This window comes from Artibeus jamaicensis, unplaced genomic scaffold (assembly GCF_021234435.1).
Source record: "Artibeus jamaicensis isolate MK-2021 breed Jamaican fruit bat unplaced genomic scaffold, CSHL_Jam_final contig_402, whole genome shotgun sequence".
In the NCBI taxonomy this organism is placed as follows: Eukaryota; Metazoa; Chordata; class Mammalia; order Chiroptera; family Phyllostomidae; genus Artibeus; species Artibeus jamaicensis.
In genome coordinates, this window is record NW_026521818.1 from 8,484,221 (window position 1) to 8,556,309 (window position 72,089).

The following is a 72,089-nucleotide window of genomic DNA, read 5'->3' on the forward strand; positions in this document are numbered from 1 at the left end:
TTTCAATTTCGCATCAGGCCCCAAGGGAAGAAGAGCTGAGGCTGGAGAGAGAGGTGAGACCCCTCAGAGGGGAAGACCTGGGAGGGGCAAATAACACTTCTAACCATCCCAGTTGTGCCAGAAAGCATTCCTCCTGGGCACACATGCTCACAGGCACGTCTGAAAAGTGTGCAGCTAGAATGAAAATGTCTCCAGAATCCAGAGGAAGTTGACTGCTGGACTCTGATTTGCTGGCTTGCATTAAGGCCCACCTGAGGAGGCCCGGCGGAGACGGAAAATGGACAGGCACACAATGTCTCAACGGAGCCCCTCCCGCCAGCCCTCTCAGCCTTGGGTGGCTCTCCAGGATCGCACAAACCCCCCCCGCTTTAAAGATGCTCCCCCAGGTGAATCACCGGCCCCTGAGGTGGGTTTCCGAGTACTGGGCAGCCATTGCACAGTTGGTCCCGAATGAGTGAGCACCTCAGGGAAAGTAAGAAAGCTTTTCCGAGAAAAGAAAAGGAGAAAGCTTGCAGAGCCTCCGGAGGCTGAACGCCGCGAACAAATTGCTCTGCACTGCTTTGCACTGAGCCTCCTAAGCAAGTGAGAATCTCCCGCACGCTAACCGCCTCCCACCAGTCCAGGAATAGCCACCGCCTTCTGGGGATGTCCCCGCAGTCCAGAAACCCAGCGTGCTCGCTCCTTCTTTACCACCCACCGGCGTCAGGCACTGCGAGAGGCGACTCACAGGCATTTCATCCCCATCGTGGGTGTGGGTGTAATTGCCACTATTTCACCGAAGGAGGAACTGGTGCTTCTAGAGCACGGACCGCTGCCCAAAGTCAGCAGAGGGGGCAGAGCCAAAGGGGGAAGGAAAAAAAGGCAAACTGACGCTAAAGCTGGGGCCTCCTCTTCTTCATCACTCCACTCTTCGGTTCATGGATGCGAAAAAAAAATGCACCTAAACTGAACTGAGGTCCACAAAAGTCCATGTAGTAAACTAGATTTACTTGTGAAATCCTTACTAGAGGAAAAAAGAGTGATGAGAAATGGCTTCTCCACTCATTCAGTGTCATCACTACCTTCGGCTTCTCCACTCATTCGGTGTCGTCACTACCTTCATTCATTCGACAAGTATTTGTCAAGTTCCCACTAGGTGCTAACGAATACTCTAGGTGCCAGGGAGGGCCTGGATGGAGACAGACCAAATCCCGAAACTCACAGAGTACGTAGTTCAGTGAGGGAGAGAGAGAGAGAAAGCACATAAAGTATATCATGACAGATGGCAAGAATGGCTATGAAAAAAATAAGTGACAACACGGAAAGGAGAAAGGATGAGTGGTTTTGGAAAAGGCGGCCAGGAAAAGCCCTCTGCGGAGACGGCACTGGCAGGGCCCTGCCTGAGGGGAGCGTGAAGCCCCCACGAGGCTGGGGAAGGGCAGCTGGGGAAGGGCGTGCAGACGGAGGAACCACAAGTGCGATGCTGGGAGGATCCGCCCTGCTCCCGGAGCAGCCAGACTGGTGAGACCTCAACGAGGGCAGCGAGGGGCGATGTTAGACGGCGACGTCTGGGGCGCAGCCGTGAGTGAGCCAGGCCGTGTCCTGCTTCCGAGTCCCCCAAAGCACATACAAAAACACAGTTTCTGCTTCAATAGATGGAACCTGAAATACTTGGTGACTTTCTACCAAGTTCCCAGGTGACAATGCCGCTGCTGGCCTGGGGATCTCGCTTGGAGCACCCCTGATATGGAAATACCTTACCTGTCTCCAGCTCTGGGGGAGGCGCAGGCCAGAGGCGTGGCTGTGGGAGGCACCCTTTCCCGGCCAGCGCGGCGCGCACACTGGGGCTGCGTGTGGGCCCTACTCGGCGAGCACCGACCGCGGCCCCAATACTGCGGCCTGCGGCACGCAGAGCAGGGGGAGAAGCAACAGCCTGTTTTCTAAAAGGAGAAACTCGGGAGCATAGGAGGATGTGGAAACCAAGAGAAAATGTTGTTGCCTGGGAAGAGAGTGGTCCGACACTGATGAGAGAATAAGAGGTGGACTGATAAGTGTCCGCTGGACTTGGCAACCCGCACACTGGTACTCACTGGTAGGAAGGGACACGAGGTGTAAAATATAGGAAGAAACCAGCCCATGCAGAATCCATCATTATCAGCAGATTCACTCTCAGCAACACATTGTTAAAATGGAAGTTCTCTCCTGTCAATAATATACTTGGTAATACCGTCAGTACAGTTTTCATTTTTTCTTATCACCATTTATCCTCCCTACACCCCGTTAATATATGCTCCTTCTTTCCTTTTTTATGTGAGTCACATGAAGTAGAATGTATCAGGGTCCCTGTGCTTGCTGGGCACAAACCTGTGGTGGTTTAATAAAACAGGGAGGGCAACTGTGTAAAGCTGCATGTTTTATGTATCCCAATGACCAATAATGAAAAGCAAATGATGGACCGTGCGGGAAGAAACACTAAATTGTATTCTCCCTACACACCATTGATAGAATTCTGTTATATGAGGAGACAAAGAGCATGCAGAGGCAGGGAGTGAAGGGGAAAAGTCATATAAAGGTATGTCAGGTACAATAAAAACATTATTTTTCTGGATTTTGTGATATATGTAGTATTTACTAGCTTTTCTAAATTCATAACATGCTGTGACATTTCCTCACTCCATGTATTTATTTTCATGCTCAGTTTTCTATTCACAATCTGATGTTCTTTTTCTTACAGAGGCTTCCCCAACCCAATAAATTGTATAAGCTTCAGGCCCACAAAACCTGCATCAATCCCTGCATGGAACATGTTCGAGAAATAATGGACAGAAAAGAAGTGAAGACAGCAAATACTAAGCTCTTCAGTGATGTACTTCTAGGAGTAAGAGAACAGGGGAAGGGGGAGAAGGGAGAGGAAAGAAAAGCAAAATCAAAGTAGGAGTGAAAGGGAAATGACACCATCAAATGTTTCACCTCAGTTGTCTGGAGGTCTGTCACACCTTCTGGAGTTTTCAGTGGTGGAGAAAATGAGGGAGTTGGGATCTTGGAACAGACCAAGTGCAACTGAGCAGCACAGAAGAGCCTGGGTCTCAAGACACTGACCTTGAATGAACACCACAGAAAACAGGAGGTTCAGCAGGGTGGTATTATCACCTAGGCCATATGTTTTTAATGGCCTTTTAACCATCGTTAAATAGTTTGGGTTTTGTTTAAGTAGAAGAGTCTGTTCAATCAAAATCCCCGGTGGGGACAGAGGGGAGGATTGAACAAAAAAGGAAAGAGAAAGAACTCACGGACACCAGTATGGCGAGTGTAGGGTGGGATGGGGGAGGTAGAAGGGGGTATAGAAGTGATAAATGGTGATAGCAAAAATAATAATAAACAACATTTGATTGTAAAAAAAATCCCGCAGGCAGACCCAATATACACAGATTAAAACACACAGATCAGGGAGCTACCAGGTGTGTGTCCTGGTGTCCTCACAGGGTAGGAGGGGTGAGGGAGTTTCTGGGGGCACGACTCTCATTCATGAAGGCTCTTCCCCTCCAAGTAATCACTTCCCAAAGGCCCCCACCTGCTAATGCTAACGCACGGGGGTCACGATTTCAACGTATGAATGGGGGGAGGGGTCCAAACATTCAGTCTATAGCGATCCCTTTAGTTCGTCATTCCTTCCAACCTTGGTGAACTACTGATTCTCCTCATAATTTTAACTTCCTCGCCTTCGCATATCATTCTCACTCCCCAGATCCCATGCTCTGCCAGTGGAGTCGCTGAAGTCAGTTACTCCTTTGAAGGGGCTCTTCTCCCCGTGAACCCGTAAGACTGAAGTCAGAGAATGTTTTATTCTTGTATCTTCAGAGCCCAGCACCAGCTGCTTAGCAGGGTGGAGGGCATGTATGGGGCGGGGTGGGGGGGGGTGCGGAGGAAGGCACAGTGATTACAGTGCAAGGACAGCAGATCCCTCTGAATGCTAATATTGAGAAATGGAGAAAATGTAGCGTATCAGTTATCAATTTATTGCCTCTCAGGGTCCAAATTTCCGCCCTTCAATGCCTACTCCATAAAGAGAGAAAAACCAGTATTTTTCCCTTGGCGCCTGGCGCAATGTTAAGCTTCACCAGCAGGGAGTGCGGGGAGGAACACTGGCGAGGAGGCCGTTTGCCGGTTCTGGTGCGCTCCCCCGCGATCTCCCGCGAAGTGCCCGCAGCTTCCTGCCTCTCGGCTCCTGCTGCCAGCGGGGGTACACAGACAACGGACAGCCAGCCAGCCAGCGGCTCCGCCTGCTTCTGCCCACACCCCCTTTGGCCCCAAAGCTTGGTAACAGCGCCCCTTCGCACCCCAGAAGACCTATTTCTAGGGAGTTCCCCCACGTGACACCTCAGTGAAGTCTCCACCACTTTGCAGTGAGACCTTGATGGGGGGGGGGGGGGGGGGGGCTCCAGTCTGCTCGCTCCCAGAGCGCCCTCTCGGCCCCAGGGCCGGTACCCACCGTCCCTACAGCTGCTTTTCGCGTATTCTTTAAAGTTCTTTTTACTCCCTACCATCCGATTCCTTATTACTCCAATCTCTGATCATACTCATTATCTATGCTTCAATTTTGCTCTTTGAATTACTGCGAGGTATCTGTCTCCTGGTTGGACCCTGGCAGAGAGAGACGGGTGATCAGAGGAAGGGGCCAACTGAACACACTCGCTCTCCCTGCTGACAAAACCCAGATAAGCCTTTTGCCTCCTTTGATTGCCAAATTTAAAAACTGAATCTGATATGCCGACACAGTATACAGAATTTAACACCGGTGATATTTAATACGAGGTACATAAAAGGTCTAAGGTTTTCTTCCATGAAGGACAAATAGGCCCCATACCCTAAGTGGCAAGAGTCATACAATAAGGTAAGTGACCACTTACCACAAATGCGAAAGAAAATCAAAATCAGAGCAATATATCTAGGTCTTCTGAGCAAACACTAAAAATTCAAAAGTGTTCAGCTGTGGTGTGAGGTCGCGGCGCTCCTGGCTGGGCCACATTTCAGCACTAGGGGGCAGTCTCGTCACTTAGCATCTTCTCTCAACAGGCACGCACCTAACAAATTATTGCTGTTGCTTTATTCTTCCCAGGGATTTGTCCAATTAGGGGGAAGAATCAAGAGTGCATAAAAGAAAATAAACGCCATTCATAGTTCACTTGGGGACTGAAAGACTTGCTCTCCAACTATTTTGGAAACCCCTAAGACTAGTCAGTTAATTTTGATTTTCACCTCAGCAGTTAGAACTTGGGATTCCAGTGTGAGTGACTCTGTAAGCAAAACCCAGAGCCTCATCTGCCCCTGCCGTCAACTGCCTATCATGAAACTCATTTTTTCAAGAGTGAATTTCACTCAGACACTGTAAATTTAAAAGGAGAGAGTTACAATTAGATGAAATTTCTCCCTGATGCATCAGGACTTCATTAAACAAAATCATTCAGTAGTGGTGGAGAAGGGAAAACAGGAGGGGGGTTATAATTAAACTTCGTTGCAGGAACCACAGGAAAAGTCTTTGTACTTCTTCAGTGCTTGGGGAACATACTCTAGTTTTTCCAGTGCGGCAGGCCCTGCTCCATGTCTAAAATTGCATAAATACAGGTCACCCAGCACACCACTGAACAAGGCCAGATGGCTGTTTAGGAAAGCTCTAGCTCGGGAGAGCAATCAGGAATTTGTGGAAAAGTCAAAATTTAGGATACAAGGTTCTCAGCTGAAATTGTTCACATTTTTGAGCATTTATTTCTGCTAAACACATTATTCATTTTACCTTCATAGCAACCCTATAAATTCCAGGAGGTAGTAATTTGCTCAAAGTCCTTCAATTTGAGGAGTGGCACAGTCTTTCACCAAAACTCACATTAATCACGTTATCATGCTGCCATCCCCAAGTCTTCAGGGTCTGAGAATGTTTGAGTGAGAAAGAGGGGCTTTAGAGGATCATCCAATTCAGTGAAACCATGTCGTCAAATGAATTCTTAGGCAGATTTCAAATTTAAAAAAATATTAGAAAGGAATGGCTTTAGTTCGGTGGGGTGAGTGAGGGGACTTCCGGCCTCACCCTTTCAGCACGGCCCGCCTCATCCCCATCACATTCTGCTAACCCTAGGCGCCCGTTTCCCACCCTGCAAGGTCCCGGAACCGCACTTCAGTGCAAGTCCCGTGTTGAAGATGAGGAAACGGGAACTTAGTTACTATTCAGATCTTCCACATCCAGCTCTGACACCAGAGGTAGGGGTCTAAAGAGTCCCAAAGCATGTCCCCCTTTCCAGTGAAGTTGTATTTCAAAGCACAACAGAACGGACAGCAAAGGTTTCCTCCTGGTGGCATTAAAAAACTTCTGGAAGAATCGAGGCTCTATTTCCATGAAAGCGCAGCTCCTCTTTTGATAGGATAGCAATTTGCACCTATATCATGGCGGTTACATTAAACATTAACTATATGCCGAGCACCATGGCTGCTGCAGAGAGCTCTGCAGTTTATTTACTCAACAGCCGGGCGCACTCAGCTTGGGGGAGGGGGGTGAAGTGGGGCCCAGAATTCAGCCACAGCCTCTCCGCCCAGAAGGGGCGCCTTTGTCTATTTCACACAATGGTGTCATCTGCTCACCAAGCTGTGCACCTCCCACCGAGCCAGTGTCTGTGAGGAGTAGGACGCATTTCCTAATTCACACGGAAGCACCATATGGGCTAGCTCAGGCCTTGGTGGTTAAAACGGTTTATCTTGTTTAATCCCTGTTTAATCACTAGGACCCTAGGCTCCTGTCAGGCCCATTTCACAGCTGAGGGAACTGCCTTCTTCTGGCTTTCCCACGTCACACAGCCAGTAAGTGGCAAAGCAGAATCCCACCCAGGTCTCTAGCGCCTAAGCCACTGCTACCAAGACATCCAGGTGCAAAAAAAAGGAGAGTTCTATGGCCCCCGAAGTCAATCTGACCCCACCACATTCACATACAGTCCCCGTGAGAACTGCCAAGTCACCTTTCCAAAGTCCTCAAATGCACCTTCCTCTCCAGATATGTTCAACAAATAAGTACCTAAAATCCAATCATATAAACTAGAAGACTGTTGCATTAGCTACCTCATTGTGGACTATTACATAGAAGTAATATATTACATATATTACTATACAAAAATGTGTAGTAATTAGTGATTCTGCTCCTACAGTTACCACCCAGGTCAAGAAGTTACCAGCACTTCAGAAGGCACTGTTCCATTAACTCCTTCCCAGTCACAACTTCTTCCCTCCTTTCATAATAATGGTTTGTCTCTATATTTTGATAGCCACATATACATCCCTAAAGAATATGGTCAAGGTCACTCAGGAACTACTTTTTAAGCATCTGATATGTACCAGGCTCTGTTCTAGGCACTTGAAATAATAATGAAGATCCTTCCCCTCATGGGGCTCACATTTTAGCAAGTTTGTGTTTTTGAACTTGTATCATACATATAGCATGGCACTTACTCTGCACATCGTGAGATTAATTCGCTTTGTTGGATGTAGTTGTGACTCATTTTCCCTGCCCTCTATAGTAGCCCATCATGTAAATGCTTCATCATTTATCTCATTCTATTACTGATGATCATCTGCATTGTTTCCAGGCTGGAACTAAGAACTTCCTTGTACATGATCCAGACGGACACGACCATGAAATCCCTAAACCATACACCTTAGTAGAATTGCTAGGTCACTGACTATGCAAGTCTTCAAATTCACTTGATAATAAACCATTATCTGAAATCGCTGTAACAATCTACCCTCCCACTGGCTATGTATGAGTTCCTACTGGTGCTTACGAATACTTCGTATTTTTATCCTTTAAAAATATTTGCCAATTTGATGTGTCAGCAGTATCTTGATGTGAGTTTATTTTGCATATCTCCAACCTGGTATTGGTCTGTTGGATTTCCTCTTTTGTGATGTGCCAGTTCCAAGGTTTTTGCTCCCGGACAGCAGAGGGGTTGGGGGTAACGGTAGGAGCACGTGAGCAAAGCTAATCCTGAATATGTATCTCATACTTCTGAGCACTCCCAGTGTACAGGTTAACAGTCATTAAAATTTAGTTGTTAATGTTGACATCACGACAGTTGGGCCACAGGCTGATCGGGTCAGAATTTGCTGAGCACCTACCATAGGCCAGACACTCTAAGCCAAGTAAGCTACAGAGTGAACTCAACTTCAAAGGTAATTCCAAGGTAACTGTTAACAGAAGCAATACAACAATCTAAGGGCATCTTGTTACATCTCATCCAAGAAAGTGGTTGGTCTAGCTCAAAAAATAAAATCACTAAATCACCAGAAAAAAAAAAAAGAAGAAAAATCTCATTTCCTCAATCTAACATCAAGAGAGTCACTCGTGTAATGGGAAGGAACCATCAAGTAAATTCCACTGGGTGACGGAATCGTAGAGAAACCTCAGGGCTTCCAGAGAAACAGGAACTTGAGGTCTGTTCCCAGTCTGTGAAGGTGGGAGGGAAGTAACTTTGCCGAGGGCACTCCCTAATAAGGAGCAGATCCTCGACTTGAATTCAGGTCTACCCTCTCCCGCATTCTTCACACTGCAGCACAGTCCCTGGGCAGCGGACTGGACGAGCACGCCAAATGAGAACTTCATTGGCAAAACCCGAGAGCAGCGCAGCCAGAATCTAAGGGACACTGACAGGAGGCAGGAAGGTGGGGATTTACCATAGAAGCCATTGTTCCCTATTGATGACTCGTCAGGCTTTCAGAAGTGGTATGGTGAGTTGCTGATGATTTTCTGGTGCACTTTGATGAGTGACTGGGCATCCCAAAGGGGTCCTCTAATTTTTCTCTGACCCACCATTCTTTTAAAAGATTTTTAATAGCTCAACTTCTAATATGAATTGCCTCATTTGCAAGGGTCAGAGCTCTGGGAAATTGCAGTTTAATTTTAAGGTGCCATTGAGACACCATGTGTCCATATAAGGGTTCTTCTACTCCCAATTTCAATGTATCTGTGGACGGCACGTAGTCAAGCACATCTCTACATACCAGCTGGGTGTCCTACAACTGCACTCAATACAGATGCTGTCTACCTGGACCCTAACCCACCTTCCACTTCAGAGGCCGATTGAAGTCCAGGATGTCACCTGTGTTGCTTTCTGACCATCTGACCAAGCCAGATGTTCCCACAAGCCCCTCCTTTGGTACGACTGATTTGCTAGAGTAGCTCACAGAACTGAGAAATAGTTTACTCGAAAGATCACCAGTTTACTAAAGGACATAACATAAGAACAGCCAGATGGAGATGGAAGAGATGCAGAGGGCAAGGGATGGGATAAGGGTGTGGCGCTTCCAAGCTCTTTGAACACACCACTCTCCCCCGATCTCCATGTTCACCAGCGCCAAAGCTCTCCAGACTCACCCCTTTTCGGATTTTATGGAGGCTGCATTACCCAGGACATGGCTGATTAAATACTGGCCATTGGAGACTGATTCCAGCCCCTCTCCACGCCAGAGGCTGGGCTTGGGATTGAAAGATCCAATCCTCAAAGGACCAGGTTGCTCCATTAGCAAGTAGCACCTACCCTTAGGTGACCTAGGGGTTTTCCAAAAGTAACCTCATTAACACAACAAAGGACATCTTTATTGCACCTAGGAAACTGGTAGAATTTTAGGAGCTCTGTGTCAGAAATACAGACCAAGACCAAACATATACTTATTATAAGTCACAGTATCACACCATGCCAAGCGGCAGTTATGTATAAGTGGGTTTGGGAACTCAGAGAAGAGGTCTGGGCTGGAGATAATAAACTACAGGGCCACTGGCAAGTAAGTGGTTACTGCAGCCACTGCAAAGATGAAAGTGCCTACAGGATCAGGACGTTGGAGTCAGGGCTCCATGGTCGGCAGGGCTAGGTAATGGACTGAAATGACAAAACCTAAAACCCCCAAAACAAATACGGATGATCTAAAGTTAGACAACATCCTCTCCCAGAATTTCAGTGTGAGAAAAATGCAATGATCTACATCCTCTAAAGACTCCTTTAAAGACATCCTTTAAAGACATCCTCTAATCTCCTTCTAAAGACTTCACATTTGTTTTAAGAGATCCAACTGCAACTAATTTCCTCACATTTTCAATCCAATCTCTTCGGCTGACCAGGATGGCCAGCCTAAATTCAGCTGATATGTCAATGCACGTAAGAAATGAATCCTCTAGTCTGAGTGGCTTTTGATTTTGTTTTGTCATCTGCACTCATCTGTTCTACTAATGGAGGTGTGGGTTCCTCGAATGTCTAGATCCAATTCAACAGGCACCTAAATGCAAAAGGTTGTCTCATGTCCTTATTCACAGGGTATCTCGATTGGAGAAACTTAGAGCCTTAGAAAAATGGCCAATTGGGGGGGAAACTGGTTACCCTCATGGGTCACCATAATCTAAGAATACAAAAGTATATAAATTAAGTCTAGGTCAATTACATTCCTATATTAATTAGGAGCAATTATTTGATTTGAATAATTGAATTGAATTCAAATCATTTACCTCCATCATCAAAATATTTTGTACCAAGTACAATGTAATTTGTTTTAAATCAATGCTCCTTTCATTTCTATTGCCCCTAAATCAAACTATACATGAGTGAAACGCAGAGATATGGAGAGAAGGCTGATAGACACTGGAAACCTTTTGAGTTCCATAAATAGCCTTTTAAGGTATAAAGTAATTTTAATTCTCAAACTATGTGCAAATGAACTGTAGACAGGTTGGAAAACAAGGGGTACTGTGGCTCCTGGTTGAATTAAAACTATGGAAGCAAAAGATCTTTGGGGGAGTTAGGGAAACTATCTCAAATAGAACTACAATGACACTATTCACATATTAAAATATAAGCTGTTTTCTGAAACAACTTTTAGCACAAGGAAGACGGTGAAGAGCACTATAGACTATGAATAATGTCAGACACGGGCACGGTCACCAAAGTACACACATCTCTGCTGCTAACTGGAGAAGGTGCTGCCTCGAACAGTTCTACACTTTCTAGATACTGGGATTTCCCCTAACTCAACTATAGTAACTCCATTCATTGTAGAATAGATCCAGATCTGCAAACTGCCTACCAACCTGAGTTCTTACCATTTCCTCGTCAAACCACTTGTATTACCAACTTCAGAGTTATACTTGTCTTTGAAACCATTTAAAAGCAGACTCTAGTAAAGCTCTTTTTTAAAAATGAGAATTTCCCATCTTTCCAATTCCTTCTATGGATCTTCAAAACTCTATGTGGACCTTGAAAAACTCAAAGGCTTTATAGGCAGGGCAAGTAACCAGGACGTGAAGACACCCTGAAACGTCAGAGTGTGTGCCCTGCCCAGAGACACAGGCATGTGAGTTTTTTGGTTTTTACAAAATAGGTATTTTTTGCATTTACAGATGAGGAAACAAAACATATACAGACATTCCCCCTGTAGTGGCTATTTTAAAACCCCTTACCAAGGACATTCTTTGAAGCATTATTTGTAAGAGCAAAAACTAGCAAATCTAACTACCCAACAATGCAATTCCATGCAGTCATTAAAAAACTTGTTTTTTAAGAATGGCAGAAACGATATTTTATGTGGCAAACATTCCTCAATACTTAAGTGAGTTTCACAGGAAGGTTGGTGAATAGTTCAACATTTAGATTTTGAGTTCAAATCCCAGTCCAGCCACTAATAAGCTATGAGATCCGCACAGGTTATTTAATCTCTTCAATGCTCAGCTTCCTCACCTGCATGGGTGAACTCCTCTTTGGGATATTTTTATGAGAATCAAAATCAGGTTGACCTAAAACAGTTAGCATAGTTCCTGGAATATAGTCATCAACAAACGGTAAACTTTTGAAATGATAATTCCTAACAAACCTTTTAGCTAACTGTGGATATATTTTACAATGAACTCATTTTAGTTGACCAGAGACTCAGGGTCAGGAAGATCAAGCAAATTCTACTCAAGAAAGTCTGGAAGATACATGCTGAAACGTAAAACAAACCACAGCGGGCTTTTTGTAAGTGGTGGCGGTGCCCTATAACCCCTACACTGAATTCGGGGAGCCCACACTCTGCGGCAGGCAGCCCTCCTTTCGTTGCACTCTGCTTTATTGTGCCTCACAGATGTGTATTTACAAATTGAGGACAAGACTTCTCCACCAGGCAGAGATTACGATTGGCTTTATTGCAATACTAGCTTTACTGCAGTGGTCCAGAACCGAACCCAGAGTATCTCTGAGGTATGCCTTACTGAATGACGCAGCACTTAGGGGAGTTCCAATTAAATGTTTTCCCCGGCACTCAAGAGGATCAAAGCTTCTTTAAGAGATCATTTTAGCCTTACCTGCAAATACCATGAGGCCTACTTCAGATGATGGTTCCCATTCCAGCTGAGCCTTTTAAATTTTCACTAAAAAAATGCTGTACGCTCTGATACCTCCTCTCCAGGCTCCCCAGCCACACTGCCTCCGTCTGTGATCTGGGCTCAGCGGCATTGGCTTCACCTGGAGCTGGTGAGCAATGCAGGCTCTCAAGCCCCACCTCAGCCCTACTGATTACACTCTGCATTTTAACAAGATGCCCAGGTGACTCATGCACGTTAGCACTTCAGAAGCACTGCTTCACAGTGTCTGCTGCTTTTTAATTACCAACACCATCAGCAGGTTTCAGGAGCCAGGAGAAATCAATCCTGGACTAAGTCAGCCTGAGACGGGCACGTAAGGGGCCACCTAAGTCCTTTTCGTGCAGTTTATGAGCTCTTGCTCCCTGTTACATAATAAGAAAGAAAGAATCCTGGACTATCTTGATGTCGAGGAAAACTGGATTTAATTTTTATCTGACTGGCTGAACTATACCTCCAATTAAATATTCATGTATCTCCCCAGTTTGGTGTTTGGGCATCATAAGCAAATAACAGCAGATGAATATACAACTTACACTTCCCTTAGTACAATTCTGTATTCAAATATATTCTCATCATTTGTGAAAGACCTCTTACGAGATTAAATACTGTTTTCAGAAGTGCTAGTGACTTACATGTGAAGCCACCATATACTGGGTTAACACACCAGGCATTGTGCTGAGTCCTTTGCATACATTATCTAATTCACCTGAAGTACAAACCACTAGAACTATTCTACAGGTAAGATGAAGCTCACAGCTTAACAACTCGTCTAAAATCACGCATCTATTAAATTAAGACAAACCTCAGATGTAAATCCAAAGCAAAACCCGCACTAACTGTAACTATTAAGCCTGTGCATTCCTTAGAATGCTCTCACTGTAAGATTGAGTTAAATGGGCATTAAATGCTGAGAGAATTCCTGCAAAAATAAAATATCTGACCTGGCATAGCAGATGTCACCCAGACTTATTTGCTCATGAAGTCCTTGCCTTTCCCCCAAACCTTTAAACAACTGTTAGGTCACCCTTTCAACATGCATGATGACGTATCAAACTTTACACTTTAAAAATGTTTTTGGAATCCCCTAGCACTCAAAAAGTTTAAGGCAAAACAATTCAAGGCACTCAAGAAGGAATTCAAATGCTTGCATGTCAAGGTTATAAGCAGAACCAGTAACCCAAGGAATTATTTCCATATTGTCAGAGATGCTTTCCTTAAAAAAATGCAGGGACTTTCTAGGGTACTAAGAATCCAAATGGGGAAAATAAATTAAGGTGTTATACAGGTATTTTGAGAATACACAGGTATAATACATAGATATTATTTTGAAAAGATATAAAATACTTTTACGAAAGCTAACAGTCCTTATCCTAGGAAAGTTAGAAAATTAGTTTGTTCCAATAGTCTTAAGATTACACGACAGGTATACTATTCCAAAAGATACCAGCTCTAAGAATACTCTTGTCTTAGGAGATCAAGACTTACAAGAAAGAAAAGATTTCTAGAGGCAGTCATATAATCTGCACAGATAGTCTGTGCTAGTCAGCACAGACTCGAACTGCGTTTGAACCACATACCAATATAAACACCAAGGAACATTTTTAGGTCTTCTAAAAGCAAGCAGTAGTAATATTTAATAAATAAAGCATTGAGCCCTGGCTGGTGTGGCTCAGTGGAATGAGTGCCAACCTGCAAACCAAAGGGTCGCTGGTTCAATTCCCAGTCAAGGCACATGCCTGGGTTGCAGGCCAGGTCCCCAGTAGGGGGTGTGTAAGAGGCCACCACACGATGTCTCTCTCCCTCCCTTTCTCCTTCCCTTCCCTCTAAAAATAAATAAAATAAAATATAAAATAAAATAATATAAAATATAAAATAAAGCATTGAGTTCAGATAGGTTAAACAAAGAAATCTAGGGGGAAAATAAAAGAATCTTATTAAAAGTATTTTGTAACTACCCACAGGCAGTCAGACTCGACTGGTGTCTAATTCATGCACAGCACATTTCAATTTATTTTCATTTTAACAGTATTCTACAATCTTACTTTACATGCAGTTACCAGTCTACTCAGAACTTTAAGGATACTTTTTCTTAACCACGGACTTAATTATTCTCCTCTATTCCAAAGGAAGATTTCAAACAACAGACGCCAAACTCAGAACAGAGCAACTCCGTTAGCCTCAGGTTATCAGAGCACAGAATGGCTAACCAGGGAGGGGAATCCCAATAGGTAAAGGGGTAAATAAAGATGCATAGCTTTCTAAGTCTTCTTTCTGAATGTGTTTTAACATTTCAGAACAGTATAAATACCCTTATTTAAGCAGTCAGCAAAACGGTTCATAGCCTCCCTTCCCCTCAAATACACCAAACTCCTTCCCACTTGGGCCTGTTATTCTCCATATATGCCACCCCACAACCAGTGCGAGGCCCCTGCTTTCCCTGCTCTGCCCCAGGAAGGTGGCCCCTGCTGTCTGCATCTCTAGAAAGCCCTTGCTGGCTGGCTTCCAGTTGGGTGTGGTCAACAGGCTGCCCTGGCAGAACAGATCAGGTGGATATTTCTTTCCAATTCCCTGTCTTGGCACCACAACTCTGGAAACAACTGCCTCCCACAACAACCCCAGCTCCTACCAAGCAACCCGTTCTTTTAAAACCAAATACTTTATTAATTATGATATTACAGTTGTGCTAATTTTTCCCCCTTTGCTCCCCTCCAAGAATACCGCGCAATCCCTCTGGCAATACCCCCCTTAGTTCACATCCATGGGTCATGCATGTAAGTTCTCTGGCTTTTCTATTTCCTATACTATTCTTAACATCCCTCCTGTCTATTCTGTATCGGCCAATTTGTGTTTCTTAATCCCTGCACCTTTCCCTCCATTCTCCCCTCTCCCCCTCCCTACTGATAACCCTCCAAATGATCTCCATATCTACAATTCTGTTCCTGTTCTGGTTGTTTGCTTAGTTTGTTTTCTAGATTCGATTGTTGAGGGTTGTGAATTCTTTGTCATCGTAATGTTCATAGTTTTGATTTTTTCTTAAATCCCTTTAACATTTTATATGAAGAAAAAAATTAAAAAATAAAACAAAAAATGAGGCTAGGGTAAGGAGCCTCTGGGACAACTTTAAACACACCAATATTCAAATCATAGGGGTGCCCGAAGAAGAGAAAGACCAAGAAATTGAAAACTTATTTGAAAAAATGAAAGAAAACTTCTAATTTGGTGAAGGAAATAGACATTCAAGTCCAGGAAACAGAGTCCCAAACAAGATGGACACAAAGAGGACCACACCAAGACACATCATAATTAAAATGCCAAAGGTTGAAGATAAGGAGAGAATCTTAAAAGAAGCAAGAGAAAAGGAGAGAGTCACCTACAAAGAAATTTCCATCAGACTATCAGCTGATTTCTCAAAAGAAACCTTGCAGGCAAGAAAGGGCTGGCAAGAACTATTCAAAATGATGGAATGCAAGGACTTACAACCAAGATTACTCTACCAGCAAAGCTATCATTTAGAATGGAAGGGCAGATAAAGTGCTTCCCAGACAAGGTAAAGCTAAAGGAGTTCATCATCACCAAGCAACCCGTTCCTAGTGCCTCACTGTCCCTGAGATCTAGCCACTCTTTCCCTTTGTCCTCCGGGCTCTAACGGCAGTAACAGCTCCGGGCTGTGGCTAGTCTCTCCACAGCTCACCATTGCTTGTTTCTTCCTCTTAGGTTGTCCTCATCTCTACACAGTCCTTTCATTAACTTCTTTTTAGCTGACAAATCCACGGTGAATTCTCTGTCCTGCCAGAACTCTCATCAATTTACTATCTCAAAGCCTTTGTGCATTTTATGTTCCATCTATCACAATCAGGTGTCAAAACTGTATCATCTCCTCAGAGGGGCTTCCCTGATCACCAAATCTAATGGTAGCTCCCACCTCAGGTGCTCTTTGGTCCCTTCCATTTTCATCACCTTTCTTTGAAATTAAGCTCCTAAAAACCAGGAACCTAGCAGGACTGATTTGTTCACTTTATACCTAATTCACAGCTCAGTGACTTAAATAGCAAGAGTTAAAAACTTTTTGTGAAATGAAGTAGCTCCAAATCAAACTTTAAAAACTTAAATTCCTTCAGGTTTATTTGTTAAAGCAAGAGTCCCAAAAAATACCTCAAGTTTCAGGATGTTATGCCAACACCTTTAAAATGAATGCAAATTTATGTGGTAGAATATAACTTCTTAAGAGTATTCTTGCCTCAAACACTAGTTCTCAATTGTTTTCTGTAGCAATACAACTGACTATATTTTCACATGGCACACACGCTCAAGGCTGAATCAGATGATGGGCTAGGACAAAAGACTGAACAGAACAGACTGCCTTCAATCCGGGATTGAAGAGCTCTGGCTCTTACTACTTTCAAGAAAAGTGACAGTAAATGTGAGAAGTTATTACACAGTATCCTAGGGATAGCCCTGAATCTCCTTTTATTTATCTTTTTAAATTAACACCCATCACGCATTAATAGCACTTCACTGTGATCCACAACAAATCACAGTGACCGGAGGGCCCTATAACCCAAGGTTATAAAGGTGAACTAAAGCGCCACTCATCTGATCTAAGTCTGATCTATTATGAATCAGAAAAATTAGACAAACTGATGGATTAATTGGAGTAAATTAGTTTTATGCTAAGCTTCCCTAATGATCACTTCCATAAGAATTAAAGCTAATAATTTAATGCCCAAAATAACGTTACATAAAAATTAGCTCCAAAATATTCAGCTACACATCTTTCCATAAATAATTTGCTTCCATTTTCCATATAGACATATGAAGAATTCCTGCAATAAAGATTTCAATGATTACACTTGACTTAATTCTAACTTTTATTAAAAAGGAAAGACATCGAGAATGATTTATATACAACTATACAACGTTTTAAACAGCTTTCCTATTCCTGCTAAAGCCTTTTATGTAAACTGTCTACATAGTATGTGCTTTCCCAGGCTTGAGACTATCGAACTTCACTTCACATGTGACCTCAGCAGTTTTATTGCACCAGGATCCACGTAACATGTTGTAAAGTGCTCCTCACTGGTGGAGAGTAGCCAAGCCTACTCCGTACTGAATTCCCCACGGTACTTTCTATTTGGGTTTTGTGAATGCAGTGCCGGGTAGAGGACTAACTGTGTGCTACTGACCTGAATAAGAGATTTCTATTAAAAACGTATAGTTAAAAAAAAAGGCCTAAGAGCGTTTGTTGTCTATCAATGTGCCAAAAGCGTTCCTAATGATGAGGGCTAAAATGTGTGAGTCCAGTTGCTACCATTTTATCTTAAAAAAACCAACAGGTCTAAAAACGACCTAAGAAAAAACATGTCACAAAAATGAACATAAGCCCTGGATGGAGTAGCTCAGAGGACTGAACGCAGGCTGTGAACCAAAGGATCACAGGTTCGATTCCCAGTCAGGGCACATGCCTGGGTTGTGGGCCAGGTCCCCAGTGGGGGCCACGTGAGAGGCAACCACACACTGATGTTTCTCTCTCCCTCTCTCTCCCCCCCTCCTGTCCCCTCTCTAAAAATAAATACATAAAATCTTTTAAAAAATGAACATAAAATTTAGATAAAAGGAATTCTTTACATTAAGAAACACAGTCATGATTTTAGTTATTGCTTTTAAGTAATTAAATTTGTACTTTTACTTATTATTTCCAATGCTCATTACCAATCAATGAGCCGCAGAAAATGCCACACAGCTGACCAGTTAGTCATTCCACATTTTATAATATATTTAATTACACTAAAAATAGATCATGAACTTTTAAAAAATGTAAACATAAACCAGGAAAATCAAATATGTAATATGTGTGCAAAAAAAATGAAAATCTTAAGACGGGATAAAAAAACATGACAAATATCAATGTATCTCCACTAATAGTTCTGAAAAACAATTAAGTGCAAATATTTTCATAAAGCAACTAAGAAAACCTAAAGACAAGTTTTTCTGAAAAAATAAAATAAGCTCTGGCTGGTGTAGCTCAGTGGATTGAGCACGGGCTTGCGAACCAGACAATCACGGTTCGATTCCCAATCAGGGCACATACTGGGGTTGCAGGCCAGTTCCCTGCAGGCCAGTTCCCAGCAGGGGATGCATGAAAGGCAACCATACATTGATGTTTCTCTCCCTCTCTCCTTCCCTTCCCCTCTAAAGATAAATAAATAAAATCTAAAAAAAAATAAAGTAAAATGAAGAGCTTAATGTGTTTACCACTAACTTTGTGTTTCCTGCAAGAAGGGACATCACAGCTAAGAAAATGCTTTTAAATGTCTTCAAGAATACAGTTTGTGTTAAAAAAAAAAAAAAAGAAAAGAAAAAGAACAGCAGTGCTTACTTTCCAGGCAATATATTCTTAATATTTGTTACACATCTCAAAATACATAATTTTCCATTTAAATATATTACCATTTCTATGGCCTTTTTCCTTATCTGTACCTTTCTTTCCCTTTCAAAAACAAATACAAGACACAACGCTTAGTACTAATTTCTATCCATAAGGCATTTATAAAACATCTTAGGAATAAACATGATATAAAAATGAAAAACCAACCACAAAAGCTTAATAAATACATTTGTATGCATTCCCCCCACAAAAGGAACGTAACCATCAACAACACCAGCTAACACAAATAAATTAGGTTTCCTGTTCACAAAAAAGAAAGACACACCCGCGTTAACTGTTTGGGAAAGGCAGAAAGAAAAGCGACATGGAAGAGGTAAGGCCGTGTAGAGGTTTTCTGTCTCTGAAGAAGAAACACACAAAAGACAAGTGTGGCGACAGAATACTCAGATGATATGTAATTAGTTACAGAGGTTAACACCAAGGCATTATTTTGCTTACATTTTCCACGCTAAGTCACATCAGATGCTTAAACTACATGTCCTTTTGGTATTCTAGATATTTTGCTGTGATGAGTTCTTCAAGTTGAATTCCTCCACTGCCCATTAACGCAAACGCTGGGTACATGGTGTGCGAACAGTCCACCTGGCGCTCGTAAAGGCATTTCATGTGATCCATGTCGTAGAAGCTCACCTTGCCTTTATCGTAGTCCAGGAAAACCCCTATACTTGTTGGCATGGGAAGAACTCTATTTTCGGGTTCATTAGAAGAAGTAGGTGACTTGGGTATAAAAAATTTCTTCATGCCTATAGTAACTAATGTAAAGGGTTGTGAAGAATCGAAAGAGGCATCTTCACTTCCACTGTCATGCCCACTGTCTTGCTCATACCTAAAACACAACACACAAAGCAGAATCTTATCTGTAGCATTATCCACAGGCCTTTGAGCATCTTTGAAACATTTTACAAGACAATATACACTGATTTAAAATGAAAATAAATTCTATGGCAAAAACTTTCTATTAAAAATAAAAACATAAGGGTTACTTACACATTGCCATTCAGAATTATACCAACACACTTGTCCCAAACTCTGTCTTAAAACATCACCCACTTTTACCTAGATATATACACCGATGAGACCCTAAGAAATAACTCTGGCCTATCAAAAATAAAGCAGGAAGACAAGGACTGAAGGACCTGTCAAAGATTTAATATTTATAGCACAAAATCATGTGTAAGAAAATACAGAACCAAGATGTGTGCCCTGAGCCAAGGAATTACAAACTAAATAAATAGCCCTGGCCAGGTGGCTCAGTTGGTTGAAGCATCGTCCCGTACACAAAAGGGCTGTAGGTTCGATCCCTGGTCGGGGCACATATGGGAGGCAACCAATCCATGTCTCTCTCTCTGTCTCTCTCTCCCCCGCCTCCAATCTCTAAAATCAACAAATATACCCTTGGATGAGAATTAAAAATAACGAGTAGGCACTGCATAATAATAGAGAAGAAAAAAGCATGTTTCATTCTCCTCCAAATAACTCTATTTCCCAATTGAAATTTCTACCAGATCTACAATGTTAGCAAGTATTATGATGGTTTTTTTCCCAGTAACATAAAGCAGTACCAGCTTATAGAAAATTTTTATATCAAGTTCCTTCCGCTTTTTCTATGCAGTTTCTTTTTATATATTTGTGATCATATGACATCAGCCATTTTTAGTCTTTTTTACTCCTAACATTCCTCATGTTACACACTTTTTAAGTATGATTAATACTAATACTAACATTCTGTCAGATAGTGGACATGCCATTATGTTTAACCATTTCTCCAATATGATTTTCATTGTTCCATCAATTTCCCAGCTTTGAGCAAACATTTTTCCTCTCATTCAGATTAACCTGACATTCTGTTCATGTAAGTGGTCAAAAATTGTTTGTCTGAGCTGGTTCACCTTATACCATCTACAAAGATTAAACCGATCTCCATTAAACAGTCAATCTGTTAGGAAATTGAAATTCTTTGCTGTGCAAACATATCTGCCAGGACCTAACTATGTAAAGCACGGATGGGACGTTTAAAGAGGCTGTGTCCCAAAACAAAAGAACAACATGTATCCGTGGGGAAGTGTGGCGATTAGAGCCATGTCACTGTATACACACGTGGGTGACTTTTATCACATGACTAAGGTAAGTGATAAGACTTCCAAAATTTAAAACTGCCAAGCCATAGCACAATCAAGAGGTATCCAAAACAGACTTATTTATTCTCGGCATCATAAGTTAACTGCTACATCTCATCATTTCCCTGTGTCAATAAAGAAACCTGACTCATTTTCTCAGCCAACTGCATAAACATAGCCCAAACTCCTGGATCTAAGAAATGTACTGAAAATGTAATAAGTAAATTTTCAACCTTACCTTGCTGAGTAAGCACATTTACTTTTAAAATAATTATAGTTCTAGGTCAATAAAAAGATGTACCTTGGACTGACGGCATCCCGGGGAGAACGGAGCCATTCTTGTAGTTTGTCACTGGAAGCAACTCCCGCTTTCACCAGGTACGAATATGGTTCCACACGAAAGGCCCAAAAGTGCTTCCCTTTCGTAATTCCAACATCTCCAATGATGTAGTCTAAACTCGTGTAACAACCCACTTGGATTCGTTCTGCGGCAAGCAGAAGATTAAATCCAGCTCTACTCTCTACACGGTCTCTCTTCAAGCTCAGCGCGAGGTGTTCATTATTATAGCCACATTTTTCATCAAAGAGGAAACTGAAAACTATAAATAAAACTTCAAATTAGTCTGAGAAATATTTATTAGCAGTTTTATAATTTACGGCTTTTCTGATAGAAATGACTGAAAAGAAGTAAGATGTATCACACTACTCAGGACCAAACTATGACAAACCAAAACCCCAACTTAGAAATAACTTCCAATAAACTCTCCATACCTGAAAATCTTAAGAAACCTCAAAGGCAGAAAAAAATATTTTAAATAGGAGAAAATGTATGAATGTGATTCTTTTGCAATAGATATAGCAAATCTATCCTAAATATTTCATACTACTGTATCTGTCTTTTATCCCTAAAATAAAAGGGTAAACATTTTCATATTTTCTTAAATGTTCACTCCAAATTTTATAAATTTGAAAAAGAACAGCCATTTTAATAACATCTTTCCCTTATTCCTCAATATGGCAGACATGACAGTGTGCAGTGCAAAAAAGAAGGCACAGGCTTTCTGTTCGGAGACATGGGCGTGAACCTCCCCTCCAGCACTGCATTACAGTCCAACCTAAACTTTAATGTCCTCGACTAGAGACTGGAGATGACACCACTTTTTATAAGTCTCTATCAACTCAAATCCATTAATGTAGCACTGGCTGCCTGCCCAAAACCTGGGGATGACCCAAATGTCCATCAACAGATGAACAGATAAAGAAAACGTGGTATATACATATGCAATGGAATATTAATCAGCCTAAAAAAGGAAGAAAATTCTGATACATGCTACATACAACATGAATGAACCTTGAAATTGGACAGTCACAAAAGGATTATATGAATCTACTTATGTGAGATACCTAGAATGGGCAAATTCATAGAGGCAGGGGAGGGAGAACAGGAGTTACCATTTAATGGCCACGCCTTCAGTTTGGAAAAAAATGAAAAATTCTGGAGATGTGAGTGGTGGCAGTTGCACAAAACTGTCAGTGTGTTAGTGCACCTGAGGCTGCTGCTGACTGTGCACCACTGGGGTGTACCCACAAACCTTACAGAATGACGTCAGTTGTATTTGAAAAAATTTTTAAACCACTTTAAAATTGTTAAAATGGTAAATTTTAACTTCACTATGCCACATTTTCTGAAACTGTCTTCCAGCTAAAACCATTCCCGTATGTAGCTGACCACTCTTCCTGGCAATGCCTGTTGTCCCAACATGGTAGGTCACACTTCCTTTCGATCTCAAAAGCCTCCAGTTTGCAAAATAAATTTAAATGGGCACCCTATTCATAATGGCTTCTCCTGGAGAAAAGGAAGACAACTTTTAACACTTCCTTTCTGCCTTCCCCTCCACTATGTTACTGAAACAGCAGCTATTTCAGGTTTCTATTTTTTTCTACTTTTGGTCAGAGACTGGAAAAGACAGCTGAAGCTGCATAAACTATAAAATACTTATTTATTTCCTGCAAATCCATCTTAAAACTCTCTATTGGATTTTATTAGAATTCAGGAAAACTAATTTTAACTAACCCTATTTATTTGCATCCTAATTTTTTTTTAATTCACCACAATGTGTATGGAAAGTAACTAGTGCATATGTACACTCTGAAGAAAAAGAGGAAGAGAGACTACACAAAATATGGATACAGAAGCCACTAAAAATGGGCAGAGGCAATGCAGTCCAAAGATCAGCTGACGGAAACTCCAAAACAATAACCAACAAGGAAAAACATTTTCCTGCAAAAACTGCAACAAGCGCAACCTGGTCTAAGTGTCTCTTGTCCGTGTGGATGTTGTCATGAACATCAGCTAAACTGTACATCACTCCCATTCTGTAACAATCCAAAGACTCTCTACAGGTACTATCGGTGGGTTTGAACTTGAAACAGGGAGGGGAGGATGCTGGGCAAGAGGAGATCTAGGACGGAAAGGAAGCCGCACACACCTGGTTCTAACATGTCCTCACGTGCTGGGAATCTGCACTGGAAAATTCAGACAAGTCTAAATCAGTGTAAATCAAAATTCTACTTCACATTATACCAACAAATCTTTAAATATCTATCTAGATAGCATGTTCCAGAGATTTCTATAAGCTAATAAAAAACATAGACTTATACTATTTAAAACTTATAAGGTAGCATTTGTGCTATTTTAATCCCAAATTAATAGCCTTGCTTCCTCAAATGTCTTCATGTTTTTCTTTATTTGATATCAGTCAAAAATCTAATACTCTCCTCCTCAGCCTACATGGCAAAATTCACGTAATCAGTCTATTTCTAAATCACTGCTGGTCTTCACAGACACGGACGTGGTCCAACTCCACGCTTTTGTTATTCCCAGTGGTCGCAGTACCTGGAGCCGGAGGAGTATGAAGAATCAATTCTCTGCTGCAAGGACTGCACACTGAACCCTTGTAGGCTCTTACTCGGAAAGCATATTTACAGTTACTCTCAAGTTCTGAAATAACTTTACTTGTGCCACAAACTTCTATCTCATTCCAAGACAGCATTTCTTCATCTCTATTAATCTTCCGATACTCGAGGACATAGCTATCGGCTCTGTCCTTTTCTGGATGGTGCCAATTTATAAAAGCATTGTTATAAGCTTTGCTCTGTTCCTCATTGATCTCTGGCACATCTATGCCTGAAAAAAATATGACATAGTAAACAATGTTAAAATATCATTAAAGAACATATCTTTTTCCTTAATGAAAATGATGTGCTGACAATACTTAAATCATTTCTGTACTGTCCAATTTTCTAAATTTATAATTGTGCGTGTGAGAAAAAGAACGATTCCCGCGCAGGCGACAACAGGAATAGATGCTGCAGACGGGCCGAGTGAAATGAGCCAGACATAGAAAGACGAATGCCAACTGCATGATTGAGGTATCTAAAAAAGTCAAGTTCATAAAGTCAAAGGCTGGAATGCTGGTTACCAGGGGCTGGGGGAAGGGATAAATGGGCAGTTTTTAATCAACAGGCATGAGGTTCCAGTTAAGCAGATGAATAAGCTCTGAGGATCTGGAGCACAGCCCAGGGCCTGGCCAACCACTGTACTGCACACTTGACACCTGCTAAAAGGAAACATTCTCATAGCAAGTGTTCATAACACAAAATTTTTAAAAAATTATAAAACAAAGATTAAAAAGGCATGTTTATATTTATAACTGAAAAGAGAATGAAAAGAAGACAAAACTTCAAAGACTCAAATTCTGCAACCCAATAAGTAAAAATTTTAATTGTATGCCATCAATTTCCACCTATTTATTGATTAATAGTCCTCAACTTTGTGTCCTCCTATAAACAATTATTTTAATAAATATTTTTAAATCCAAGTTTGGTGAATATAGCAAAAAACCTCACTGAAACATTACACAATTTTCTTTCATATTTTCTTCCCCGAGTTGCAAAGCAATTTAAATAAAATTTTCTTGGTAAAAAAACTGGTTTTTGTAAGAAAATTAGAGAGCATATAAAACACGCAAAGATAAGTAACTCAAAGATAATCACTACAATGACTTTGTATAGACCCTGCTGGTATTTTTCTGACAGTGGCATTCCACTGAATGGATGTATGGGCATTAACTGTCTGCAAAAACATGCTTCTGTTAAATTGTTAAAATACATCACAGCTAAATCTTTGTGCATACCCATAATCCTTTCCACAGAATAAATTCCAATAAGTTTAACTATTTGGGTCATATGGTTTAAGTAAGCTATAAAAGTTACACACACACATTTTTATCAAATCACAGAGAAGTGTATGAAACGGACAAGTAGGAGTCCCCTCCTCCCCTTATCCCCCAGCTCTAGGCAGCAATGGATAAGCATGTCTGGGTATGGTGCATTTATGCAACCACAATGAGATCTAAAAAGTCATCTGAAATATACCCTAAAGTGAAAAGAGAGAAAACACTATTTACAAAATAACATGACTAGTATGACCCACCAGACAGCCCTTCCTTTTTCTGAAACAAATCTTACTAAAAAAATATGCATGCAAGAAAAAATGAGGAGCCATCCACCAGTCAGAAGCTGGGTGCTGACTTCCCACTGCCACACACTGGGTAACCCAAGATCACTGAGCTCCCACCTCATCTTTCCAAGCAGTTTTGGGATCTCCTGGGGAGGAAGGGCCTTGTACTACAAAGTAAATTAGCGTACATGAAAACAACCACCTTCTGGGAAAAGAGGGGGTACAGGATATGAAATAGAATCAGCATTTGAAAGAGTAACAAGTACCTATCTGGAAAAGCAAGACAGTCGTAATACACAAGGTAAGTATATCTCTGAAAGGAGATTCAGGTGTAGATTGGAAAAGAAAGGCAGGCACGGTGATAATCCTTCAGCGTCTTTAACTTTTAAAAAGGCAAATTTTCTTTAATTAAATATACAAATGCACACATGTATACCTGTATAGTAATTAGATAAAGTACGCCCTTCTAAGGACTGAAATTGTTCACCATCACTAGAAGAGAAATCTAAAGGGGATGAAAAGGTCAGGAAAAAAGAGGAAAGGAAGAAGTCCCTGCTGGGGAGCAGCAAAACACAAACATAAGCAAGTCTTACGGGCTGAACTGTGCCCCCCCAAAAAACTTCATGTGAAGTTCTGACCTGCAGCACCTCAGAGTGTGACTTTACTGGAGAGAGGGTGTTTAAAAAGGTAATTAAGTTACAATGAGGTCACTAGAGTGGGCCCTAACCCAATACGATTAATATATCTGGTGTCCTGGTAAAAAATCTGGACGCAAATGCGCAGAGAGAAGACCAAGTGAAGACACAGGAAAATGACCATCTGCGAGCCCAACCAGGAGACCTCGGAAGAAACCAAGCGTGTTATCACTTTGATCTCAGACTGCTAGCCTCCAGAATTGTAAGGAAACTAATTTCTGCTGTTTAAGGCACCCACTCTAGATCATTCATTCTGGCAGCCCTAGCAAGCTCACAGAGCAAGGTAAACAGTTAATCATCTTAGAGTCACTCTGAGCCTGGGTATGGCTAGGTTTCTGCCCCAGAGAAACACACATACAACCACTGTAGAAGATGTTCAATACACCGTTGTTTAAAATATGAGACAAAACAGAAACAACTGTCTCTCAGTAAAGAATTATATAATGAAATAATATAAAGTTCAAATATAGCTTTAAAACAGAACTTTGTGTATGATCAAATATTTCTGTTAATTTTTTCAAAAAGCAACTCACAAAAAGGAAACATATAATTCCATGCCATTTACAATAATGTTTAAAAATGCAAACCAAGAGACTACAGTTTTGTGTACAAAATCAGTTTTAAAAATATAAATACAATACAGTTTTTAAGATACCAGGGTTCGAGGCAACTGAGATTCTGCTTCATAATGTCCAGTTGAAGAGAATTTGTTTTTTCTACAATGCAAACTCGGACTAAGAGAGTGTGGTTTTTGCCTTTATTAAAACTCACCACTAGAGAAAAAGGACAATTCTCCAAGAACTTCTATTTGTTTAGATGTATCAACAACATAGTCTTCAAAAGAAGTCTGAGCCGCAGGTCTAAAGCTTTTCAAAGATTCCGTAGCTTTCTGGATTCTGTATTCAAACAGATACATTTTATGTAACAATGATTTGGTAAACAGGCAAATTAGACTAAGTGTCTTCAATGTGATTAACAAAAGGAAACCACTCAACATTAACCGTGCTTCACGTAACAACTAACTTCACTGTGAACAAACCACTCAGTGCTACTGTGGAATTCACAGCAGCATTTCATGGCGCGGCTGAGGAGATTCTAGTTAAAAGGAAAATACCTGAGGTGGAGTTGTTTGGCCGTCTGTACGAAGCAAGACTGATCCGTCTCCTTAAGCACTTCTTGGGCATATCCCACGAGTCCATTGTTCTCTAGAAGCCCCTGATATTCTTCCACTTGAGTCTGAAATTTGTCTAATCTGAGTTTCTTTGAAGCATCGATTGCTTTCAAAACAGATGATTTCCTCTCTTCTAGAATTTCAAAGAGCTTTTCAAAATGTGTGATTGCTTCTTCTTTAGCCCTCTCTCCATTACACTATATAAAACAAGCAAAGCATGACCAACGTCTTTTCACAAAATAACCAAATTCCATAAAACAACCTCAAACAATGTAAAGAAAATACACTGTGTGTGATTCTGAAATTTGGCATCAAGGACTGATTAGTAATCTTTATTTAGACATACACTGTAGTTTTATAATATTGTACCTTCCTAAAACTTTTAATTGCCAAAGTTCAGCAATAAACAATATTTAAAATAAGAAAATAACCTTCAATTTGTATACAAAGAAAATTGAGGTATAAATTAACTGATTTAACTAAAGACATGGGAAAAGACAATTCTGGAGATGGTAATTGATTTCTAATTAAAGAAAAAAATTTTCACCATTTCTACCCCATTCCGATTTTTTTAAAGAAAGTAAACTAGAGCCATGAAACTCAGTAAAAGGACACCCTTCACTAAGATATAAGAATGTAACTCTTCAAATTAATATAAGTTAATAGTAATTAAATCCTATGTGGCTTTATGCAAATTATTTAAATTCTTTATGCTTGAGTTTTTCTCTTTTGAAAACCGGAAATAAGTTTATTTTTTGAAGACAGAAAAAGATTTATTTACATAAAATGCTCACCACAATGTCACATACTCTCAATAATTATACATTACTTTCACTGTACAACATAAGTATTCCTCCACTTTGTCAAAAAAAAAATCCTATCTGTAGTAAGCACCACAAATGTAGTAATAAACATTTTTCATGTCAGTAAAATCAGAGATAAACCTGACTTTGAAACTAAGACCATCACAGCTCTCATAAGCACTCATCCTAACAGGCCTTCAGCAGCGGCCAACAGGAGAAAGTCTCCAAGGATATTCTTAAAGGCTGACAATATATTACAGAAATGCATTCTGCATGTGCCAATGACTGCTGGCCAACATTCACTGCAACGCGAGAAAAAATTTTCCAGATCCCCTTCTCTGTTTCCTAACAGCAACAGCCACATTATTTTTAACTGGGTGTGATGGGAGAAGATGGAGGGCGGTGACACTTGGGTGGTATCTCACTGACCGATTAAGCCATTAAACCAGAAATGTCATTATGTACAGGTAAAAAGGATATTTTTTCTGGCTAAGTATAATTATAGATTAAAAGACAGTATCACGATCATCACTAAGTCAAAGTCAAGAAGAGAGACAAATTCTCTAGTGTTGAAAATCCTTACTGATAAAGCTACGAATGCTGCTTAGGTCAAAGGTACAACAAGAAACTAAACGATTTCTCCAGGATCCCATGGCATCAGTGTCTACATGAATACTGGATGCCTGAGTTCCTCGGTTTTCAACCTGCCAAAGAAAAACTCCAAAACATTTCCCCTATTTCAGAAGGGCAGCATGCCTGAGAACCAAGAGTAGAACCAACCTGAAACAACCTAGATTATTAAATCTCGGACCCAGGTGGTAACTTGCTGTGTGTTGAGTGATTATACCAATCAGAAAAAAATATAAGAAGAATATTCCATTTTAAATTACATGGAAAAGCAACTTATTTAGGGTAGTGAATAGAATGATAAAATATTAGAAAAAGAATATTAAAAACAAAAAAGCAATACTGGCAGTTTAGTGCTAATTCACATAACTTCTCAATAATTTTAACCCATTTTTGAAAATTTTTTCAAGAAATAACAGTCTCATACCAGTCAGGATATTTTTATATTGAATAATAACTTCTAAAGTGATCAGGAGTTAATGGTTCTTCAATTTATTTCACAAAGACAAAAGAAACAGCCATTAAATCAGTGAAAGATATTTGTAATTTTAAAATAACCCAATCCTGTCCTCTTTACTGTATTTTTTAAATGTTATCAATTCTTCTATATTTTTGTTGAAATATACAAACAGGAAAATGTAGGTCAGTGTAGAGATTAATGAATCTTTGCAAACACACCCATGTAACCAGCATCCAGATGAAATAAACAACCATTACCAACATCCCAGACGCCACCCTTACTACTCTCCAAGGCACTAATCCTCACCGTCTTCAACAACTTCTAACCCGAATTCTAACAATATATTCCAGTTTCACCATTTTAGGTACTTTTTATAAATGGAATCACATAGAATATACTCCTTTTATCTGGCATCTTGCAATATAATTGCAATACTTACCTACACTGTTGCACATAGCTACAGATCACTTACTGTGGCTTATATTCCACTACTGATGAACACTGGGTAGTTTCCACTTTGCGGCTGTTACAAATAACGCAGCTACAAACATTCTAATACATGTCTTTTAATGAACGTAAGTCAGGTATATATACTTAGGGATATCTGTAATATTAAATAAATTTGTCCTATTTTAAATAAAATAGGACTAAATAAAAATGTCCTATCCACAGACAGTTCATTTTTCAAACATGACCTGTTAATTTTTGTAATATACAGATAATTGCAAAAGCTGTCATTTCCCATACATTACCCATACATTACTACCTTTGAGACATTAACTGCCACATAAAGAGCTAATCACTCCTTCCTCTGCCATAGCACTAATCACATGGCATTGTAATTTATATTTCACATTTGTTTTCCTAGTCCCAGAAAAGCAGAACGGAAATCTAATTTTGTATTCCCGGCTCATATGCTGCCCCCCAAATTTTATAAATTAAAAAATAGTTATCTAGATGAAAATGCAAACCAGTTTTTCACTTACCTCTGTCTCTTTCATTAACAAGTTTAGTTCAGAAATTTGCCTCTTCACCTGGCTCTCCTTGCCAATAAGGTAATCAATATCCTTTGAAAGCTTTTCCTGTTGGAACATATTAGTAATACAAATAAACAAATAGAAGTTTAACACAGCCCTTTCAAAATCTTGGTTTTTTACACAGTACTTCTTTAGGCTACGATGAACAGACTATGATGATTATAGTTATTAACACAGGGTAAATAGTTTACGGCCTTTAGCACAGAGACCCAGGTATATATAAGATATTAGAAGCAGGCTGTAAAAAAGAGCAATGTAGTAATGTTCAGATTAGTCAAAATTCCTAATACACAAACAGTACATCTTTGATAGCTCTTACCACTCCTGCAACCCTGCCCCCTAAGGCTTCTATTCTAAGCAAAGGGAAGAGCAGCGGTTGAAACCATGCGGGCTGGCCAGTCTTCATCCTTCACTTACGCACATCCCCCACCCACACCCACCCCACACACAGCAGCCAAAGGCCCTTCCAAAACAATCCCCAACACCCATCTCAGCCCAGGTATTCCTTAAATAATTATATAATACATAATACTGCAAATACAGATTTATAAAAAAATAGAGCTCACTATGCTTCCAGAGCTTACTTGTTTATAACAAGTAAATTTTGAAATTAGTATAGTTTATCATAGATATGACATCATAGGTTTTGGTGAGATCCCCACTCCATCCCAGAAAAATATACTATGTATATGCCTACAGTACATTAAAAAACAATACAAGGCAAAAAATTCTGAAGCACCATGGTACAAAGTTAAAACAGACAAATGTATTCAATCTAAATAAGAATAAGAACATTCAGAAAACACTTTCCAAGCACTACAGCATTTATAGGATCTGAGCGTTTCTTGGTCACTGATGAAGACATGAATAAGTGAACAAGAAAAGAAGAGGGACAGAGACCCAAACTATTAGGAATTGAGACGTTGGTGTACACATTTCATCTTCCCATTTTTTTACTCAGACCATGTAACAGGGTGAGAGAGTGCAGACAGAGATCAAAGTGGCAGGTCTCTGACAGAAACCATCTTTAATTCTTTGGAGCAGCCCAAAGTCAGACACAGCAAGTTTTCTTGATCGCTCACCGGACCAACAGAGGAAGAACCATCAGGTATGGGGAAGAGATTTCTGAGGACTAAAGGCAACATGGGACCAAGAAAGAAACTAGGGTGTTGCGAACAGGAAGAGACAGAAAATCCTGTGTCCTAACCCAGCAATTTATAAAGTTCACTGAGTACAAACTTCACAGTCAGTAACTGAACGGGAACCTCCTCACTGTGGTTCCTCCCACGTGTCCCTGTCCAGCCCATGCTAGGTAGGACCAGAGGTATCGGGTGCAGATGGTGGCACTCTATTTAGCTACAGAAGCAAGGAGAAGAAGTAGGCCATTTACAGTGAAGTAGGTCTTGTTTCTAACATAGCTTAACTTAGAAATACAAGGGAGGCCAGAGAAGAGATGAAGGAATTCAGAAATACAGTCTAAGGTCCAAGAGCACTGGGGTCACTCAGAGAGCTGCAACACTCAAAGTCTTTGGCCAGTGACAGCCTTATCAGAGCCCAAAGTGAGTTAAAGAAAGAAATTAATAAACAGAGCAGAAATAAGCAAAATAAACTTCTGAAACCCAATACATAAGATCAATGAAACAAGAACTTTTTTCTGAAAGTTCCAGTCTTCTCTGCCCCCTCAGACCCAGGCAGTCTGTGTTAAGACTAGATCTATTTTAACCAAGAAGCATGTCCGCTTACTCACAGGCCTCCAAAAAGTATAAGCACCAGGAACTAAGGATAAAGTAAAACGTAAAAACGAAACTAAGGCTCCCAAGAAATTCATGTAGTAGGGGAAGCAGTTTTAGATCCTTTAGATGCATCAGAGCCACAGTTCTCTGGGAACTGATCAGAGGCTGACTGCTCAATGACCCCAAAATTGCTCAAAAGCGTCCCTCTGGAGCCACGGTTCTCAAGCGCGGTGTGCGTCAGTCTCTGAGAACTAATAAGGTGTGCAGAGGCCTGGGCTCTTTGAAGTGGGAGAGGACTTGACGTCCATAGTTTCACCAAGTGCTCCAGGCGATTTTATTGCCCACCAAAGTTTGAGAACCAGCGCCTCCCTCTTTTAATCAGGCCCTGGGTCAAAGGTACCCAAAGAAACATTAGCGTCAACAAAACAAAGGAGAAGGAAGGAAGAATGAGAATTTCATTCAATAATTTCTCCAAATACCTTCTACGTGAACAGGCTGGGAGAATAATATATAACCCGCGTGGCCCCTTGTGCTCATGAGTTACATAATTTTAAAGGTGATATCAGCTTTGCTATATGGCTGAAATGTTCAGAATAAAGTGTTGGGAAGAAAAGTTATATAATGATACACTTAAGTCAAGCATCCAGTTATGTCAGCAAACATGGCAATACTGTTCACGATGAATTTCACATACCCCAAAGTACAGAAGCTACATTACTTTCTCATTCAGTGGGGACTATTATAGGGATGTCTACATTTTCTACTTTGCTAGGTCCTACTTTCTAATCGTTTGTCTAAAATCATAAATCCAGATGAAATAACAGTACCTGAAGAGGATTCTTAACTCCCTTCTAGAAATTTATAGAAATGAAGGAAAATAAAACTAGGAAAAAGTCCTTAAGAAATATTCCTCCATAAAATGTCAACTGCTATAAATATAATTATAGAGTAGACGACTGAGATGAGCTAACAACCAACTCTCCTTAATGGGAAACTGCACAGTCGTGTGTAAGAAGTTGAAAAAAAATCCTAGAAAATCCACTGACACCCAAAGTAGGAGAGGCGTGGGCTTGAGGTGCAGCCAGACTGACGGAAAGACAGGAACACTCAGCTGCAGCCCCCTTTTTGTGGTAAAACAGAAATCCACAGCCTTAGCAGTACAAGGTGGTCAGAGGGAAGAGTACACAGGGTTCCCAATGGAGGGAGGTGGGAAGAAGTCTGAATCCGTCCCTCTCCCAGAAGAGCAGGTCAGCGAACAAAGGTAAGCTATAAAAAAGATGAAACCACTGCATTTTGAGAGCTTAGTGCATATACCTCTATCGGGAGATTAACAGGAGAGATGACTATGTGGAAGAAAAAAGAAAATACAGGTGTCACCTAACAGAAGACAGTCGCAGGACTGACTCCTCTCAGTTATGAACTATTCAGGCCAGTTCACCCAAAAGTAATAGCACTTTGCAGAACTGAAAGGGCACCACCCACAAAACAACCTGGTAATAATTCTGAGGCCACACACTCTAGCAGTTTACCTGCATGAGAAGCCAGGTCAAACAAAGACACAGACAAGGGGCCTGGCCCCTGCTTCGACAAAATGAAGTAGCCTGTATCATGCAGCTTCCAGCTTAAAAACCTAAAACCAAGTGAAAAGGAGGAAGTTCTAAGGCAATCTGATTACTATTGTTGGAGGTTGGAAAATCCAATATGGAGTCTATTTTTTTTAAGTCTAAATATATATGAGAGAAATAACAATATGAAGAATAACTTCAGTGTATACTATTGTCAAAGATTTCACTCCAGGTAAAAATGTTTTTGGACAACTTCTATAAGATCAAACCAATACGCAACAAAAAAGGTGTCCAAGTTAAATTTAATTAGCAAACACTGGTACCACCCCGGGAGGGCATAATAGAGTAACTATGACTAGATTTTCTCTCCCACTGGAGAAAAATTTAAAAACCTATCAGAAAATATGCAAGAGCTCTGAAGACACTGGACATCAATAAAGAACTCTGAGAGATGATAAACAAGACCAGCCTGTGACTGCCCCTTGGCTTACTGTCTGGAGAAGGTTTCCAAGGCCAGGTACTAAAATGAACTCAAACAGAGCCAAGCCTCCAATGAGTTGAAACGATGAAGCAGTCAGGCAGGCCAGAGTTTGTAAAGCATGACTCCTAAGAACAGAGGGTACAGAAAGGAACTCCGGAGATGTGCAAGGGCTCCCCTTCCTTCTTCGGAGAGTGTTGATCAATCACAGTGGGAGAAAACCGCCAGAAGCCAGGGAAAGAATCACCCAAAGGTATTAGAGGGAATAATTCCAGGAGCTGACACAAGACTCGAAACAGCGCCTGTATCGCTTCTCAGCCTTTTGGCTAAGATCAAGTGAAATAGTGCCTGTTCAGTACCAGCCAGACTAAATTCACTGGACATTGGGAATAGTAAATGTTTTACATCAACAGTTTGGTTAAACTTAGCCCTAGAATTAAGTGTTGCTCTGTTCTGCCTAACAAAACTGAAAAGCAAGACCCAAAAGGAACCGTTTCTAAATAAGTAACTTAATCACATACCAGAAGAAAACTCAAGAATCTGTAGGATACAAAAATAATCCATTGCCCCAAAAGTACCTGGCAGCCAATCAAATACTGCCAGGCGTGAGAAACAGGGAATACAAATCAAAATGAGAAGAAATATCAGTCAAAACTGACCTAGTCATACCCTGGCTGGGTGGCTCAGCTGGTTGGAGAATACGTCAAAAAACGTTGTGGGTTTGATCCCTGGTCAGGGCACATACCTAGTTGAGGATTCGACCTGGGCAGAAGCGCATGTGGGAGGCGACTGGTTGATGCCTCTCTTTGATATCGATGTTTCTCTACCCCTCTCTTTCTCTCTCTCCCCCCTCCCCTCTCCCCTCCTTCCCTCTCTCTTTCAAATCCATAAACATAGCCTCAGGTGAGGATTAAAAAAATGACCTAGTAATGACCCAGATGACAGAAGTAATATACAACAAGAACAAAACAATGATACTTGTAATCCACATACTGAATGTAAAACATTGAGCATGACAGACGTAGAAAATGCAAAATATAAAACTGTAAACTGTATATATAAATGATAATTACATGTGTATCAGAAGTGCATATACATATTATTAAAGATAGAAAGAAAACAAAAATTTAAATTGGTGACAGATTTACGTATTGATTTAATTCCTTTTTAAAATATTGTTTAAAATAAAAAGTGAAACAAAAAGGTAGCATTATACCATTGCCCACTTTCCTGTTTTAAAAAGGCCAGATATAAAGTTAAAAGACAGGAAGTTACTCAGCTGTAGCCAGTGAGGATCCCACCAGAATAAACAAAATTCTATAGACAAGTAACAAGAATCGAGTGTCTGAAAATAGTTATTGTCCTTCAAAGTGTAACATTCCCACGCACACAATGTCACAGACACTGGGCTCACTGAGGATTGTAATGAAGTATCCTTCATCCCCGTGTCTTTCCTCAGAGTGCAGAACCAGCACGTTAGCATGACAGAAAAACCGCCTGGTCAGAAATCCCACCACCTAGTATCAGTAGACCATTAACAGTTGACATTGTTAACTCATTCTGGTAAAACAGACCACACAACAAGTCTTGATTTCATAAAGAAAACATTAGAGGCATAAAGAAAAATAAAGTTATAAAATGGAAATAGGAGGGAGGCGGGGAGGGATGGGTGGGCAGGATGGGATGGGAGTAAAAGACAGAAAACGGTACTTGAACAACAATTAAAATAAAATTTAAAAAACGAAAAATAAATGTATAAAGAACCCAAATTTAGTTCCCAAAATAAACAAGTCCTACCTTTAAGGTTTTGTAGGCATTGCTCATAGTGGTTACCCGGTGATTGGCATGATCACCACCCAGCTTACAGAGATGGCAAACTGGCCTCCTACATAACTCACAGTACATGTTTATTCTCTCTGTTTCATGTTCTGGGCACATTAAAATCTATTGAGTGAAAAATAAAAGTGTGATTAAGGGTCATCATAGCTTGCAGATTCCTCGAAGTCCCAAAATACAAAAGATCTGCTTTAGAAAAATCCCTAACTCAAGCCATTTAAATAAGCAAAAGTGTAAAAGGAAGTAAAAACATTTGGTATATCATATGAAAATTCTCTATGTTGGAATTACTACTGTTCAATTTCAAACAGTCAATTAGGTATGTAGCTGTTACTTCCCCCAAACCTGGTGATAAGACGGTGAAAATTTAATTCTTTGCAGACCTAAGCAGCGTGTTTAACCTAACAGCACTGACTAGGCGACAGTGATGATCATGATCGGTGTTTTTATAAGGTGCCGTAACTCGAGAGAACCGGGCCTCACTATCCTCTCCAGAAAGCTGCTACTGGGAGAGTCTCGGCACGCTTTATGATACAAGCTTCCAGATGAGTTTGTTTTTACATATTAATTGCACACATATTGACCAAATCTAGAATTGTGTTTTTCTTACTTAAATTTTTATCTTTTACTCAGTAAACTATCATCAGAGGTACAATTGAAGATTTACATAAAATAACTATTTTCATTTGGAAGGAGGGATTCCTTTAGACTAGCACATCGATGAAATGAAAAACGTGTCCATGACTCCAACAGTTTAAATCTGAAGCAACCATAGCTGCTCTGATAATTTAGAAAGAAAACAAAAAGTCCAATTTGAAAGTCCTAATACCAATGTGCTGGTCCTGGAGAAAAACAACCGGAAGAGTTCAAATTTTTAACTACTCAAAGCTATAGGCAACTATTTCTATATAATAACCTTTTTAGAATTTTTACTGTATTGAATAACATAACTTCAGGGTAAAATAAGCCTTTTCTCAATATAACCTATTCTTATTTCTTTAGTTCTCTCTTATTAATCTTTTATTTGTAAAGAGAAAGAATAAGACTGTAATTTATACTAAAAATTTTTACTCAAAATCTCATGAATTCTTAGCTCATAAAACCCAAGCCTAGTATAATTTATTCAATAATCATGATGGGATTAATCAATTTATTAATTTAAAAAAGAAACAGTATACACCATGTTGAAGTCATAAATTTTTGAAAGTCTATGACCTTGAGCATTTAAAATGACACAGGAACCTAACAGAGGACTGAGAACTACTTAATAAATCTTACTACACTGACGTAGTCATTCGAAACACAGACGCACAGGTCCGCTTGAGTCTACCAGCTTACTCACTATTTAATACAATCTAAATAGCTCCCAATTTCAAGACAATTCAATTTTTTTCTATTTTTCAATTACAAATTAAAGGTTTTATGCTCAATAACATAAATAGATCTTAATACAATGTAACTAGGTTGTAAAGAATAAGAATTTTAATTGAGAATCTACAGAAATCAGAAAACAGTGTGAAGATACAAAAAAATCATTCTGCCTTTTAGTCACAGAACAGGACTAACAATACATAAAATTCTTTTGAACATTATTATAGAAGTTACGCAGAATATTTAAGAAATACAAATTATACTTTAGATACTAGATGGTATATCATAAACTTCAGAATATTAGTCTCTAATTACACCAATTTATTCATAATAAAATTTTAGGTAACTTTTAGACAATTATGGGTTCATCATATTAAAATACAACGGCTTTTCAACTTTAGACATTTTAATCTTAAGGAGTATGTCTGAGATCACCTTCCTTCCACTCCTTAGACTTACCATTATGCACATTCATCTGCTGTGTTGTATTCTTTGTACTTCTGATCCGTGGGGATGTTTAGCAGCACACTAAATTAACTCCACCTATAAGGACTTAATTTCTTGTACAGGCTTTTAACGTTATTTTTTCTTCCTGTCAAATGCTAAAAGGAATGCAATATTTCCTTTTATAATATTAAGTTTAATACTCTAACAATAAAACTTCACTTACCTTGGGTCTAAAGTTAGTGGTTGGGCCCACAAACTCATGCTGAGCTTTTACAGTACCCCAGGGATGATAAATTTTGAAGCATTCATTGCAGTAGCTTGCACTACAGTCCATGCAACTTTTTGTGGATTCTTGAGGTGGTGGTTTACAAAGGTCACACATAATGGCTGTGGCTGCCCTGGCTGCCTGCCGATATTTCTCGACAATAGTTTCCAAAGTAAAATTTCGAAAGAGACCATTGATTCCTCGTTCTCCAAGATCCACGTCATGCTCACAGCCAGGGCAAGGAAAAACAGTTGTCCTCGGGGTCAAGGAATTGCGCTTCCAGCCTGTGTGATTAGTAAGTCCTTGTTCAGTTACATCAGTAGGAAAATGAATAGAATGAAGAAAAAAAGAATGATGTTTTGGAACAATATATATCTACAAATATATTCCAAAACTGTAATGCTCAAAGTAGCTCCCTTTGAATCAATCTGTATTTGAAATGCTTTTTTAAAAATATTTTCCCTTGGTAAGTAAAAGACAGACCCAAGTTACCAAACAGTTATTATAAACCAAAGAGAAAAATATTCTATAGTAAATTCCACATACAAACCATTTTAAATCAAACAGATATATGGACAAAATATACAGGGTCTGGCAGAAGTAACACCTGCTTGAGTGTGGTAGGTAGGGTAATAATGTGGGTGTAATAATTTATAGTTTTAACTTGAACATTTCACCTAAAATGTCATATGGTGTGCTTGAGTGTGATATTGATATGTTACAGAATTACATGCTTATGATTTTGTAATAAAAAAGGGTGTTATTTGTGCCAGACCTTGTATAATACAATACTACACAGGGTCAGGATCTTTTGAAATTATATAATTAACACTTACAGTTATTTTTATATATCATATCCAAAGGAATCTGACTTCCATTCAAATGAACACAGTGTGGGCTGTGTGATTAAAAAACAATTCCTACATAAAACAGCAGGAGTCCTTAACCTGGGGCTCCATTGTCAGGCTCCGAAAGATCCCAATAGTTTTACAAACAATTAGAGATTATATGCAAATTTTGCATATTTATACCTATGTATATTTCCTGCTTAAATAACCCATATCTTTTATCAGATTCACAAAGGAATATGTGACCACAAAATTGTTAAGAACCACTGCCAAAGAGAGCTTCCCCCTGTAGTGTTGTTTATCTGGGAAAATTCAGTAGGTCACATCATTGGCTAATTGAGTGCAGTCAGTAAGAGTGAAAAAAAAAAGCTCAATCATAGACCTAGAATCTAGTGACTGACTATAGAAGGGACCAACCATTTAGTATCTTCTTATGACCTGAAAAAAAGAATCACTGAGGTTACTTCATTCAGTAAGCCAAAAGTTACCCCAAAAGTATTATAAATAACTTTATAGTATATACACAATACAATGAATGACCTTAAACATCACACTATTATCAGTATTATCCTCACTTAAACAAACCATAACATGGCAATCCTGACCCACAAGTGCACAAAGATCCAGAGTTGTACATTTAACATAGGTGCATGCACACCAAGCCCCTCCTCTCATTTATAAACCTATTCTTAGAGTATGTAATCTTGGTTACCCACAAAAGAACTACCTAAAAATAAACACAAACTTCTTACACTACAGCCTTCTTTAATACTGCCATGCATCCAGACCAAAAATGAATGGTTAAACTTAGTGTACCACAGCTTGAAAAGGTCTTTAAGCAGCTATATTAATGTTGTCTTGGCACGGTAACATTATCACTGAAAAGACTGTCTTAAAAAGTGCCTGGCATGATATATATACAGGTAAAATTGGGCAATCGGCTCCCAGTGTTATTCGTTTAAGATGACTTTACAACATGCCAGATGGCATTGGGCCCTGAAAGCTAGTTATACAACAAATATGCAGAATATTTTTAATATTCCATTAGAGATATTTGTTGGGAAACTCTCTGCCTGGTTTCAGGAGTTGTAACTGCCCCCCATGGCTAAAGCTGAGTGAGTGACCTCCAGAATACAAGCCACTAAGGAGACAAAGTTTATCTCTGGCATCAGCACTGCTTCTGCTTCATCCCCTGCTCCCAAGGCTTGGTTGGTTAGTCAGAGACGGGTAAGACCCCTCAGAGAAGGGGCAACCTAAGCCAGACACTATCACTTGGGAGGCTATCAAGGAAGGACTCAGGGGGCTGCAGCAAAGAGGGTATGATGGACCCTCGCCCCCCAGCTATTCTGACACAGCCTGAGTCCCCACTTCCACCTGGGAGAAGCACTTCCTGGCTCTATCCACTTAAGCCTAAAAACCTATGACTGAGAAGGTGGTGCAGCCCCTTGCCAGCTAGAGTGGGTTCCGGGGTGATTGGGCATAAGAAAAAATTCCTAAAGTCCTGTGAAACCTGCTTTGCTAAGAGTGCTTTCATTCATATAATAAGGGTCTGAGCAGAAAATGAGCATGTCTCCCAAAGTTTTTGCAACCCCCTTACCTGACAGACACTGACTCAGACTAAGCCCTCAGATTTCTTTGAAATGTTATCTATTGTTTGATCCCTGCTGCCTGACACTGACTGATGAGCTTTACCTGTACTCCTGTTTATTACAACCTAATAAAAGCCACTGAAGAAGAGGTTCTTGGTCTTTCTCCTCTGAGAGATTGACCACCACTCCTCCCCAAGCAGATCATGTCTTGGTAGTTTCACTTTCATCTGTGGCTGGTGGGGGGACTTGCTGGCAAAGTTGCCCCCACAGATATTTTAACCTTTACATTTTTAAACACACAGAAAAAAGCACACCAAAAAAGGTGCCCCATAAAAATCTGAAAATCCTACATAAAATACATTCTTGTACTAATTCTAAAAACATGCAAGACAGTCCAAGATGTTTCACAACATAGCAGGCATATAATAAAATAAGCAGCAAAGCTGTTTCTAAAACACATGCCAATCAAAATTTCATTTAGTGAAAAAACAAGCTACATAATTCTGGAAGTGATACAGTGCAGTGGTCAAGTTTAAACAAATGGAAATTCATATTCAATTGCACGCTTTCACACATGAACTAGGTAACAGAAATTAAAATGGTTAACTAACTCAACAGTCAATGTTTTTTTAAAAAATGGGTTATTATTGGTTTTATGTACTGAAGGTTGTGATCCATTGAGTAATAGGATGAAGAAAAATTAAATCATGCTTTAACATGTACACTAGTGACGCCCAAAGTTTGGCCTTCATGTTCAGAAGTTTTAAAAAGTTTCATCCCTTTTCTGTAAACCTCTTTTAATTTATAATAAAAAGTAAGGCATAAAGCATCATAATAAACTTCTTAATACAACCAAATATTTAATCAATATCATCTATTTTTGTAAACATTTTAAAAGCACTCAATTTTTTTCAAATGCTAAAGAACGAATATATTTTTATTTTGTCTATCTTTGACTTCTACCATTGTTTTCGGAAAAACAACCAACAGAATACGTGTTCAGGGCAACAAGGAACACAGGACCTATTTGAGGATGTTCTGGGAAGTAAACCCAATAAAGAAAAATCAAGGAGTGGAACTAAGAATAAAATGTAATGTAAAATGTTAATAGAATTAACTTTTTACTCTCCATAGCTGTGCTGTCCAATACAGTTAGTAACCATAGCCAAATATGGCTATTGGAATTAGATTTAACTCCTATTAAATAAAAAAGGAACTTCCGTGGTTGTACCAGCCACATTTCAAATTCTCAAGAGCCACATGTAGCTAGTGGCTGCCATCAAACATTTGCAAGATTGTAGAAAGTTCCATTGGATAATATTGCTCAGTAGCATGGTATGAAAAAGAAAAGTAATAAGGCTCAGAAAGGCCAAGCAATGCAATTTGAAGTCAATCTACATTTGTGGGGTCAATAATATACGCAAATGATTTGAATACTGTCATCTTTGAATACAGAATCAATCCTTTTGCCCATATAACTTTAGTTCAAAAAACAAATTAAATCAAGTATAAATTGATACAATTTAAAAATGAAGACTCCAAAATATCTTCAAATTGGTTTATAGCAAATCCCCCCAAAAGTCAGCTTTCAGTCATATATTTTACCATTTAACTATGAAAGAGAAAAGAAAGTATTTCAAAACAAAGACAGTCAATACATAACAGGTTCAGAAACTCTGCTAGCTGCATCCTCTCCCACATTCCAGCTAGAATCAATTTCCCCAGTGTTCCCGCCTGGCATGGCAGTCCGCGGACGACCTCTCCACACCCAGGATGTTCACGTTGGGTTTCTTGGTGTTTGGCAATGGCTTGATATTTATACTGCTACCCTAATGTTTCTTTTGCACACTCTGACCATCTGATTCCTAATTATTGAGGATTATTAGACTTTTCAACTGCAATACCTTTTCCTCAACTACTAACTTAATCAAAAACAGGTAATAAGCAATGAACTTTTAAAAAAGCAAATTGCTCCTACCTTTCCTCCTAATTGCTATATTTCAATGTTTAAAATTCTCAGAGACTCATTAAAGCAGAATGCAATTTTGACTCCTTTTTTTTAAAGATTTTCTTTCTTTTTAGAGAGAGGGGAAAGGAGAGACAGAGGGAGAGAGACACCAATGTGTGGTGGCCTCTCGCACAGCCCCTCCTGGGGACCTGGCCCACAACTCAGGCATGTGCCCTGGCTGGGAATTGAACCTACAAGCCTTTGATTTGCAGGCCTGTGCTCAATGCACTGAGCCAAACCAGCCAGGGCTTATTTCAACTCCTTAACTCTTCTAAGGAGTGGCTACATTTATACAGTCTTAAAATTATTTTGGCCCTTTGAAGGCAACTGTGAGGCTGATGTGGCCCCCAGGGAAAATGAGTTTGACAGCCCTACACTAAAGCCTGTTGAGAAAAAAGATTCCATGTGGCTTCTAGTAGTGACTATAAGATTTTAAAATCAAGGCATGTAGAGGAAGACAGAAAAGGGATAACATTTCAGATGTTTATTTTCTCCAATAAAATATAAGGTATCACCAGCATTTTTCTCTCTCTCTCACACACACACACACACACACACACACCAATTTTACTTTAAAGGTCAACTGGAGTAAGTAAAAAAAAAATTGTTTTTTTAAAAAAGATAGACTGGTCCACCTTTTATATAGAAACAAATACTTCAGAAAGCCTTAAAAAGCAGTGTATGTTACTTATCCACAAATGGGTAAGACCTCAATGTTACAAATCAAATACTTTAAAACGTGAACAAAGAAAAGACACCATATGTACAAAACAAGCAAAGACTATTTTTAACTACAAAAATTCTTGGCATCATTAAGCAAATTTTTAAACACAAAAGCAAGCACTGGCTTATTTAACCTCCCCAAAGTAGCAATATGGCTGTTAACATGAGCTTTGTTCCACTTCATAAATGTAAAGGATTTTTAAATTAACATTATTTTAAAAGATAACAGAGGTACGTTATCTTCTTTAAAAATATCTTGTCATGTAAATTGACACAACTGCAAGCACTAATAATCAGCGCTCCCCTTTAAAAACATCAAACTGGAAATTTAGTCCTGTTGACCTTTAATTCATTTCAGCCCAGTTTGTTCATTTTCCACAAAATTTGGAAGACCTGACCACTGATGTTTAAAACCTTATCTCCACGAGGTTATTCAATTTACATCTAACACTATACTGCCTGCGGCTACACAAGCAATAAAGCATTCTACCTCCGCACCAAAGACCTCCCTTGTGACGCTGTGAACAATGAACAGAAAGCTGGATTTAGAATTTAATTTCAAAGAGAAGATTCACAACTTGTTAACAAAAGATAAAGCAGTAACTGTGTCCTGCACATAACACAATTACTGAATAAACAGTAAAAAAATGTGGTTTTCCTGGTACACATGGTATTTATGAAGCCATCAAACCTATCTCTGAGTTCAGAACTAGTCACTATTGGTGCAGCACTTCAGAGATCTACACTTTATCTTACAGACTTGTATTTTTAAACAATCATATTTCTGGTAACCACTGCAAATACAAAGTAAAATCAAGCATCTTTTGTTTAATTTTTTACTGATGTAAATAAATACTACCGAAACTATATCTTTGTGACAAAAGGAAATACAAAATATCTTGTAAATACAAAAAGCTTGCAAATATATGACCAAAAATGTACAGAAATATAGCTCTTTTATTTTTTGCATAATTTGATATACTATTTTTATATACATCACAACTCCCTTCCAGGCACCTTTCTTTTTAATCTGTCAAATATCCACTGCAACACTATACAACAAAGGAATATGTGAGCCAACAGTGTAAGCCACATATGTCCTTTTAAATTTCCCAGTAGCCAAATTCTTAAACTGTTGAAATTCATTTTAATGACACGTTATTTAACCCAAATATCCAAACTACTATCGCTTCAAAATGTGATCCACATAAAAATTATGAAGAGTTATTTTATAGTCTTATTTCTAGGTGTTCAAAACCCAGTGTGTGTTCTACACTTACAGCACACCTCAAGTCAGACTAGCGCATTTCAGTACTAACCAGCCACGCGTAGGTAGTGGCTACCGTACTGAATTAAGGTCTAATTCAACCCCTTAATCACCACTGCAAAACTAATTTTTAGAATTCTATTACTCCCACACCAAGTACTCAGAATAGGGACTCTGATTTCCTTCCCAAGCATGTCTAAGTGATGAAAAATTAAATTTAAAAAAATTGCCAGATAAAAAAGGAAAATTACTTACCCAAGAATTTATGTTTCAATCTATCCAAAGAAAAGTTACAGACATATGTCCCATAAATGGAGGAAGTGACTTCTACTATATTAAAACTGGTTATCGTGAGATAGGAAATGCTAAAATTTGCACTCATTTGCTATAAACCTCCAAAATTTACTACTATACTTGGAGCCTTCCCACCTTCTGAACGCTCCATCTGTATCTGTTAGCTTACTTTATATATTCTTGATGAAGGACTATGGTCTAATTATTTCATCTCTTATTGAAGCTCTATGTACAATATTAGGCTATATGCTTCTTGAAAGAAAAAGACGAATGGGATCTATCATTTTCACTACTCTTCAGCATTTAGCCATGTCTCATAACCAGTAGGTAACAAATATTTGGCAAATGAATGAATGCAACTGGTACTCAAAAAGGCACAGCGCTTCGGGGGTGGAGAATATATGGAAGATGACATACCAGCTGGCTTGACCCATCCTCAAGGCAGAAATGCCCTCTACGATACTTGTAAAAGATGGTCACCCATCCATTGTTCACAACAAAGACTCCAAACACTGATGGCCCAAAAGCTGGATGGGCCAGTCAAAGATGTGTTTTGGCTGCCCTGACCCTATACTGACTTGGTATGGTGTTTTTACATGATTTGAATCGACTACCAACATTTAAAAAAACAATTTTGCATCAAAATCACTATGAAGTTTTTGTTGGGGGGAAAAAACAGTAAATCTGGCAATCCGGGGCCCCCAAACCCATATGATCATTCACTAGTGCCAAGTGGCTGCTGCCCCCTCCCTCAGACAAGGCACCCATTCCAGTCTCCACAATCCCAAACCACACCTACTATCTCCAACAGGGTCAGCCTGGAGTCAGCTGGCTGCTGACACTTGAGCTGCTGGTTTTCTATAGCAGCTGAATTAATGAGAAAATGAAATATTTATTTTCCTACACCTGTATCAAAGAAGCAAAATAAAAGAGTCCTGTATTTATTTTTCTGGGGCCTATTTCATTAATGTACCTATTTCGCCCCTAAAGCATCTAAATTTGACCTCTGATTTAAACACTTGTAGTGACAGTGACCCAACAAAACTAGGCAGCCCGTTTCATTTTCAGACAGCCTTAGGTGTTTGTCCTTTCTCCTGTCAAACTGTAATCTGCCTTCCTATTTCATCTGTCCATTGATCTGGAACCTTTGCTGGGAAGACACCTAGTATACTATTCTTTTCCACAAAACAGGCGTCATATTCTGCAATGGTCCCTTCTCCAAGTTAAATATTCTTATTTCCCATAACTGTGGTTCACAGTAAAGTTTTTTAACTTCCTCCCTCAGGACATAACCTAATTAATCGAGTTCTTCCTAAAGGAGAAGGGGGAACATTCAGTAATTTTACTTTTGATCTAGACAGAACAAAGTGTGAGGGACTAGATCGCCTGTTCTGGAAAATATGCCCTTTAGTTCTGAATGTAAGCCATTACGGCATGCTTTAAATGAACCCTGCAGCAGGTCTGTCATTTAAAATCTGCTCAACACGTACTTATTAAACACCTACTTAGTACGTGTCAGTAAGTTCCTGAAAACAGAGACAGTTAATTATATTTCATCTATATTGCATTCCTACTTCATATTAATCACATATAAAACTGAACAAATCTTAAGATTAGAAGCCTACCTTAAATACAGAATTTTATTTAGAAATCTAATTATAATTAGAAATACTAGTACACAAGTACAATTCCTTTCAATGGTCTGTGCTAAATATTAATATAAAAAAGTGAATTTTCCTTGGTCAATCAAGCAGGGGTCCCTAATTGCCAATGAAGATCTAGAATATCAAGTTTTATCTGGTAGGATGATTTCAAGCTGTTACTGTGTTTCTTCCCCATGTGCCAACTTGCTGGCAGGGAGAGAAACATAAAACTGATGACTTCATAATGAGCATAACCCTCTCCCACCTCATACTCACTGCACTCCCGCAAGTTACCCAGTGCTCCTGCTTTGGTAATGACATTACGGTCAAGGACAGACCATGTGTATGACAGTGGTCCTACAGCACCATTATAAATATATATTGCCTCATGATGTCATAGTCGCCCTAATATTGTGGCGCAACGCATTACGTGTTTGTGACAATGCTGATGTCACCAAATCTACTGCACTATCAGTCATGTAAAAGTACAGCACATACAATTACGTACAGGACACGATACTTGATAATAATATAAACAACTATGTTGCTCATTTATGTATTTATTGTACTATACTTTTTACTGTCATTTTAGAGTTTAATCTTTTTGCTTACAAAAAAAGTCTTCTGTGAAACAGCATGCCGTGTTTTATTGGCAGTAGCCGCATACGCCTCGTGTATTCCATGTCTCTTGACTGCAACATTTTCTCCTGTACTTGATTTAATCTTGTGCTGTTTTATACAGTAATATGCGGTACAGGCCTGCAGCCTAGGAGTAATGAGCTCTACCATATAGCCCAGGTGTGTAATAGGCTTGTGTACGTGCACCCTACCTGTTCACACGAGCACCAAATTGCCTGATGAGGGATTTCAGAATGTACCCCCGTCATTAGGCAGCCCATGACTGTGTATGTGTGATTTTTATATCTGCAGAATATCTTCCAAGTAATTAGTTATTACCACTTAAAAAAAACCCGTGTTTTTAAAATAGTATAATACTAGTCTTACAACAAATCTACTCTTATCCACTCTCTGATGGAGCTCAAAGACACAGATATCCCCCAAGGAGATTCCATATCACAGCGTGGACAAAAAAAGTGGCATTCTCTAAAATGTAAATATGGAGAGATTCTTTCCTGGTAAGTTTTTTTTTAACCAAGATTAAAAAGTTACTCCTATACTATACAGGGAGGAAATGGACAGAGTGGCAGAAAGGATTAAACTGAGAGCCTCAAAGCCCAAATTGGACAGAGCTGAGGCCCTGAGGCAGTGCTCATGGCCACTGAAGCAGTGCCCAACATGACACTGTGGCATTTCTGCCCCACCTAGGCCTCCCCTTGGTCCTCACTGCTGATTTTGGTCCTCACGCACTCCTTAATTTTTCAGTGGCCCTATTCCCAGTGATTTCAAATTAACTTAGATCTATATTAATCCTACTATATGGATGTCCAGAAAAAGTAACACTATCCCAACAGAAAACAATTCAAACACTGGCTGTATAATAAAGGTACAGTATTTGTGCGTTACATTTCATTAGATCTACTTCTATCACAACTACGGAATTCCACTACTATTTAATTGATGTTCAAAATCCTTATTTTATAAAAATGGATTACAAATGGCTGAAGAAAATAAAATTCTCAGGTAGAATAAAATGATACCACAGAATTCCTCTAAAAAAATCCTTAGTAGTCATGATGTAGTCTCATCCCTTATTCTGCATATTTATTTACATATTACTATATATAGATGTTTCCCTAGTAAGTACTTCAGTAATGCATCACTCATCCCTCATGGAAAGGATATCATAAAGGATACAGGGCAAAAGCACCTCCCCTAAAACACATAGTTAATAAGGGGTTTAACACAAGTTGGTGTTCAATACCCAAGTTTAAGTGTATACCAAAAGTCAGTAAGTTTGTTTTGACATTTTAAAAGGGGAGGGGCCTCTATATAACTACAATTTTAATACATTCACCTGGAAAGATTAACCCTGAAAATGATAAAAGGAATTTCCTTTCCACAGTTATGAGTGAAGCTCCCTGACCCCAGTGTTCTACCACATACCTGGTCTGTTAATCCTGTCGACTTTATCCAGGCTGGGGGAGTGGAGCCAAAGTCGAGGACTGCTCTGATTGGAGTTGTCTGATCCCACGTCATTGAATGAATCATCAAGTGTCAGTAAGAGCTCTTTCACACACTTATGACAGATACTGTGTTGACAAGGGAGAATCAATGGATGGGTAAACAGCTCCTTGCATGCTGGGCAAATGAGCTCTCTTTCGATATTCTTAATGGTAACCTTAAATTGAAACAAGAAAAAGAAATCAGACTCAGAGACTCTTAGTGGGTAAATATATTAATATGCTTAGACCTCTTGTAGAAGCACAGTGTTTACCTTTCCAGAAGAATTAAGAAACAGATTTCTTTTTTGAAATCTTAAGTTCCTTTTTGGCTATGAAATACTACACTATCACTCCCCCTCACAGCACCCAATAGCCTAGAACTGAGGTGCCATGATACAGTAAAAATTGAAGTATGGGAAAAATTGGCAGAAAATATTAGGGGACCGTAATAATTCAACAATTATGAAGTTATTCAAACCATCATGAATTTACTGACTTCAGGGAATTCCTAAAAGCAGACTGACTACTTCGATACAAATTAAGAATACAGCACCAAGAATAAGACGGTTTTCCTATTTAGCCCATTAACTTTGTGAGCAGCAAATAACAAGAGCTGCTCAAAACTAGGTTAGCCAGTGTGTTCATGGAACCCTACTTGAAATCTATTGACAAGCTGAATTATCAGCAATTTGCTACATTAGATGTAACCATTTTTCATATGCTGCAACTGTAATGAAGGTAAAATGCTTGAGGGTCTTGTGCTGCAATATCAAAGCAGTTATCTTAATAGCACTTTATAAATATTGAAAGAGTGTAGAGGATTAGAAGGGACCATTATAAGTGCTTTCGATACTATAACCTTTATTAATTTCAATGACAAACACACTCTTACCACAGCTAAAAAGGTTTGATAACCTCCTACCAACTTTTCCATGCTGTTTTTCCCCATTTATATCAATCTTCAAGGGCCATGAATCCCAGCAATTTTAGTGACAGTCCAACTTTAAAGTATTCATAACCTTGTACAATTATTTCTACTGGAAACACACGGAATATTAAAATTAAATTAAGTCACTTACTTTAAGTAAATAAAAATGTATACTATTCTATTTCCCCTAAAGCAACACAAAGCACTTTAATAACCCCTGATAACAGCACTACAGCCAGCTGGCTCAATGGGTCTTTGCAGTGTTTCTTGCTGCATCATTCAATACTTAATGAAAGCCGACAACATAGCACAATTTTAGTAAATTTGGAAAACAGTCACACCTCACAATTCACATTAAATTATACAGACCATTTACATCCTATCTCATTGTACAAGAAAACTGACACTTAATTCAAAAGAAAATATTGTCCTGAATGTTCAAGATAGATTCTCACACCCCATTTTATAGGTTTACCTCCCACTGGAAGAGCTAAATTAGTTTCCATTTTTCTTGTACATGAAGCAGTACACATGCTTTTTAAGCATGATAGATATAAAATAATGTTTACCTAAAAGGTAAATTAGTGTTCATTTTACATTCATGGAGGGAAAACAATCTGATTAAGAGAAATGTGATGTGGTGGTTCCACAATTAAGCCGTTTTAAAATGAATGAGGTTCGACAGGAAACCAACAAGTTCTTAAGAATTGACTATCCCCCTTCAAGCAAAATCACTCGTAGCCGAACAGCTGCCAGAGCGAGCCCGCAGGGGTGCGAATGGAACTCGAACGCCCGACCCCACCACGCTCCCAGACAAAGGGCGACGAGAAACGCGCCCCGCGCAGCGATGGGCACCAGACTCTCTAAAGCGAAATAATTCTACAACCTGAACCCCATTAAAGAGCCCCGCCCAGACTCCCCCAGGTTCCCAGACGGGGGACAACCGCACCCAAGCTGTGCTCTCTTCCAGAGCCAGCTGACTCGGTGTCCTCTGAGGGGAAAAAGGGGGCGCACCGGGTTGCAGAACCCGGCCCGAGACGGAAAAGGCGAAGAGGAAGCGAGGACACCTCTTTGCTCCTCGGGAGGAGTGGTTCCCTCCCCGCTGAGCGCTGGGGGAAGAGAGCCCTAGGCACCCGGCGCGCCGCCATCGAGGCGCGGAGCGGTCGCTCCTCTGCCCCGCTCACCAGCGAGTCTGAACCATCACCCTCCATGTAGCCTCCCTGCAGGTGTCATCAACAGCAGGGTCCAAACGGCAGACGAGAGCCTGGCAGGGTCTGGTGGGTGCGTCCCTGCAGCGGCCGTGGAGCCTGGATTGGGAGCCGGAGGGTGAGCTGGTCAGTCGGACCGGCCAGCGGACCGACGCGGCCAGAGGCCAGGGCGAATGAAAGCACAAGCGCAGAGAGGAGCTTCGCTCCCTGCGACGCCCCGGAAACTCAGCCAGCGGCCCGCTGCGGCGGCGGCTACTGCGGACTGCGGCTGGGCGGGTGGCGGAGTGGAGACCAAGGCTGGGCTTTGTGGAGGGGCGGGGCGGAGGTGGGGCGGGGCCGTCACCCGGGCAACAGGGCCCTCCGCACAAAGGAGGAGGGGCAACAGTCCGCGGGGGCGCCCCCAGGCGAGAGAGCAGCAGGGCAAGGAGTCGCGTGTGGTGGGGTCTCGCCGACTCTGCCCCGCACTCCCACCACAGGATGGGCACAATCCCGTCACGCCCTGTGGGGAGGCCCCTGAGGGGCGAAAGTGAGGGCAGCGTTGGGGCGGGCTGGAGAGGGGCCGGCGTGAGGCTGAGCGGCACTGTGCAACCCTGGCCCTCTGGCCCCGGCAGCTCCCTTTGCTTCATTTTGCTCTCCCTGCTCTTCGGTAAATAAAGGTACCAAGCATCACAGACAAGCCACATATCCCAACTCTAGGCAAGTTAACAGGCGGTGTGCCGTCCCACCGAACACGACAGAAGCCCACGCTGCGGGGGGCACCCGGGACGGGACCCCGCCCCCACCCCAGCTTGGGCCGCGGGTTCCCCTAATGAGTCCTTGTCCCCGCCCTGCTCTCCTCCGCCTCCTCTTCCGGCCGATTCACAGGGTGAAGTCGATACTCCCTTACTGGTGAACAACCACTCGGATGCTGCTTTTTTGCTTCTGCTTTTCCACACGCACAACACGTTCTTGCCCAGTGGCGCCAGGGCAGACCGCATAGCAGGGGTCCCTTTCCCTGACGCTGGACAGGAATTGAATTCAAGAGATGGCAGCAAGGGAGCACCCGCCCTGCTAGGGTCGGCGCCCTGCCTCCGCCCCGCAGCTACTGTGCAGTTTCCCCCATCCCGGACCCAGCACGGGGAAATCCCGACGGCTGGTGCCGAGCCGCTCCAGCACCCAGTACCCACGTGGTGGGCGCCGGCGGAGGGTTAAAGCGAGTCGTCGACAGGTCCGGGGAGTAGGATTGTAACATTCACCTGCCACAGCTCAGGCACGTTTCTTCTATCTTGTTTTCAAGGCAGATGGGGGGAAAAATTAACATGGGATTGTTGGAAGCTGTCTTAGAGCACGTTTACGACTGTGATAACAAGAGTTCTAAACAGTCAGGGGAAGGGACCACAGAACTGGAGCGCAGCATCCCTTTTAGGTTTTGGAATGCTGCCCACTTTATTTTGTATTTGGGAGAAGTCTCTAGCTGTGCAAAGTTTTGTATTTCCACAGCACTGTCAGCAGTGGTAGCTTCTCCAGCCCAGCAATTAAACAACGGTGTAGCTGTATAGAATTAAGAACAGCAAGGGACCATAGCAACTGTCTTTAACGGAAACCCTCAATTTGCAGATGAGCAGAGAGATTGAACGTCCTGCCAAGCAATGACTGGACTTTTTTGATCCGCATTAAGGCCTGTTGTGTGGCCCCACATGCTGGAATTGAGGCTCCTCTCTTCCCTCAACTTCTGAAGCATCCTAACTAGGAGGAAAATAATGCTTGCCTGCAAAATTTAGTTACATATAACAAGCACTACGTCATGTTCTTCCACAGATTTTTAAAAATTAAAATTAAAAAGCACTATAAATCAGTTCCTGTTTTTCATACTGGTATTTGGGTCAAATAATTCCCCTCTAGCTGTAATCTCATACCATAACACTTAAATAGTGCTGTGATCCAAAACTAGCAGCTAACAAAGTAAAGGAGATTCGAAGGCTTCATTAACAGGAGCTAAAGATAAAACCTGTATGGACAATATTCGGCTGAAAATAAATTTGAAAACCCTTCTATACGCACATCAAACTTCAGTGAGATACCATTTTTCACCTGCTTCTCAAAGCTCAAAAATTATGTTAATACATTTGGCAAGAATGTGGGGAACTAGGTACTTTCAGACTTTTTTTGTGATGATGTAGATTGGTACAGCTTATTTGCAGAGAAAGTTTGTAAGTCCTATCAAAAATTGTAAATGCTTATACCTTGTCTAAGCAATTCCACTAAGAATTTCCCCACTGAGAGACTTGCATGTGTGCACAAAAACATGTGTCCAATGATCTTAATTGGAACCTTATCTATAAACACTAAATATATTTCTGTCATCCATGATGTACACTATATCATGGAACATTAGGCAGCAGTTAAAATGTAGTGATGAGAAAAGATTTCTAAAATTACAGTGATTTTAAAAAGTACAAAACCAGATGAATGCTGTATGTTGTCACTGGCAAAATGATAAGACAGGCATATATGCTTATATAGGCAAATAAGTGACTAAAAATAAGATTCTGAAATAGACCACACACACGCACACAGAATAATGGGTATTGCTGAGTAGCAAGGGGAAGGAGTCCAGGGTAGAAGACACTTTTCACTCACACTGCATTGAATTGCTTGCGCTTTATATGTTTTATTTCCAGAAACTTTTTAATGCATTTTAATCCATATGCTTTTAAAAGCAAAAGGGTGAGGAGGGATATTGTTAACAAGACAGCAAGCATGAAAATCGCCGTTCTAAACCATCATTCGCCCACTTCCCTAGTCATTTCTAACCCCCTTGTCTGCCATGCTTTGGGTCGTCTCATCCATTTCTCTCAGTATCCATACATTTCAGTCTTCAAGTTACCAAAGATACAAAATCCTTCCCAGTTCCTCAAGTTAAAACCCTGTGGGTGGGTTCGTTTTTAACCCTTTTCTCTCCTTCCCCCTGTACCTCTGGTTAGCCTTCAAATATTCTTTCTCCTCACATCCTGTCCTTTCTCAAACTCACAGCTAATTCCCCTGCCTACTTTGAGCCTATAGATTACAATAACAGCTCTCCCCATGCCTACAGATTACGGTAACAGCCTAATGATTAGGTATTTACAGATGACTTTCTATATGTGTAAGTCAGTACCCTTACAGATCCATTTGCACAGGGGCAGAAAATCTATGGTCCTGGACCACAAGCAACTTTGTATAGAAATATAATAGGAAGGGGTTATATGTGCATGTGAACATATTTAAATGTTTAGCAGGGGTGGGGGACAGAAAGGTAAACTTGTAATAAAACAAAAAGAGTCCACTATAGTATGGAGGGCCCAAAATGCCATGCTTCTTTTCCATAGATATTGAGAATCTTTTGAAGGCTTTTAAGTGGAAATAATGTGAAAGATTTGTATTTTTTAAAAATCATCATTCTAATTTGCATTGGATATGCTTTCTCTTGGTGCCTACCCATCTTTAGTTTGGAGTATCCTAGTACCTCCTTTTCCAATACTTTCTTTTAAAATCTCAGTCAAAATTCAACACAAGGAAGCATATTATTCCACACCTAACACCCACATGCCAAGTCTACAAACCTTTAGTAGCCTTGCCTACATTGTGGTATCTTGCACTTGTTGACGTAGCTTAATTGCTCTTCTGTCACAAAGGCATGAGCTGTCTCCATCTATCTACTTCATGAAGTCCAAAAGGTCAAGGAAGGATGTCACCGGTTTTCTCCTACTTCTCCTGCCAAGAACTGCCACAACCCAAACACACACACACACACACACACACACACACACACACACACACACACACACACACGTTTGGTAAACCAGAAGCTCAATAAATGTTCCTGACCTGACATTAAAATATAAACCTGTTACCCTTGAGACTATACCCTATGCAGTCAACTGACCAGGTCTCTTTCCATACTGACTCCTAATATGAACAAAAGATTAAATTACTGGCAGAGTCAAGTCCTAATGACCATGGTGCACATTTCAGTAAGTGCTTTGAGGCACCACTGGCTCTTAATCGGTATGGTCTCAAATCAAACAGCCAGAGTTTATTGACATACTGTTAGTCTGTCCCGAACAAGAAATAACAAGGTGATATGGCCACATGTGGCGTAGCTTTGCCCCCTGTTGGGAACCCATAGTCATTGAACAACCTGGGTACAAAATTAAGAGAGTTCTGGATTTCGGGGAAGTAAGGAAGATGGCAATGAATTAAATCACTGGTTTTCACAGTGATTGGCATGGGCTTTGTCTACTTTGCCTGGGTAACAGGAATTAGAGGTGAAGAAACAATAAATGTCATTTATTAATTATTGACCCAAGCTTCTGACAGGCCAAGCTCACCTGTCATAGAGTGTTTCTATGGGAACACCCGCAGGGAGGGAGTCCGGTGAGCCAGGAAGTTCAGATTTCCCTTGCCTAGCCAAATCCTACTCATCTTTCAAGCTGCAGATAGGAAGCCTCCTCCCTCATTAGTGTAGTTTTCATCAATTAGCTCCCCACACTCTAAACTCCTGTAGCACTTAAGAGTGTTACTACTCAGTTTAACATGACTCCGTACTCTCATTTCGTACACTAATGTTTAACATTTGGTAAGCCTTATCTTCCCATCCATTGAAACTTTGGTTTGTTTTAAGAGAAAATCTAGTAGGTACTTATCTGCTAAATGGTAGCACCAGACCAACAATTTGAAACTGGATACGAGGAACACAGCGCTGCTCTGGCAGACATTTCCCCATTAATGGCGGAGTGTGCTGGCTGAATGCCTGGTGGGCAAAGGAGTCTCCCGGCCACCTTGAGGTAAACAACACTGGTAATATCTGAAGGCTGTTAGCAAGTCTCTTTTAACCCTATCTTACTATTCCTACACTTAGGGTAGCTAGGGTTAGCAAATGAAAATGGGATAGACATCCTGTTAAATTTCATTTTCAGATACACAATGAAAATTTTTTTAGTGTAAGTATGTCCCAGATGTTGAATAGGACAAACTTATACTAAAGAAATTATTTCTACTTATCTGAAATTCAAATTTAACTCTAATCCCTGTATTTTATCTGGCAGCTCTACCTCCACTTGCTGATGATCACAGTTTGGAAATAAGGTGTCTGTCTCAAGACCCAACCCTGTTGTCATGCTATGTGCAATAGCGTTCACTTATTGAGGGCCTACTATGTGTCAATGACAGTATAAGGAACTTAAGTGAATAAAACATTCACTTAAGCCTTCCAATAACCCTGTGAAATAGGCGTAATTCCCTTCTGAGGGAACAGGTAACAACCATAACTCCTGCCCACCTCCACCCACAGATTAAGTAAGTCACACGATTAGACAAAATGCCAAAGAGCCAGACTCAAATCTGGATCTCAGCCTGGCATCTCCTACCTGCCCACGGTTAAGTATAAAACAGGAAAGTTGTAATTTCACTGAAAATCTCACTTAAACATTTTTTACCAAGTAGTTTAAGAGATATATTTTCAAGTTATCTTTTAAACAATGTGGTAAAAACATCAGAGGAAAAGTATAGTGATGTTTTATAAAACTAGCTATTTTCAAATGATATTGCTCGTCGAAATCTTTTGTTTGCCATCGTTACCCCCATAACACACACATTTTACCCAATCTCAAGACATATTTTTTTACAGAGCACTTTGCATTGAGCACCACCCTAGTATTATCACCCAGTTTAGATTTCGGTTGTGTGAGCAACTATCAACTGAACTTTCTGAAACAAATCATTTTGTGTTATTTTGTTTTTGATCACAGGAGATGTTTAAGACTTTATATTAGTCTAGATTTGAGGATCTTATAAACCTAATTCTTTCAGGGTGTAAGTATCTTCTTTTAAAGTAAATTTTGGATTTATAAAAGTTCTTAAATTTTTTGTGCCTAAAAGATGTTCAAAGTTAAATGTAATAATTCACCAAGTGATGGAATCATTGCCTGTTTGTCTATCAAAGTTAAATGTAACATCCCAAAGCATCTTTTATTTTACCAAAACTATTGTACTATTTGAAAGTATCCATATGGTAATTATTAAACTATGAGAAATACAAAGTACTTTCTGGCTATTTATGCATAAATATATATATATATATGTGTGTGTTAAATACTCTATAAAGAGTTATACCAAATTTAAATTCTTCAATGTTCTTTGTCATTGAATCTTCATTATATGATTCCAGAAGAGTGTATAATGATGTGAAGGGAAAAGGTGTATGAACATGATAAATAATACTAGCAAGGCAAATTATCGTGGAGACCAACAGATATTGACCCCAGATTTGGAAAGCTCTCTTTTAGTACAAAGAGACAAGTTAAAACAGAAACATAAAAACAGCTTCCAGAAATACAAATTTCTCTGATAGTGAAATATAAGGAATTCCATTTACATTGATTTTTAAACCTCTTGAGAAGTATGGTAGGTTTTAACTATACTTAGAGTGTATTGTTTGCTGAGCAGAAAGACCACACTGGCAGAGATCACTGTGTACTTTAAATATTAAAGTAATCATCACAATAGAGTAAAATAAGCTCATCCAGTTTCTCCTGTGGGTTTTAGGTTACCTAAAGATGAAAGGCTCACCTCCCACATTCAAAGAACAAACAATAAGCTATTGCAATTTAAAAGACACAGCAGCAAACTGCTGCCATGGGCAGAAGCAGTGAATTGGAGGTGGGAGAAAAGTTAGACCTTTTGCTCTGTAAAGCTTTCTGGAAAGGTTGAATATTTTTAACAAGCATATATTAATTTAGTAATATTTTAAAGCCATCAGAGAAAAGTGAAAGAAATTATCATGATGGTCAACCCACTGGTCTCAACTTGGAAGGAAAGGAAGGGAAAGAAAGGGGGCAAGAGGATGACTGGCCTTTGCTCTCCGTTAACTCAGCCAAGTTGGTGTAATTAGACCAGTTTCACCTCATTCGTTACATCGCAAACCTGAACTACAAAGTGGAACCTAACTCCTCAAAGGAAAATAAAGCAAGTAAATCTCAAAGTTCTGCTATTCCATGGCTAATACTCAATGAGGTAGGTATTCGGTGTTCACTGTGTAATCACACACAAATTGAGGGTTTTAAATGGAGTTGGGGGTTGGGGGCAGTGAGGAGAGTAGGCAGGGAATAAGCTTGGGTCAAAATAGTTAGAAGGCTATTAGTGACACACACCACCACCACCACCACCACGAAGAAAAAAAAAGTTGGCCCTGGCTGGTGTAGCTCAGTGGATTGAGCACAGGACAGTGAAGTAATAGGTTGCTGGTCCGATTCCCAGTCAGGGCACATGCCTGGGTTGCAGGCCAGGTTCCCAGTAGGGGACACTTGGGAGGCAACCACACATTGGTGTTTCTCTCCCACTCTTTCTCCTTCCCTTCCCCTCTTTCTAAAAATAAAGTGTTTTAAAAAATAAAAATAAAGTCGGAGGGAGGAACTGTCCCAAGTTTATTGCGAGAGCAGCCTGCTTCCCAAACTCGGAGACTTCACAGGGATGGGACACCCAGCCTCTCCAACGCTGGAAGCCAACTGAGCATGCTGTATTTGCTGCAGGCCCACCCCTTGCTGAAGCCTAAATAGTGAGGCAGAGGTGCTCAGATGAAACCAGAGGTTATTTTGCTTTTTCATTATAGTGAGCATAGTGTGGTAAACACATTGCTAATTCTGAGAGGTTTATTTTGGTTTACCTGACTTTACCATAAGAAATTTTATGGGTTCACCAATGGTTCTGACCTGCTTCCTTCCCCATTACAGGAAATTTACCTGTGTGACTTATAATCACCTGAGATGTCCACATGCAGATCCCTGGATCCCACGCCTGACCTATTCTCTTAGAATTTAAAGCTTTGCCTGCTGAGGGTATAAGTATTAGTCAACTGATACAATTCTGGCTTACTTGAAGAATGTCTGAGAACTACAGGCTTAACTAAATTCACCTCTCAATTGAGACTGGTCCATTTATTTTGTAACCAACAAATGGCCTCCTCTTTCCCCCTCCCCTCTCCCAGCCCCCATCCCGCCAGAGTTCCTGGCACCAGGGTCCTGCTGTACACTTTTGAGGGTCGGGTCCTGGCCATCTGGCTGCGCGTCTCCTCACTCAGAACCAGCACTTCCTTCTGGACTTCTCTCTCCAGGGTAGGTCCTGCAGAGGATGGAACAGGCTGTGGTACGCACCCTAGGCCTGGGGGCAGCCAACCGGATACTATTGGTGGCAACAAGGCGCTTGGATGTGCTGGTTAGGGTGTAACCATGCATGAGTGGGAGGGCCCTGGAGGTGCAGGGTGGAGCCCATGGTAGGAAGAAAAGTGGAACAAGTAACAAGGAACATTTGTACTTCTGGTCCAGGGTTGTTGTTGCTAGGAACGGCCCACCTTCAAGATGTTAATAAGTATTGTATTCCATGAGGAGGTTTCGTGTTTGCAGAACAGGAGAGTTCGTTCAAGGAGGCACAGGGTTCGCCCAGGACGTTTTAGCCTGTAAGTGTATTAAACCGGCTTCCCAGCTGCAAGACTGTGTGGCCCACTCCAGGCTTTGTATCTGCGGAGTTGGGATGAGTGAGGTATGAGACTCAAGTTTCAGGTGCTCACACGAGGCCTGCAGAATCATCCTCCTCCTTTCTGATGACCATGCACAGGAAGTCCTTTTTCCTCTGTGCCACCACCTCTTCTCAAAACTCTAGGTGCAGAGGACAAACGCAGACCCCCACTTCTCACTCTTTCTTGAGAATCCCGGCGGACCGCGCGCCGGGTGGCCTTTGCTTCTCCCGACACCTCCCTTCTACAAACCATTTAGGCGCCTCTCTGGGCAGTTTCTCGAAAGCTAAGCAGGGGGCAAGCCTTCCCGCAAAGCTTCTGGCCAGGCGCGGCGCCACCCGGCCGGGCCGAGGGCGTGGTCGCGAGGCGCCACCAACAGCGCCAGCGTGGATTTGGAAAGGGGTCGGGGACAGGTGCAGGGCTGAAATCCGTCTTTTTATCATCCCCCCCCCCCCCCCCCACCACCACCAAAAGATGTCGGCTTGAAAGGTTCGCAGCCTGAGGCAAAGGCTAAGGACTTTCGGAGGAAGGCTGAAAACGCCTAGGCGGGGCGATCAAAGGTTCTACTCTGTTTACCAGCCACACGGTCAGACTTCACGCTCAAGCAGATCCCGCCCTCCCTGCCTGGTCCCCGGCAGCTGGGATCCACCCTCCGCGCTTGGTGTCCGGACCCGAGAGGTTATCCACTCGAAGCCACCATGCCCGGGCAGCCCTAGGTGCTTCCAGGAGCGTCCCCTTGGGCAACGCCCGGCCCTTCTCCCCCCTGTACGCAGGCTGAGCGCTCGCCTCTCGCCGTCCCGGGAGCCTCTCCTGTCGCCCGGCTGGCCCCAAACGCGCCGGAGAGCTCCAGTTGGCTCATTTCAGAGATGCCGCGTAATAAAGAAAAAGCGGCTACTTTGCATTCTGCAGCTGCTGGGACGCCCGGGCTGAGAGCGCGGACCGGGATCCCAGCCCCCGCCCCGAAATGGAGCGGGGCACCCACAGCACCCGCCAGGTAGCGCCCGGAGTGGGGGCCAGGCCGCCGCACGGCGCGCCCCAGCGCTTACCTTTCCTCTGGCTAGCAATTCCATGATGTAGCCAAATTCACTTATCTCCCCCGTCTCAGACATGGTTTCGGACCTTCACAAACTCTGGAGGACAGCGGCAGGTGCGTCCAATTTTTTTTTTTTTCTTTTTCTCTGCTTTTTAGTCTGACTTTTGCCAAACGCCCGGTCAGTATGCTGTTAACGAGGAAAAATGGAAAAGCAGGGAAATAAGCAAAAAGCGGGGCTGGTTGAGAGGAAGGCCACAGAGGGCTCCTGGGCAGCCCCTGCTACTGTGCTCGGCTCCGGGTGAAGCGGGCCGGGCCGGGCCGGGCTAAGTAACGGAACAAACCAGGGCGGCGGCAGCTGTGAAACCCTCACCGGGCGGAGCCCGCGCCGAGGCCCCGCCTCCTCGGGGGTCGCGGCCGGCGCCTCCTGCCGGGTCCGACCGCCGCCGAGACAAACACCGACACAAAAGCGGACCCAGCCCCGACACCCACTGGATGGTTCAAGCGGTGCCTTATCCGATGCCCGGGAAGGTGGACGTCCGGAGCTCCCAGTGGGAGGCCCAGGAGAACCCCCATCGCACTGTCTGGAGGTGCGAGGGCAGAGAGAATGAATGCAGAGGAGGCACAACAAAGGATCTGGCTGCCAGCGCCGGAAAAAGAGAGAGAGAAAAAATAAGTGAGGGCCCAGGAAATGGCAACGCCGCATCTCAAGTCAGCCTTCCTGAAATCCAATAGGTAACAAAGACCAAGCCCAGCGCTTCTGAGATGAGAACAAATACAAGGATTGTGTTCTAAACACTCTGAGTGTGTAAGGTCGATTATATCTCTGTATCCTCTTGATACTCAACCTTCCCCTAATTAAAAAAATTAAAAAGCATTCCTGCCAGCAAGCCTCCTGGACAAACGCTCTCACTCACCCGTATGACTAACTCACTTTCCAGTTACTCGTTTCATGGATTGGGTTAAACATTCAGTGCATGTTTCTCACATTTTACACTTCTTTTTAAAATAGCAGCTCCCCTAGGAGGCTGCGGCTGAAATGGCCTCTCAGTCTTCCTGCTTCATTCATACCTGACAATCTTTGCTTCTCCTGAAAAGAAAACTTGGCTGAACAAAGTCAATTCTATTCTGTGACTCATCTGTAGGCAGTCTTACCTTTCTTAAAAAGGTGGAAAGAGAAAAGGACTTGAGGTTTTCAACTAAAAAAAAAAAAATCTGCCATCGATGATTAGATGAGACACAAATACAAGATTTACTGGGAGAGTGAACCACTGCCCGTCAGCAGGTTGGCAGCGCTGCCCTCAGCTCAGCATCCGTGACAGGGGGCAGCGTGGAAATGGCCTGATTTGCAGGAACATAGCCGTTTGCCTGCTTGATGAGACAGGGGTTTTTCTTGTTTGCCTCTTCTCTTGGTCACTTTAAAATCTCTCCTCTCCGGCCCAGAGTCCAAAAGTATAAAACTTCATTTCTTGCATATCTCTTCTTAAATGTCCAAGGATCTCAGCTTGACTGTTCTTCTACCAGAACTTTGCACTTCCTTGTAGTGTGTTGCTTTCCTTCCACCGGGTCCTCATAGTCTATTAGAGCAAGCAGAAAAAATTAATGTGCTGGGTATTCGTCTGTGGAGGATAAGTAACAGCAGACACAATCATAATGTGTTTTGCTTTGAAGCTGCTTGTCCTTCCCAAGTTCTATAGAACCCTGTCCATGGTCTTTGCTTTCATAAGGAAAAATAGTAGAATTCAGATAACATCTGTAGCCATGAATGGATTCCTCCCTAATATTAGCAATACTTGACAGATTGCCCTAAAAGTGAAAGTTTTTCATGTCCAGAATGGCTTCTGGCACATGATAAGAATCACAGTGTTAGAGATGAACAGGAAATCTTATTTCTGCTTTACAAACAGGAAGGTGGAAAGTAGAGAAAAAAGGGGCATGCCAGCCAAATATTTCCCATGCCAGCCAAATATTTCCCCTGAAAACTTTCCCCAAACCCCATCCAATGACCTCCACTTGATCCCTTGTGAGAAATGGGTCACATGTCACATGTCCACCCCTAGCTGCAAGGAAGGCTAGGAGGTGATTACCCTGGAAACATTGATTGCTACTCTAAACAAAATCAAAGATTTGTTATAAGGAAAGGGAGGGAAACACTGGGTGGGAAATGGACATCTTCTGCTACCCCTGGTGTAGGTCCAGTCACTTTCCTAGGTTCCACTTTTATCTTCTGTAAAATGGCTGGTCTTTAACATAATGGTCAGATCTCAATGCTGCAATCTCCAGGATCCCCTTTTCCCTGAAAAAGTTGCTATTATAAAAGGTCTGTCCTCCTGATCACTTGCTACTAGGAAATACTCCAAGCAAAATATCTTTATCCATTTCGTGGATTCCTACCCAAGACCAAGACAGGGGTAGGGCTACAGATCTTAGAGTCAACTGCTGCAGTGGCAGGGAGCAGAGCCGCCGGTGTCCAGATCAGTGTCCAGAAGGCAGAACCTGGACTGGCCGAGCATTTACTCAGAAGCCTGGTGCCATTTGCCACACTTACTGCTGTCTGTGTGCACAGAGCACTATGGAGCAATAAAGACCTTCCACAGATGACAGCCATAGGAAAAAAAGACCCCGTTAACATGTCCCCCAAAATTCTACACATGGACTTCAAAGACACGGGGTCAAACACTTAGCTGGTACCAAAGATAAGTTGCTTTATTACTTCTTTTACTTCTAAGAACAAAATAAGATTAATATCATACAGACATTAATATCATAAGTTAATGTCTAACTTCATTCCCCAAAGGAAACATTTTTTTAAATTTAAAAATTTTTAAATTTAAAAATTAAAAAATTTAAAAATTCATATTTCTCATAAATCATGAAAATAACATGATGGAGACACAGGGAACTTCCCAACAAAGAGAAAGATACTTAATAGAGGGATTATGTGATACATGCATCTTTCACAATAAGAAGACCAGCAGTAAATATTGAAGGGTCACATGCGGTGGGAAATCTGCTAATTTCCAGCTTCCATCTAATGGAGAAAACTTTTCAATATAACGGCTCTATTGCCATGCCAATTATTGAAATAATTGTAACCTGACCCACAGCTTTTAACTTCATTTTCATCCACAACACCCTATTTTCTCCTTCTAATGATAATCAACATATCATGTAATAATTTCAACAAACAATATTTACAAGGTAGACATTCTAAGTTTTTTTAACTTCAAACACAGATAGTAATTTCATTTGTGAAGGTTTAAAAGTTGAAATGTCTAATGGTTAATGTTTAGCAGGTTAGAGACTAGAATAATCTAAAAAGATCTTGGTTTTGATAAGCCCTCATATTTACTTCAATAGTTTTTATTTCAAAAGTACAAGCATAAAATGTAGCTTTCTTACACAAATGCCTCCTAGCACCTGAACCCAGAATGTTCATGTAAAATATGAATGTCTTGAAAAGCAGTTTTATTGAGGTGTGATTTATATGCCACAAACCCACCAACTGTAAGTATACAGTTCAGTGGTTTTTATTACTTTATGGAGTTGTGCAATCATCTCTTGATCCAGTTTTAAAACATTAGAGTATCTCTCCATTTATCGAGATTTTAAAAAATTTCTCTTAGCTCTACTCTATAGCTTTTAGTGTTCAGACATATGGCACTTCTTTTGTTTAATGTATTGCTAAGTGTTTCATTATTGTGAATGAAATTGATTTCTTAATTTCCTTTTTGGGTTGTTTATAGATTGTATATAGAAATACAACTAGTAACTGCATAACAACCTGTGTTTTGCAGTATTGCAAAAGTCCTTTATTCCAGTAGATTTTATTTGTAGATTCCTTATCATATTACAGGTGCACCTCAACTTACAATGGGGCTCTGTCCTGACAAACACATTGTAAGTTGAAAATCTCTTAAGTGGGAAATGCATTTTGTACTACACTAGAATTTGGGCTGTTTATCCTCATGGCCAGGGGGCTGCACTGGGAGCTGTGGCTCTCTGACGCTGCCCATCTGTGGGAGAGCTTTACCTGAAGAGCCCCCCATCCTCCTTGGATGAGAGTAAGTCTACCAAGACATGATCTGCCTGGAGAGGAAAGGTGGTCTATCTCTCAAAGGAGAAGGACCAGGAGCCTGTTCCTCAATGGGCTTTTATTGGGTTTAACTTGCATAGGAATACAGGGTGTATACGTAAAGCTCATTAATCATTGTCAGGCAGTAATGATCAAACAATAGATAACACTCAAAGAACTCTGAGGGCTTATTCTGAGTCCGGGTCAGATAGCTAAAGGGCCATAAAACTTTGGGGAAACAAACTCATTCTATGCTTGGACCCTTATCATTTAAATGGATGGTATTAGCAAAAAAAATAACAGGTTTCAGAGGATTTTATGCATTCTTTCTTAGGCCTAATTGCCCCAGCCAACCTGCCCTTTTCAGCACAGGGCCATACCCACCTCCAGCATTGTTTCAGGTTTAAGTCAGGCAGGGGAAGTAAGGCAACCAAGAGATTAGGAGACTTCTTGAAGACAGAATGAGGACTCAGGCTATGCCAAAGCCAAGAGGCCAGGGTCCATCACCCCCTTTTTCTATAGCCTCCCAAATCCTTCCCTGAGGGCCCCTTTGAAACCATGCCTGTCTTAGGTCTTCCCTCCTTTGAGGAATCTTACACGTCATTGGCTAACCAGTCATCCACCCGGGGCCAAGTAGGGTTAAGTAAAAGGGGGCAGAGGCAGTGCCCTTACAAGAAAGATAAGCTTTGTCTGCTTAATGGCTTATGGTCCCAAGGTCTTTTTACTCAGCCTTAGCCTGGAGGGGTTACAGTTTTTGAAACCAGGCAGGGCTTTCCCAACACCCATAATCATAAGAGAGTATCATACCATACACTGCTAGCCCCGGAAAAGATCAAAATTCAAAACTTGAAATCTGGTTTCCAATAAAAGCTTTCACATCATCATAAAGTCAAAAAATTATAAATCAGGGATTGTGGTATCTATAATTTAAAAAGTTTTACTTTTTTCTTTCCAATCAGTATGCTTTGAATTTCTTTTTCTTGCCATAACACTCTGGTTAGAATCTCCAGTACAAAACTGAATGAAAGTGACAGGAATGGACATCTTTGCCTTATTCCCAGTCATAGAGGAGAAGCATTCAGCCTTTAACTCTTATTAGGTTCACTACATTCCATAAGTTTTGATATGCTATCTTTTTGTTTTTATTAATTTAAAAATATTTTCAAAATTCCCCTTGTCATTTCTTGACATGAGTTATTTTAAAATATGTTGTTTAATTTCCAATTTATTTTAAATTTCTAAATATTTCAGATTTCCCATTTTTTGTGTTTATATCTAATCTAATTCTGTTTTGAATGGAGACCATCTTTTGAATAATTTCAATGTTTCAAAAATAATATTGAGGCTTTTTTATACTCTAACTGGGGAGCAAGCAAACTTTTCCTGACATAGTGAGCTAGTACACATTTTACACTTGCAGCTACAATCTTTTTGACTCCTCAGCCCTGCTGTTTTGGGATGAAGGCAATCATTAACAGGTAAACACATGAGTGAAACTATGTTCCAATAAATATTTATTTACAAAAACAGGCAGCTGAATAAGCATGTGTAAAGATGCTCAACATTGTTAGTCATTAGGTAAGTACACATCAAATCACAATTGATATCATTTCACACACCTATTAGATGGCTGTAATTCTTTTTAAAAAAAGGAAAATAATTGTTGGTGACAATGTGGAGAAATTGGAACACTTGTACGTGGCTGGTAGGAACATTAAAGTAGTGCAAGCCACCATAGCAAACAGTTTAGTGGTTCTTCAAAAGTTAAACATAAAATTACCATATGACTTGGGTATATACTTGTAGGTATATACCCAAAAGAATGCAAAACAGGGACTCAAACAAATACTTGTAAATGAATGTTCACTGCTACATTTTTCACAATAATCAAAAGATAGAAACAAACCAAGTGTTGATCAATAAATGAATGGGCAATGAGATGTGATATATGCATATACTGGAATATTATTTGGCTATAAAATGGAATGAACACCTGATATATCCTATGGTAAAGATGGAACTTAAAAACATTATGTTAAGTAAAATAAGCCAGACACAAAAGCACAAATATGGTGGCACTTTCCTTATATGAAATATCTAGAATAGGTGAATTCATATGGACAGAAAGTACACTTCAGGGGCTAGAGGGAATGGGGAATAGGGAATTATTGTTTACGGGGTACAGACTTTATGCCAGGGATGATGAAGTTTTAGGTATACAAAATGGTTGCGCAACACTATGTAATTAATGCCACTGAATTGCACACTTAAAAATAGTTAAATGGGTTTTTAAAAATTAGGTGGCTGGCCATTGGGCTATAATTTACTGATCCTGGCCTAGAATATCATCTATTTTAGAGTAACATTTCCTGTGCACTTAAAAGGAATATGTCTTTTGCTGTCGGGTGATGTGTTCTATGAATCAGTTAGGTAAAGTTGGTTTCCCATGTCTTACCGTATTTTTCAGACTATAGAACACGCCCCCCCCAAATTTGGGGGGGAGAATGGAGGTGCGTCTTACAATCTGAATATAGCTTTACATTTGCATTGGTGAAATATTATATTCTTAAATATTTTACCACACTTTTTGCTTCAAAAATTTTTTCCCTATTTTCCTCCTCTAAAACCTAGGTGTGTCTTATGGTCAAAATGCAGCATGTCTTTGTTCTTCTTCTGTTCCTCCTTCACTGTTGACTTCTGACAAAACTTATTTTTTTTAATAGTTACTCTAGGTACTAAAATATAAATCTTTTTTAAAAAAAGATTTCACTTATTTAGAGGGGAAGGGAAAAAGAGAGGGAGAGAAACATCAATGTATGGTTGCCTCTTGTATGTCCCCTGTTGGGAACTGGCCTGCAACCCAGGTATGTGCCCTGACTGGGAATTAAACCACAATCCTTTGGTTTGCAGGCCTGCGCTCAATCCACTGAGCTACACCAGCCAGGGCCTAAAATATAAATCTTAACGATTCACAAACTACTTTAGATTAACACTGATTCAATTCTGGTAAAATATAACAACTTTACAATATGGTTCCATTCTCCTCCCCCCACTGTCAAGCATGTTACATCTGTGTATGTTATAAGCCGAAAAACACAGTTCTATAATTATCACTTTACGAAACCGAACAAAAGATTGCATGTTTTTAAAGAAATTTAAAAATGAATATACACATTATTTATTTACTCACAAGTTTATCATATATGGTGCTCATCATCTTTTATTATCTATAGCTATTTCCTTTCAGGTTGATGACTTCCTCTAGTATATCTTGTAGACAATCTGTTAGCGATGAATTTCTTTAATCTTTTAATTAATCTGTCAATCCAAAAAAAATCACAATAAAGCTCTCAAGGATTTAACAAGATATTGTCAATTTAATACTAAAATTAATTCAAAAGAGAAATGCCCATGAAAGCCCAAGACGATTTATAAAAGAACAATGTTCTAGCAAATAGGACAATGAAGCCATAATAATTAGAAAAACTGGTGTAATAATAGACAACTAGACCGATAAAACAGTAGAAAATCTAGATAAAAGCTCATAAGGTTCCACATGATTTATATTGACTTACTAAATAACAAAGGGGACATTTCAAACCAGCGTGAAAGCACAGATCAATCAAATGGTGGTGAGAAAAACTGTGACATCAAAAGATACCAAGTTAAAAGAAATGAGATGGGGGAAACAACATTTGCAATGTACACAACAGATTAGGATACATTTAAGAAAGAACACATAAAGAACCTCCTGTAAATCAATAAGAAAGAAACAAAAAAACCCAACAGAAAAATGGATAAGGTATATAAACAAAATGTTTGTAAATAAAGGAAAACAAATGACCAGTAAACGTGAAAAGGTGCACAACCACGATAATAACAAGAGAAACAGAAATGAAAACAATGAGACCCCATCATTCATTCACTCTTCAGATTATCAGCGACAAAAGGAATTTATGCTACAAATTTTAAATTGTATTTTAATGTTTATGCTGTTACAGCTGTCCCCACCTTTGTCCCCCTCCGCCCAGCACCCCCCCAACTCAGGCAATCCCCTCACTGCCGTCATGCCCTTGGGTCAGGCATGTGTGTTCTGTGACTCCTCCCTTCACCTTCCTTCATCCAGTCCCCCCACCCTCCTCTTCGACAGCTGGCAGTCTGTTCTGTGTATACCTGCCCGTGTTTCTATTTTGTTTGTTACTTTACTTTGTTCATTAGAGTCTACATATAAGTGAGATCTTATGGTACAAAATTTTTTAAAGTGTAAGGAAACGTGTGCCTTTAAGAACTTTTGGTTTTGAGTATTGATATAGCTATTTTAGAGGGCAATTTGGCAACAGTGACTAAAATGTTAAATGACTCAGCAATTTCACTTTTCAGTATCTGTTTACAAAAGCATCCTTCAAAGAGACACATATAAATATGTTAATTGCAACATTGTTTATAGTGGCAAAAAGCTGGAAGTAATTTAATCTTCACTAATAAAGAAATGCTTGCATGTTTTATGCTATATCCATATTTTGGACTCCATATAGAATACAGATTATATACAAGCGTGTGTGTGCTTGGGAGTGTTGAAGAGAGGAGAAACAGAGGAAGGTACAGAAAATACTTGGAGAAACAATGGCTAAAAAGTTCTTAATTTGATGGAAAACATTAATTTACAGATCCTAGAAAGATAAACACAAAGAGGTTCACACCTAGACACAAGCCCTGTCTTCTCACTGTCTCCTCACTCAGCATGAGAGGTGAGAGAGTTGGGGTTCTCTGTTATAGGGGCACTGATCTCATTCTTGAGGGCTCCACTCTCATAACCTAATGACAACCCCCCAAAGCCTCCCCCACACTTTCTAATACCACTGGGGTGAGGGGCATGTATTAAAAAACACGTGAGTTTTGGAGGAAACACCTTTAATCTATAGTAACACCCTTTGCAATACATGGACACTGCTAGTAAGTTTCAAGGCTACCACTGCTGTCCATCAACCTTGTTTCTGGTCGCCTCATTGGACTTTCCTATTATTTCTCGTAGTTTCTTAGTTGACGCTCCTGAAATTTTTAAAAAGGACAAATAGTTTATCTGAATATATATAGGCCCTTTTCCCTATTCTTTGCCAATATTTACAGATTACTTTGTTCTCATCTTATTTTTATTTGTTAGAACTGCCAGTATAATGTTAGATAGCAGAAGTGATAGCAGTGATTCTTGTCTTATTTCTGACTTTAATGGAAGCCATCCTCACAGTTCATCTTTGTAGCTGAGGATTTGGGGAAATAAGGACTTTGGCTTAATAATATCCTTTATTTGGGTTAAAATGGTTTTTTGTATTCCTCGTATGCTAAAAAGATTTTTAAAAATTAGATATACATTTTGTATTTTATCAAATGCCCTTCTGAGGCATCTATTTACATGATTGCACGGTTTCCATGTTTAATCGAGTAGTAGAGTGAATGACACTAATTTTTTCCCAATTTTGAACCTCTCTGGCATAAGTCACACTTGGTTATGATATATAATTCTATTAATACACTAGTGAATCTGATATACTGACACGTTCTTCAGCATTTTTGTTCTGATGTCTACATTTGTCCCAACTCTGCATTTTCTGGTGGCAGGGCTCCTCCGGTTCCCTGAATCGGCCCTTTCTGGGTCAGCAGCTCATGTGCAGGCAATTCCCATTTTTGGTAGCAGCTTATCTCTGTTAACATTATTTCATCTGCTTTGCATACTTTAGGATTCCATCTAGTAATTTCTGGCCCATCCAGTATCTATTTCTGTATTCCAGCACTGCTACTAATTTTTTATGTTTGTTTATTTATTTATTTTTAGAGAAAGGGGAAGGGAGGGAGAAAGAGAGGGAGAGAAACATCAATGTGTGGTTGCCGCTAGCATGTCCTCAACTGGGGACCTGGCCCGCAACCCAGGCATGTGCTCTGACTGGGAAATGAACCAGTGACCCTTTGGTTCACAGGTTGGCACTCAATCCACTGAGCCACACCAGCCAGGGCTAGCACTGCTATTAATTAAAAAAAATAAAACTAAAGCAAAAGCCTCTGACCTGACATTTCTAGGAATTTGGGATGGGAGGGACAGAAGTGCATGCATGGGCTCCACATCCCTTCTTATCAAAAATCCAAGATCGACGCTATTTTTAGGCTCTTGCTGAAATCTGATTATTTCTAGCACTCTCTGATCTGTCTAAATATTATTTAAAAAGCTAGGCACATCTACCTATCACCCTCCTTTTTCAATAATGTACTTTTTTGGCTTAATTCCATAAAATGTTAACTGTTAGGAAGAGAGGTAACATCACATTAGCTAAAGCTGTCTGTAATGGAGATACGTCGAAACACACTTTTCCCACACAACTTCTCAACACCCATCTGGGACAAATGCTTAGGATTTCTTCTTGGAATGAACCGGCTTGGTAGGTGCTACCAATATTTTTTTTCTCCTCCGCATCAGAAAAGGTTTTGGGCTTTTTTTTCCAGTGGGAGTGCTGGTACCTCAATAGTGTTAAGAACAGAGTTTTCAAGTCCCCTTTCCCTTGAGGTGAAAAGGACATTGTATCTGCTCACAGTTTCTTTTCTTCAGAAGTTCATCCCACACAATCTTTGTCTTAGATCCTTGTCTTAGAGTTTCCCAAATGGCCAAGTTGGAACATTGTGCACATAACCTAGGTCTTTAATCTCCCAAGGCAAGTTATTTCTCTACAAACAAGACTCTGCCCAGGAGGAAGCCTGGAATGGCCAGCAAGGCAACCATAGAAGCCAGTAGCGCCCTGGCCCTCTACTGAGCACATGGCATTTAGTACCTGAATCCCAAATCCATTCACTGAATCCCAATGTGCCAACAACACTCACCGATTTATTCAATAGGACTGACTACGTTACTATAGGCCTGGTAGTGTTCTGGGGTGCAGACTGAGCAGTAAGCAAGATATGCAACTCTTAAAATATGAATGTTCTTCTAATCCCATGCTATGTTTTGAAAGCTTTAATTTGTATTAAGTTTTTTGATGCTGAGGTAATATGATGCTGGTAAGGGAAGGCAGAACCTTTTCTTCCCGCAGGGCACACTTGAGATGATATACCATTTCTTTCCTAGGAAATGAGATATGCAGAGATCATCAGTTTGTTTGTCATTAGATATCAGAGAACTATATTGGATAACCAGTCTTTTCTTAACTAAGGTCCTGGGCAGTAACCCACCTCACACCCTTTTCACATCGGGGCATAATTCTTTGGGGGACAACAGCTTTTTAAGTTACGGGGAAGGTAGGGTTAAGACAGAAACTCCCTCTGATCAATACAGCTGCAGCATCATTATAAATAATTTAACCACATTCTCCGTTTTTAGTTTCTTTGATCTGCTTCTCTCATCATATCTGGGTGTGTTTCTGTCACAAAGTTTGCTCTTTGCCAGGCTGAAGAGCCTCCCCTGAGTATCTCAGTCATTGCCTTGGGGCAAAGGCCCACCTTGTATTTTTCCTCCTGCCTCCTAGCTCAGCATCCAGGCGTTTTACCATCCTGCAGGGTCTGAGTGCATTATCATTGTGGGGCGAGTTATAAGCCAGAGATCAAGGGAGTTACTTAGGCGTGCTGGTGATGAGATAAATGGGCTGGCTCTCACAGCCATCCTCCTGCTGTTCTGTATTTGTTTTAGAAGGTTGTTTGTTTTGTGAGTGTTGGGAGAGGGAAGCTATGGGGAGGAAGGAGGAAGGATAATTTACGAGATCTCAGATTCTGATTTAGTCTGGTTTTTCCTGGCAGTGGGTGAGAAGAATAGAGTCTATTAGCAGGTAGTAATTCGTGTAAGATTGGCTGCTGTGTGATTATCGAAGGAGGAGATGATCA

At 40.5% G+C, this 72,089-nt stretch overlaps 1 protein-coding gene across 2 annotated transcripts; it reads right to left on the reverse strand.

The window, feature by feature from the left end:
- Window positions 1-17,291: 17,291 nt before the first annotated feature.
- TRIM36 (tripartite motif containing 36) lies at window positions 17,292-60,477 on the reverse strand. 2 transcript variants are annotated; one of them, XM_037167067.2, is made up of 10 exons: window positions 60,174-60,477; window positions 48,406-48,640; window positions 37,928-38,253; window positions 35,848-35,994; window positions 30,224-30,319; window positions 27,291-27,544; window positions 26,948-27,072; window positions 23,856-24,146; window positions 21,261-21,558; window positions 17,292-19,668 (listed from the first exon to the last, which is right to left on the reverse strand). In XM_037167067.2, exons 1-10 carry the CDS (start codon window positions 60,234-60,236, stop codon window positions 19,314-19,316), a joined length of 2,190 nt encoding a protein of 729 aa, XP_037022962.2. In that variant the 5' UTR covers window positions 60,237-60,477; the 3' UTR covers window positions 17,292-19,313. The 2 variants fall into 2 exon arrangements, with proteins under 2 accessions (XP_037022962.2, XP_037022963.2); XM_037167068.2 differs by lacking the exon at window positions 60,174-60,477 and adding an exon at window positions 50,577-50,862.
- Window positions 60,478-72,089: the final 11,612 nt, after the last annotated feature.

Coding starts and splice junctions, on each gene's coding strand:
- TRIM36 (XM_037167067.2), bottom strand. CDS start 60,236: ATGTCTGAGACGGGGGAGATAAGTGAATTTGGCTACATCATGGAATTG. Junction 27,545..30,223: donor TGTTAATGAAAGAGACAGAG/GTAAGTGAAAAA, acceptor TGTTTTATATAG/TGTAATGGAGAGAGGGCTAA. Junction 27,073..27,290: donor GCCAAACAACTCCACCTCAG/GTATTTTCCTTT, acceptor GTTTGAATACAG/AATCCAGAAAGCTACGGAAT.